At 37.1% G+C, this 72,089-nt stretch overlaps 2 protein-coding genes, 1 long non-coding RNA gene and 1 pseudogene across 3 annotated transcripts; 1 reads left to right on the top strand and 3 right to left on the bottom strand.

Moving 5' to 3' along the window:
• Positions 1–29,591: 29,591 nt before the first annotated feature.
• Positions 29,592–31,494, top strand: LOC147476504 (uncharacterized; annotated as a pseudogene).
• Positions 31,495–31,801: 307 nt separating this feature from the next.
• Positions 31,802–32,844, bottom strand: LOC147476503 (uncharacterized). The gene is made up of 2 exons (XM_086585023.1): positions 32,613–32,844; positions 31,802–32,489 (listed from the first exon to the last, which is right to left on the bottom strand). The coding sequence occupies exons 1-2, from the start codon at positions 32,742–32,744 to the stop codon at positions 32,013–32,015; spliced, it is 609 nt and encodes a 202-aa protein (XP_086441149.1). The 5' UTR covers positions 32,745–32,844; the 3' UTR covers positions 31,802–32,012.
• Positions 32,845–41,685: 8,841 nt separating this feature from the next.
• On the bottom strand, positions 41,686–45,700 carry PSKR2 (phytosylfokine-alpha receptor 2). The gene is made up of 2 exons (XM_086582522.1): positions 45,247–45,700; positions 41,686–45,030 (listed from the first exon to the last, which is right to left on the bottom strand). The coding sequence occupies exon 2, from the start codon at positions 44,996–44,998 to the stop codon at positions 41,849–41,851; it is 3,150 nt and encodes a 1,049-aa protein (XP_086438648.1). The 5' UTR covers positions 44,999–45,030; positions 45,247–45,700; the 3' UTR covers positions 41,686–41,848.
• A 22,649-nt stretch (positions 45,701–68,349) lies between these two features.
• On the bottom strand, positions 68,350–70,411 carry LOC147476501 (uncharacterized). Its single transcript, XR_015209302.1, has 3 exons — positions 70,211–70,411; positions 69,047–69,146; positions 68,350–68,528 (listed from the first exon to the last, which is right to left on the bottom strand). It is a non-coding gene; the product is annotated as an uncharacterized LOC147476501 (long non-coding RNA).
• Positions 70,412–72,089: the final 1,678 nt, after the last annotated feature.

Here is a 72,089-nt window from a genome sequence, read left to right as displayed (position 1 = left end):
CTCCTTGTGTCTTGATGTATGTTATTAGTATGAATGACCATCCACAATTAAATCTAATAATTGGTGTAACTCCCATGTATTAAATATAAGTCAAAGCATTCGTCTATGCCTACCACTACTATGATCTGTAATCTATAATTATTCCACTTGCATACACACCATCAAACTAATAGCACCTTCATGTTTTGCAGAAATAGTAGATTAATTCCAACTACCATGTTTCAAAGGTATTGAATAATATCAAGACTTGTTGAGGTCACATGATAGATACTGGTATCGAGCAACGACATTTGTCTTTTATACAAGACAATATAATGGGAAATGATCCCAGGTAGGGAAATACATATCTTGAGGTCTGTCGACCTGACATGTTCTAATATGATATTGGTCTAGCCTAGCTCTTAATAGAGTTTGAGCAATATATGTAATTAAAAGTAAAAAGAGTTAAAGTAACTTATCGGACTAGCATCCCGGCTCGGAACTTCAATGTCTTTTGACAGCGAACTTGTTATTTTCAGCAACACATAAAAAATTGAATAATTCATTTGCAACTTTCAACCATGTTTCGTGGGCTTGGAAAACGTAGATGGATTTTCAAGAAATTCAACCCACAGACGACGCCAATGTAAAGGTGTATTTAAGTCACGACCTTATAATTCTAGGGAATTGGAGAAGATTGAGGTTTAGTGTTGATTTGACTGAGCTCACATTCTGTATAAGCTGCCTATGTATCCAATTCTCCGGTGAACTGGAATCAAGTCTGACATAGTTCCTCTTGATTGGTACTTTGAATAGGAAACGGAGATTGATCGTGGAGAAAAAATAATGCTCTTGGAGAGTGGAGAAGATAGAGAATCGAGAGCCCCCACCGACCTGGCTGAGTTCTTGGTATAATCGACCTGGCTGAGGTCTTTGAATAATTCTGTGATGAGTTGTGCTGGACACGTGTATAATATACATTGGTTGTGTATATTAGTTCCTCACAGTGATCATGAGGTAACTTGCAGCTTCTGATTCTACTTTACCTACTTCTTCTGAATATACGTACGTGATGTTATGAACCACAAAGGCAAGGAGAGGACTGATCGATAAAGCTAGTAGAAGAGTGAAGCCCTAGTGTCCTAGCTAGGGAGTGTTGAAAACAACTTATAGTTAATTTTTAAAAAAAAATTAGCTAGGTTGGTCTGAAAATGTTAGAATTGAAACTCAAAGTAGTATGCCCATATCGTACATGTCATTTGCCTTATTGCCTATATACGCCGAGAAGGAACTTGTATACAGAAATTACTACTATGAGACAGATGTCCTTCCCTTGGCATATAGACTACACTCGAATTCCCATTTCCCACTTTCACCTGGGAAATTAAATGGGGATCTTGAATGAGTACAATCTCAAAAAGCAGTACCCAAATCAAAGGAAGGGAACAGAAGAAAAGGATGAAATGTATTAGCTTTTCCCTCGGACTAATGCAAAGTCCTATACATAAGAGCTTATAGCTCAATTGGTTGTGTACCCCTCTCAGTGTAAGGGTGGAATTTGAGCCGCGGGCACGACTCGTTTAAGCTTGGTTAAATCTCGAGCTCAAATGAAAGCTCATGTAACTAATGAGCTTGATGAAACTCGGTTTGTTTAGCTCAAATGACATCTTTGTAGTGTAAAATAATCGAGCTCGGCTCGAGCTCGCTCGTTTACCTATATGAGCCTAGCTCGAGCTCAATCTAAGGCTTGTGTAATAAACGAGCCGAACTTGAGCATAGTAAAGCTCGGCTCTTTATGCATCGGAATGTCATAACAACGATGCTAAGCTCTTCAATTATGTTCAAGTAATTCCAATTTTAGATAGTTGGGGTATTTGTTTTCTTAATTATATTATTAAAGCTTTCTGAGTGGTGGGAACTTAATTGTTTTGTTGCAGAAAGGACATCAGAATTCCTAAGAAATGGTGCCAGTGTTCGTTTTGGTGTTAGGTCTTGGTGAACTTCAATATCATATTGTTGTTGCCGGTCTTGGATTGCCTTTTACCTTGAGTCAGATTTTCTACTTCATAGATTACTTTACTGGTGATCCAAAAAACCAAGTGAAAGCTAAGTTGGGTTATTATAGATATATAAAGACATATTGCTCAATGAGGCAATCTATCCATTTATTTGTTGTATGTACAAGTTTTCATTGGTTCAAAAATTACTCTATTGCACACCTAATTGTGGTTATCAAATGAAGAATTGAAGAGTACGTCTTTACTGAAAAAGCTCTTACATTGCCATTGCCTTTCACAATAATGCCTTTATATCGTTAATTAATCTTTATTTGGCATTGCCTTATGCAGTCCTTGCACAATTTTCTTTTAAAGAATCATTGAATCCATAGGATTCTAGAGCAATGAATAAACAAACAAGGAGAAAGGAGCACAAACGAGGATTTTTTCAAGTCCCCCTATGGAGTAGGATAAATCTTCGATAGAGTTTGAATGCAACAACTAATGCATTGGACTATTTCTTAGTATGTTTACTTGCGCTCAGTTTTGCAACTGATGGGGATGGAACATGTTGGGGAAAATGATACCAATCGATCCCCACTAAGATAGCTTGCACTTGGACAATTACAAAGATCTAAACTTTAACTACAACCAACAACCACAACGTAAACTATGGAATTAACTATCACAAACAAGTGATAGCAATGTAAAGTAACTTACCACAATGAGAGACAAGATATATCGTGGTTCGGCTAATGATGCCTACTTCCACAAAAGCAAATCCTTTATATAAGTATAGGAAGGAAGATTACAATCACTCCTCTCGATATCTCCAACTTACTAGATCACTCTTCACTAATATCTCCTTACAAGTTTTTTTCTCTTTGCAAGGGTTTCCTCTCAATTTTGGTTGCTCTCAAAATTAGATTTCTATTCAAAGACTTGGTTTCTCAAAACACGAACTCTTCTATTTATATTGGGGTGAAATTTCAATGTAAAACCAAAATCTCAGTTTATTGGAGAAAAATCAGAACTCGGTATGTAGAGGCAAGGGCACGGGCGCCCTTTGGAACAGTCATAGGGGGGCGTGCGTGCACGTGCCTCCTTCTTGACCAACTTCCAATAACATTGTTTCGCGAAAATGAGAAAAAAAAACTATCTTTTTTTCTTAGGCAAGGGCGTGTGCGCCCCTTGGGACAGGCATATGAGGGCGTGTGCGCGCCTTCTTCTCTTCACACGAATAGTGCATGTTTTGCCAATCTTCCTCATGTGAGGGATAACACCCAACAATCTCCCCCTCCTGAGCCATGAGGGGGGATACCTCCACGCATTCCCAAATCAATAGGAGGAGTGTGCTACCATTCCGGTTGTAGCACACAAACATCAAACTTACCTTTCGGCAAAACTTTGGTCATCATATCCGACCTGTTCTTGTCGGTATGGATCTTCTCAATGCACAATTGTTTCTCTTCAAGAACATCTCTAATCCAATGCTAATGCACATGTATGTGTTTGGATCTAGAATGAAAACTCGGATTCTTGCTCAAATGGATGGCGCTCGGACTGTCACAAAGAGCTACAAACTGGTTATGTTTTAGCCCTAGTTCATTGAAGAATCTCTTCATCCATAACATCTCTTTGCAACACTCTGTGGTTGCAATATACTCAGCTTTCTTAGTAGAGAGGGGAACACATTTTTGTAACTTAGATTTCCAAGAAACTTCTCCCCCTGCAAAAGTAAACAGATAACCGAAAGTGGACTTCATCGAGTCAACATCACCTACCATGTCTGCATCAGTGTAGCCTTCAAGTAAGGTCTTATATCCACCAAAACACAAACACGCCTTGAAAATGCCCTTAAGATATCTCAATACCCACTTAACACCTTCCCAATGCTCTTTATCCAGATTTGATAGAAATAGACTTACAACACCAATGGCGAAAACAATATCCAGCCTTGTACACACCATTGCATACATTAAGATGCCCACTGCGGATGCATAAGGAATCTTTTGCATTTCTTTCTTCTCATGCTTACCCTTCAGACACATATCTTTGGTCATGTGGAATTGGCTACCAAGAAGACAACTGACTGGCTTCGCTTGATCCATGTTAAATCTCTTCAACACCTTCTCAATATAGCTTTCTTGAGAAAGCCATAACTTCCCACTCTTTCTGTCACAAATGATCCACATACCAAGTATCTATTTTGCTTGACCTAAATCTTTCATCTCAAAGGACCTACTCAAGTCATTCTTTAGCTTGGATATCTTGTTGATGTTTTGGCTAACTATCAACATATCATCCACATACAATAAGAGTACTACGGAATCACCATCTGGAAATTTTTGAACAAATACAAAATGATTGGAAATAGACTTCTTGTAGCCATGCTTCACCATAAAGGACTCAAACTTCATGTACCACTGTCTCGGTGTCTGCTTCAACCCATACAAACTTTTTCTTAGTTTTGCATACCAAATGCTCCTTGCCTTTGACCTCAAAACCGTCTGGCTGGTCCATGTAGACATCTTTCTCAAGTTCGCCATGAAGAAAAGTTGTCTTGACATCTAGTTGTTCAACCTCTAGGTTCATACTTGCAGCCAAACCCAATATCACCCTGATAGAAGCCATCTTAACTACAGAGAGAAAATTTCATCAAAGTCAATACATTTCCTTTGACCGAATCCCTTCACAACAAGGCGAGCTTTGTTCCTTGGATGTGGATTATTCTCTTCATGCTTGAATTTGAAGATCCACTTATTCTTGATAACTTTTCTTCCTTTCGGTTTCTCAACTAAGTCATAAGTGTGATTATTATGCAAAGAACCCATCTCATCTTGCATGACCTTCAACCACTTCTCTTTGTTTGTACCTTCAAGAGCCTCTTGATAGTATATAGGTTCTCCACCATCAGATAGTAAAACATACGTATGTGGTAGGTACCTGGTTAAAGCTTGTCCTTCTCTCTTGGATCTCCTCACCTCATCTTCTTATGGCTTAGGAGGATGCAATTCTTCTTGCTCAAGTGGTGGTTCATGCACTTTATCTACATCTTCTATCTCAATAGGTTCAATCTTATCATGAGTAATAGGATCATCTTCATGAGCCTCAAACTCATGGTTCTCTGCATTCTTAATGCCATCTGTATCTCGTTCCACAGTATAAACTTCTGGTTCTAAATCAACAAGATCATCAATGAAAACTTCTAGCTTTTCACCATTCTCAAAGTCTGTTATTGTTTAGTCTTCCAAGAACACAACATCTCGACTTCGGATTACCTTCTTGTTGATCGGATCATAAAGTTTGTAACCAAACTTCTCATCCCCATAACCCATAAATAAAAATGCAATACCTGGCTTTTTCATCAAGTTTTGATCTCTCATCTTTGGGAATATGAACAAATGATTTGCACCCAAATACCCCTAAGTATCCATAATCAACATCTCTGCCTGACCATACTTTATCTGGATAATCACTATTCAGAGGCTTTGAAAGCGATAGGTTGATCACATGTATGGATGTACGTATTGCTTCTACCCAGTAACTCCTTGGTAACTTAGAGTGAGACAACATGCATCTCATCCTCTCTACAATGGTACGGTTCATCCTCTCGGCTATACCATTGTGCTGCGGTGTCTTGGGAATTGTTTGCTCATGACGAATCCCAAGACTTTTGCAATACTCTTCAAATGGCCCAATGTACTCTCCCCCATTATCTGAATGAATACACTTCAAAGGCTTCCCTATCTCTGTTTCTACCATGCATTGGAAAATCTTGAACACACCAAGAAATTCGTCCTTGGTTTTCAGACTATATGCATATATCTTTCTTGACGCCACATCAATGAAAGTCAAGAAGTACAAAGCTCTCTCGTGGGACTTCACTTTCATAGGACCACATAAATTTGAGTGTACTAGTTCAAGGATATTCTGATCCTTTCAGTGATAAAGGAATCTTTGGAAAGACAAACTATGTTCCTTTCTAACCAAATAATGAGTACATTTATTTAAATGCGAACCTTTGAGGTTTGGCAAGGCTTTTTGCTTGGCAAGAACTTCCATGCCTTTCGCTCCCATATGACACAGTCTTTTGTGCCATAGTTCGGTGGAAGCTTCTTCTTGTGCCCCATTTAACTCTGCTTTACACAAACTAGCTTGTGTCTTATAAAGAGAGCAACTCTTCTTCCCTTTGGTTACCACAAAGGAGCCTTTGCTAAGTTTCCATACCCCATTACCAAACGAGCTTTGGAAACCATCATCATCTAACTTCCCAGCAGAAATTAGGCTTAACCTAATGTCAGGGACATGTCTTACATCCTTGAGTGTCATGGTGTAGCCGACATTGGTTTCTACATGAACATCACCAATGCCTATAATCTTCAAGACTTCATTGTTACCCATCTTCACCTCACAAAAATCACCCAATTTGTAGGTAGTGAAGAAAATTTTGTGGGGTGTGACATGGTAGGAAGCTCCTGTATCTACCACCCACTCTGTTCCCTGGCATGAAGTGCTCAAGCATAATTCAGGAAAATCTGACACAATTCCTACTTCACCTTCTGAAGCTATGATAGTGGAGTCTCGACTGGTGGTACTTTCTTTCAACTTTAACTTGTCTTCGTGTACGGTACTAGTCTTCTCATCCCTCTTCAATTCTATGCATTCATACTTGAAGTGGTCATAGATACGGCAATGATAGCACGAAAAGTCTTTCTTAGGAGGTCTACTCACACTCCTAGATTTTCTTTTGTCATCACCTCTAGAATGAGATGGCTCTCTACTTTTGCCTCTCTCTTGCTTTTCTGTAACAAGGATCTCTAAGTGACATGAACTATTTTGTGTGTCATTTCTTGCCTTCTCGTAGAGGTCTTCTAATGTCTTCCACAAGCTGAAAGTGGTGGTCTCTTGGGATACAAGGTAGATTACATTGTCGTCAATCCATTGTTTAATGCACCCAATCACTTTTCCATCAAGCGTCTTCCAATCGGCATCGGATATTGTATCCGGTTTTACTCCTCCATTCTCAATGGGTTGTGCCAAGTCCTTGTAATAAAGCAAGTCTTCCATCTTGGTTTTCCAAATAGTGTAGTTACCTCTATTTAAACTAGTCATGCGAGTGTTTGTAGAATGATCCATCTCAACAAGCTATTTCAACTCAAACCTCCTCTTATGAATTTTTATCAAACACCTTCCGAGCAAAGTTTGGATAACAATCTTTGTGATTAATCTAACTTGGCTCTGATACCACTTGTTAGAGAAAACAATACCAATCGATCCCTACTAAGATAGCTTGCACTTGGATAATTACAAAGATCTAAACTTTAACTACAACTAACAACCACAACCTAAGCTATGAAATTAACTATCACAAACAAGCAATAACAATGTAAAGTAACTTACCACAATGAGAAACAAGATGTAACATGGTTCGGCTAATGATGCCTACTTCCACAAGAGCAAATCATTTATATAAGTATGGGAAGGAAGATTACAATCACTCTTCTCGATATCTCCAACTTACTAGATCACTCTTTAGTAATATCTCCTTACAAGCTTTTTCTGTTTACAAGGGTTTCCTCTCAATTTTGGTTGCTCTCAAAATTGGATTTCTATTCAAAGACTAGCTTGGTTTCTCAAAACCTGAACTCTTCTATTTATATTGGGTCAAAATTTCAATGTAAAACCAAAATCTCAGTTTACTGGAGAAAAATCAGAACTTGGTATGTACAGCCAAGGGCGCAGGCCCTTTGGAATAGGCATAGGAGGGCGCACGCGCGCCTCCTTCTTGACTAACTTCTAGTAACATTGCTTTGCGAAAACGAGAAAAAAAAAAACTATCTTCTTTTCTTAGGCAAGTATATCTCTTTGGGACATGCATTTGAAGAGATGCACATCTGCCTTCTCCTCACAAGAACAATACATGTTTTGCCAATCTTCCTCATGTGAAGGATAACACCCAACATAACAAATTAATGGAACACTCTAAGTTCTTCAAAATTACAAATTACAAAATGGGGTAAACTCGATAATTTTATCATGATCAAAGTTTTAGTTTTGTTAGATAAATTGGGATCTAACTAATTATTAAAATGCTTCACTAAGTCTGTTTATGATTTGTAGGTTTTTTTTTGTGATGGTTGATATTCGCACTTTATGGTATCAAGATTTGGTTTCTATTCTCCGTTTGGTGTAAATATAATATCGTTACTCAAGCGTCTTCATTCGTTTAGTTTTAGTAGGGATTCGAACCAACCTAAAGTCTAGGACAATCTTACAACTTTCTTATACTCCTTAGGAAACTAGTGAGTAAGATTGCTATTGATTTGCTAGCTAAACTTTGCTTTGTTTAACTCCTAACAGATGTTTAACATGCGAAACACAAAAAACGGAAAAAACTAAGATTTTTTCACAAGATATTCAAAGAGAAATAAGGGGTAGAGGATCATTCTACTCATGCAAAGTATCATATCTTCTCTTAGAATTGGATTACTACCATCTCTAAGCCGTTTTGGGTTCATTATCAAACTCGAAACGGTTTGAGCGTCGATCCCTAGCGAAATGAACTCATCTATAAGTCCACTTCTCTAGCATAAGGAGTTGAACTGGAATTCCATCTCTGAAACACCATCTCAACTCCTGGACTCATACAACATATTCCTGTCAAATATGGAAACAAAAAGTTAAATAAGACCCGCACACGCGGCTAGCCCAGGCATAAAAAGGGAGGCGCACGCGAGTTCCTCTTCACTTCCAGGCCTCAAGGTTGGCCGGACACTACCATTTTGGGATAGTGTGTTACATGTGTCCTTAAGTCTAGGTAGTGAATCCTACTTCTAAGAAATTTATATGAATCCTCACATGAGCATCATAAACCCTCCACCTTGGAGGGTTTTAGCTCATGATCCTAGGATTGTTTGAAAGCTACAAGAAAGATATGTAAATGAGAAAGAGAAAGAATAAAAGAAGATTTAACAACCTGATTTACCTAAGGAAGAAAGAAGTTTTATTAAGAACTAGTAAGTTGTTTCCACCATTAAAATGTTACAAGCTTTTTACTAAAAACTAAAAACTAAAAACTAAAAGCAAAAGACAATGAATCATAAAGAAAAAAAAAAGTCAAGGGAGTAAATGGAGTGAATCCCCTTTGTTTTGTTTTCTTTCTCTATATGAGAGCATTCTCCCTCCATCCCACGTGAAACACACAAACACATTTATTTCCATCATATCCACAAAACCAAAGCAAAGTGACACCTTGCTTTGTTTTCACTATTAGCACCTAATCTTATCTAACTTCATTAATTACATGCAAGGTGTCAACTTTGCACCAATTATTTGCACCTTTGTCTTGACTTGAATGATGACTCATCAAATTTTACGGGCCCGCATAGTGGGTCCATGTGCAGTGTCCAGTGGCGGTTCGATCTTTTGGCATTTTTACAACTTCCCGCCTATGCGTAGAGTTCATCGCACTGATCATCTGAGCAGCTCACTTGTCGCATTCGGAGTCCTGGTTTAAGAGAAATGAGCTTCGGAAGTTTGATGCTTCTGTGCACGTAATCCCATTTTTTACTGGATTCTGTATTGTTTGAGTCTTTGGGCTTTAATCCAGATTTTTTGGGTTTCACATGGGCTTAATCGGAAAGCTTATGTATACTCCCTATTCTGTGCTTAAATGCTGGCTTTATCATCATTTTTACGTTAGTTGCTCCAACCTGCAAAATCACGAAAATGCAATTATTTTCTTATTATTAAATACATAATTAACCAAATTGTTATGTCTCTATGGGGTCTAATATTACAGTTTTGGGTGCTTATCAATGGTAAGGGTTCGAATTGTGGTTATATGTTGTTTTTGTTGTGAAGAATATGATGGAAGACTCCTTTAAAAGGTTCAACTTGCATGTGTGATGTGTCAACCAGAATCTTTAACTTTGATCGTACCATTTTACAAGTTACTACCCTAAGAACAAGTCTAATGGGGGCCGCTGAAAGGGCAAAAATGAAATTCGGACTTTCCTTGCTTCAGGAGTTGACTCCACAATTTTACCATGCCAATATTTTGAGTTGCATTCTAACGTAAACTCAAAAAAAAAAATAATTAATAGAAAATCAAAAACTGGATCCAAATGCATTGAACTAAACTTAAAGAATAATTAATGGGAAATCGAAAAGTGGATGAAACTGCATTGAGCTAACCTCAAAGAAGAATAATTAACAAAAAATCGAAAACTGAATGAAAACACATATATTGAATTAACCTCAAAGAAGAATAATTAACGAGAAATCGGGAACTGGATGCAACTACACTTAACTAACCTAAAAGAAGAAGAACTAACAAGAAATCGGAAACTAGTTTCAAATGCGTTGAACTAAACTCAATGAATAATATAATAAACGAGAAATCGGAAACTCGATGCAACCGCATTGTACTAACCTCAAAGAAGAATAATTAGCGGGAAATTGGAAACTAGATGCAAATGCATTGAACTAACCTCATAAAAGAATAATTAACGGGAAATTAGAAACTGTGAACTTACCTCGAACAATAATTAACACACAACTGAAAACTGGATACATGCACTAACCTCAAAGAAGAATAATTAACAAAAAATCGGAAACTTGATGCAACTACATTGAACTAACCTCAAAGAAGAATAATTAACATAAAATCGGAAACTGGATGCAACTGCATTGAACTAACATCAGAGAATAATAATTAACATGAAATCAGATATTGGATGCAAACACATTGAACTAACCTCAAAGAAGAATAATTAAAGGGAAATCGAAAATTGGATGCAACTACACTTAACTAACCTAAAAGAAGAAGAATTAATAGGAAATCAAAAATTGGTTGCAAATGCATTGAACTAAACTCAAAGAATAACAAATGGAAAATCGGAAACTGGATGCAACCGCATTGAACTAACCTCAAAGAAGAATAATTAATGAGAAATCAAAAACTAGATGCAAATGCATTGAACTAACAAAGAATAATAATTAACGGAAAATCGGAAACTTGATGCAACTATATTGAACTAACTCCAAAGAAGAATAATTAACAGGAAATTGAAAACTGTACGCAAATGCAATGAACTTAACTCAAAGAATAATTAACGGGAAATCGGAAACTTGATGCAATTGAATTGAACTAACCTCATAGAAGAATAATTAACGGTAAATTATATCTGGATGCAAATGTATTTAACTAACCTCAATGAATAATTAAAGGAAAATCGAAAATTGGATTCAAATACATTTAACTAACCTCAAAGAATAATTAACGGGAAATCAAAATTTGGCTGGAAATGCATTGAACTAACTTCAAAAAATAATTTAAAGGAAAATCGGAAATTAGATGGAAATGCATTGAACTAATTTCAAAGAATAATTAACAGGAAATCGAAAACTGGATGGAAATGCATTGAACTAACCTTAAAGAATAATTAAGGGGAAATAAAAAACTGAATGCAAATGTAGTGAACTAATAATATAACCTCAAAAAAAATTAATGGGAAATAGGAAACTTGATGCAAATGCATTGAACCATCCTCAAAGCTTAGTTGTATTATATATAGTGGAACTAGAATGTCTCCACAAGTATAGTTTTACATTTAAAATGGTGTTTATCATATTTCTTTTTATATGATGGAGAATAATGTCTTGCTATTCAAGTAGCTTCAATATAATTTTTGTCTTATTGGGCATTCTCACAAAACTTCAATCAAACTTCTATTATTATGTAACAAAAAAAAAGTCAAAGGGTATAATCAAGGGTAGTGGGGTTTTCACTTTCCAAGAAATTTAGATATATAACTAATCAATATTATATTCATATCTCATAGCTTTGCATAATTATAAACTCTAATACACTTGCACACATGTTAAAGAGTTGTGTCCGCGTGGGGACTGGACGCTGGACGACGTGGTTTCGGACGCATGTGTCCGACGATCAACATGGCCAAGACTTGATCAATCACATTGGGCATAAGTCGACGCTAGCGTTTGGGACGCGGTCAAACCAAGGTCAAGACGCGGGTCACATATAAACACTTTAAAAACAAATAAAAAATAAAGACAAAGTAAGAAAAAGGAAAAAAGCCTACGACCTAATTCTCATTCTCACCTCGCTTCCCTGGCTCTCCTCTCTGTCTCTCTACGACAAAGTAAGAAATGGCGAAGCAATCTTTGAATATTTGTAAGAACAAGTGACGAAGCAATCTTTATTCCATTTGAACTCTTTAAACATTCAAGAAATGGATTGAATATTTGTAAGAACAAGTGACAAAGCAATCTTTATTATTCCATTTGTATGTATTATTTCTTGAAGACTGAGGTTGTTGCTCAGAATTGTTGGGTTAGAAAAGGTATGTTTTTTTGTCAATTATTTAACTTCTTTTGTTGCTTTAATTTAGTTATCGACTTATCATCCTTTCATTCTAATAACCAGATTTTTTTTGAGTTAACTTAATTGGTTCTCTGCTCTTATGTGGAATATTGTTAATTTTGAATTTATTTAACTTGTAAGCACTGTTAGCGCTACGACTTCTAGTAAGGGCAGTTGTTTCCATTCCACTGAAATTAGTACACAAGAAAAACCTCCTCTTTGGAAGTATGTTACTGTTTTGGAAAAAAATCCAAAAGGAGATTGATTAATCTCCAAATGTGTGTTTAATTACCTTTTCAATGCTTCAAATATGCCCTTCTTATGCTTAATGAATAGACAACTCATAGTTTTTGCTACTTTTTGCAGGATACAGGCCATTTAGGATTTATACTCCTAAAGGCTCGGGTTTAGCCTTAACATTAAATGTAAAGACAATACTGAATCGAAAATCAATTCACTTCAATCAATACCATATCAGAGACTAATATTCTCTCCCACCAATCCAAAACCCAACCAACAAGTGAAACAAGGTGTTACTATAACAAAGCCGATTACTAAAGCCCATCCTGATATTTATGACTAATTAAAGCCACATCACCGCATCCACCTGACTATCATGTGAATTCCATATTCTATGATGATGACTATATGCATGAGAACACTCTGACAGAAGAGACTCTAGACCATGTGTTGGACTCGGCACACTTGGACAATGATAAAGAGGACAAAGAAAATCAAGTGCCTATAGAAGAGGATATAAAATCTATAGTGGAAAGTGGATCTTAATTTAGTTTGGCCGTTAAAGACTTATCGATGGAACAAATTTGTGACATCCTTACTATTGCAGATATAAACCACAATCTTGTGGAAACGCCAAAACTAGATGAAGAATTCTCTGAGTCCTCGAGATTATGTGAAGAACCAACACCCAACCATCACCATCCCAATTTAACACCTCTTGAAATCCAACCTCCATTCATCATAAATCCACCAATTTCTGAGGACTGTACCACTATAACATTTCAAAGAAAACTCCAATTTGCACTTAAGCCAATTGCCTTTGAGATCCTTCATAATTTTCTAAGATTTCCCATAAAAGAGACTTTGCCCAACATACAAACTAACGGACCTACCATTCTAGTTGATAAGAACCCCGCTTTGATTGAAGTGTCAAGAAAAGAGAAAACAAAATCTATGGTAGAATGTGAATTCTTGAGAGCATACAATGATCCCTTTATTCAAGTAGTTGAAAATCTCAGTTTGTCATATTTCGCATCATCTGAGCTTCATAAAGGACAACTACTACCACACTCACACTCTCTTGGACAATTCAAATATGACGGGTTACTGCATAAGTTCCATGATGGGTTACATAAGCTTTCTCTTATCATTTTGCATCTTACACGCCAACTACATCATTTCATTCTGTTTGGGGGTAAATGTTTACATATATTTTTCTGGATTGATCCCCAATAGTTTAGACTATTAGTATATAGTTAAAAAAACATATCATCCATCTTATGTATAGTTTTGGGGAATCTGACTTAAAATGACCCCACATATAGTCTTGAATATCTTACTATAAAAGATTCATATTATGTTTTCTCGATGCATTCCATGGGAGTGTATCATTAAGATAACCGGACCCTCCACTTGGAGTGTGTGGTTGTAAGTGTCGGAGCCTTGAGTCCACGTATATCTCGCATATTCTTTGTAAAACATCTTTTACTCGTCGTTTGAGTAAGTGTGACCCTATGAAGCGAGTTTACAAATTTTTTTTTTCTTTATTTTACATTCTTTTAAAAATAGTTTTTTTTCCTGTCATTTACTTTCCATTTCCTGCTTTCTGTTATTTCCCAGTTTTCTGTTTTACATAAGTTATTTCCTTCAATATTCACTATTGACACTTGAGTAATCTTTCCTCTATAAAGAAGAGATGTAAAACAAATCAGAGGTGAGATGGTGATTGAGTGGAGGTGTCTTACAGTTGTTTTTCATGGTTGTTTTGCATGTTTCTTCTTATATAAGCATGCCAAACCATGGGATGGTTGGCAATTGGAGCCATTTTAATTCTTTTTTTTTTCTTCTGTTGCGATTTCTAGTTGTTTCAAGTTTCGTCTTACAATCTAGTTAGAACGGCTTTAACTAGGGCTAACTAGAGAGTAGGAGAAGAGAGACTAGAGTATCTAGAAATAGAGCTAGTCCTCTTCACTAGATTTGCCTACTTACAAAACAAGAGGTGGAAGATCTAGGGAGGCCAAACCATGGAATGGTTTGCAATTTGAGTCACCTAAATTCAAAAATCTTTTCCTTCTATTGGGTGGATCACTCTCCTCATAGTGATTTTTCTTAGTAGTTTTCTTTTTATGTTATTGTTTAATTTAGGAATAAAAACCTAAAAAGCCAAAAAGAAAAACTTTTCTCTCACCCTTTCATAAATGTTTGTTTTCATCGTTTATTAATGCAGGATTCTCGATACAACACTAACTAGTCATATGATTTTCTAAAACACGGGCAATGGATTCCACATAGACCAACCCTTAGAAGTACGCAATCTCCATTATTCTAAGGGTAGTTTGAGGATCAGTTATGTGTTACTAAGGGTCGCCCATATCACCATGATATTTGTACGAGACATATTACGTCTTGCACAGTAATTCCCCCAACACACATAACTGAAGCCACAATCTGACTTGATTGGGTTCAATAAAGAGCCGACACGAAAGTTGCCTAAGATCACCTGTTATGGTTTGTTTTCAAACTTAGCTTTAGAAATTAAATCACAGCTTTTGTACGAGTTATCTTTATAACATCTCTACATAGTTTTCAAAACTTGAGGATATAAAAATGAAAATTTTACGTCCTAGAGTAACCAAAATAATACTGGATAAACGTATGATTTTATTCTCTTGTAGAAACCATCTATATGGTTAGAGATACATTTAGATTGAGAAAAAGAGTTTATGACTATTTAGTATCACGTACTTTCATTTTTTTTTTCCTAAATGGTACATGTACTTTGTTTCTCGCCTATTAGTACCACGAACTCTTAATTTGTTTCAATTTAGTACCTCCATCTGTTTCCGTCCAATTTGTCTAACGGCGCTAAATAACCCAATGTCAAGATGACATCAGCGCTTCTTAATTTGACATTGGACTATTATTTAATTCATCTGATCAACAACCAATCCAAATCCCAAACGGAGGGATAGCAGCCATTGATTTGAACGAACCCAACCGAAAGTGAGTGCTACCACTCGAACCTTTCCAACTAGTTTATCAATGGTGTGTTTTCGACCGGCCCGATCACCTGCCACCTGCTGGATAGAATGAATTAGGAGAAGGTTGGATCCGATCGATCGGCTTCCCCTTCAGTAATTTTTGTAATTTTTTTTAATGGTCATTAGCCCAATATTTTCTTCAGCTTACACTCCGATTTAATAGTATGAAGAAAATGTTTCAGATGATGATTAAACGATTGATCGAAGTGGATAATGCCCAATAATATCTTAATTACAATTTCATCAGTGATTTTTGTAATTAAAAAATTACGATGAAAATGTTTGCGGAGTGGATCACCCCTCTCAAAAACGAATGAAACTGAAGCTGAAGAAGAAGAAGAAGAAATGCAAGAAGCCGAGGAAACAACGATATCCAGAGCGTTTAGAGAAGACGAGAGCCGTAGAAACATGCCTTTGCCACCGGAGAATGCGACGAGGATCATGGATGTAATGAGAGGGATCTCATTTGGTGATTTTACTCCTGATTGGTCTCGACGTGTTCCTGAAGATCGGTGGATTGAAGAATTTAGAAGGCTTAAACAATCCCCTTCTACTGTTGCTACTCGTAATTAATCAGTTCATGTTTGTATCTTCTTGTTGATGAATAGCAGGGAAACTTTGCAAGCTCATGGCTCTTATTACAAGTTTACATTACAATAAATCTTTGTGTTTAGTACACAGACTTATATTCAATCTTTGTATCTTGAAGAAGAATGTCTGTAAAACGTATTATTGTGCCTAATTATTTTCTCTATACATCTTCCATTGCTTGCAGCAAATATAACTTCATTGGTTAACAGCTATTCTTTTAGCTCATAAGATAGATAACAGAGCCTTCATATTGTGATTTGTAATAAAGAAGCGATGATGTCATCTTGACAATGGGTTATTTAGCATTGTTAGACAAATTGGACAGAAAGGAGACGGAGGTACTAAATTGAAACAAATTAAGAGTTCGTGGTACTAATAGGCGAGAAACAAAGTACAGGTACCATTTAGGAAAAAAAAATGAAAGTATGTGGTACTAAATAGTCATAAACTCTTGAGAAAAACAACTAAAAAAAAATAAAATAAAAATAAAACCGCACACACACACACACATGTCATATGTGTATGTATAGATAATTGTTTACATACTTTACATTTTGCACTTTTTATTTCTTAAACCTATTAGGATAATAATAATCATGTATGCATGTTTAGTGTTTGGTATATGAGTAGAAGATAATACATATACATCATGCCACCATTTCTGCACTACATATGTTTTCAAAAATCCAAAAATCCAAAAAATTCATAGTATACATATACTAATATACCTAATATATTAATATATTAATATACATAATATAGAATAATTACATAACTTACTATTTAGATAAACCATGTATTTCTTGTTCTACATCCTGCAACCTACGCTCCAAACTTGTTTGGGGTGGTATATTGTCACACCCCAATTTTTTGTAGAATCTGAATCGACAACAAATAGATTTTTTACTCTATTTCCAGATCATCCAAATCCTACAAATCCTGAGGCGTGAACCGAGATCATACCTTTCTGATAAACATGCATTTAATTACAGCAAAAAAAACAAATATTGGAATAAGAATACTTGCATAAATCCAAAATGAATAACCTTCAAATTACAATCATCCTGATATGTCAAGAAACGTCAAACTGAAATAAAGATAAACAAGAATGTCTCAACTTATTAACTCAAAATCCAACATACAATCAAAAAGGTAGAATCTCTAAAGAAAAACAACTCCTAAGCAAAGCCAGCTACTCCAACTGTAGCTCCACGGTTTTATTTCCAACTCAAACAATTACTACTGCTGCGGTTCCTGCGAAGGGTCTAGGTTCCATAAAGAACATACCCCCGAATGCAAAGCAAACTGGGGTCAGCATTAAAAATGCTGGTGTGAGTGCCCTAAATGCAATGCTCATGATAGTTCATAACAATACACATTATCACCATGAAGTTATGTATATCACGTCTATATCATTCAGCTATATTAGAGACATCGATCCTTTGTCACCAACTGACAAGAGAAACTTAGTTTCTCTTAACGTGCAATCCATGTAGCACATACCAATATAATACATAAAATTTAATATAATATTATAACCAACTATTTAAATAATAATTTTAAGAAGTATACAATGCCTTAGCGCCTAACAGTCTAGAGTGGGCTTCATCCCTGCAATAAGGATTAGGTAGCCCACCCTCCTACAAAACAGAGTTAATTCAATGATAACAATAAAATATAAAAATAATGTCTCAAGTATTATATAAATTATTAATACACTTTTTAATTAAGACCCCCTCCCCCCATGATTTATTAAATTATCTTAGACATCTTTTATATTTCCGAAAGGACCATTTCCCATTTCCGCACTTTGAACTCATGAAATACCAATATCATGTAAATTCACATAACCAAGGTTTATGTCACATCTCTTAGTGAGGCAAAGGACATTTAGTTCCTCTCCTAAAAGATGAAACATTGCCATAAATTTTAATCCCGCATTTACGTCACATCTCACAAGGATGGAATGCGTCATAAAATATCATATGAATCCACATATCCAAGGTTTACGTCACATTTCTTAGTGAGGCAAAGGACATTTAGTTCCTCCCCCCGCATTTACGTCACATCTCACAATGATGGAATGCGTCATAAAACATATCCAAACCCACATTTACGTACATCTCACAAGGATGGAATGCGCCAAAACATCAAATGTATCCAACCCGCATTCACGTCACACCTCCAAGAGATGGAATGTATAATCATCATATCATGAGTATGGGAAATGTTCATCTTCTTCTAATAGTGTCATAATTTTTCTAATGATTTCACATCCATATAGTATATATGTTATACAAAACAAAATACATTTCCATGATCAACAATACTTTCCAGGCAATATTTCTTATAACACACTCCCAAGAGCAACATTGTGCACAAGCTCAATCAATTTCCATGTTTATATTCAAATAAACCAAGGTTACACTTTTGATGTAAATATAATAATTTCAGGAAGTAGGAAATCATTCACAATGATCATAAACAACAATCCATTCAATAGATTAACCATTTTCCATTCATTCACAACTTTATCCAAAATCAATAGTCTCGTATTTTAATGCCTCGACTGACATCCAACCATCGGATGGCCCTACAATATTAATGGGTATGACTAATGTGTGTTGTAAATATGTAGATCAAATTTGAGGAAGATCCAATATGTCGTCATTCTTCATCTATGCCTAAACTTATGACTGTGCAGTGCAGTTGTCTGGCGTAGTATATACTATGACCGGTCACGCTTATGCATGCCTCGACAAAAACTCCACCGTTGGATCTGTCTAACATTTATTTATGTCAGAGTTCAATGTATCAGGTAACAAAGGATTAAATTTGAGAGACATCCGAGTAAGGAAAAATCTCCATCTGAACAGAATTAAAAGACTGCGCAGACAGGTTTTCTGGAATGATGTTTATTGTTAACTGTTTATCTTCTTCACAAAACTCTATACAGTTCATTAATGGTTTTATAGTCCCAATATACAATCCATATGATCACACATAACAAGCAACATATCCTATTTCTAAAAAAAAAAAAAAAAAAACGAAAGAAATATAACTCACCTTATTAAATCTACAAGATGTAAACAACTATGAATATCAATAGTGCGGTGAGCCCAATACTTTGCATTCCCCTTTTCTCTTTTCTTCTTCTCTTTTATTTTCTTCTTCTTTTTCAGTAGGGTTTTTTTTTTTTGTTTTGAAAACGAAGGAGAGAAAGAAAAAGTTAGCTACGTGAGTTATTCTTGATAACTATCCCACGTTTCTCTCCTAGTTTTGTTAAACCAAAATTTCTATTTTCTATATTTTCAAAATTTTCAAAAATTATTTCAATAAATAATAATACCACAATTAATTAGATAAATAAAAATGGGGTTTTACATATATTTTTATCACGAGAACAGAATATAGGTGTACTGCCGTTTTTGCTCATGTTCTTATGGTAATCTTTTTCCTTATCTCTTCGTATTTTGAGGACAAAACATATTTATGTTTGGGGGTGGTATAGTAATATTTTGCAAAAACTATGCATTTTATATATTAGTATATTTCTTTCTTTCTTAAAATATTTTTGAAAAGACCAAAAATATTTTTCTATTTAGTACTAAAATCCTCATTATAGCAATAGAGTAAATATTCGTTCTTCAAACTCAGACTAATATACATACAATAGTTTCTGCATCTTTTCATGAATGGCATGTATCAGCATCATTGATTGTATATAGTAGTAAGTTTCCGAAGCCGAGGTTAGAACAATTAAGTTACATATCCTGTGAGAATCTAGCCAAAAGCCTCATCTGAATGATTATTGAGTGATGACACAAAGCATGTCTAGATAGAAAGACCACACGTCCACTTACTTGATCACCACATCATATCTTAGGAGAGAATTTAGGTCCTTTTTGGATTGATATTACCAAATAAACGTTAAAAACCTAAAAAGATAGTTTTTCCTCTAGTTACCCCCCTTGAGCCTTCACTAATTTCTAAAAGCCTTTTTATTCTTCTCCATCAATCCCTGAACCGTTACTATACACAATAAAAAGGATGCCCAGCTGACGAGTTGAGAATTAGATGAACAGTAAAAAGAGAATAGAAGGCCTTGTACAAAAACATAATAGTTAGAAGCTTCAAAAAGAAAAGATTCAAAAAAATCGAAATCTCCCAAAAGTTCAAAATCAAAAGGAGTCAATTTCAAAATAAACAAAAGAAAAGTTAGAACTCCCAAAAATCAACATCATATGGAGTCACAATGCCAAAAGGCTAAAAAATGAATCACAAATTCGGAAGCAAAGAACAAAACGAGGTTTTTCTCTAATTATAAATATCCTGAAGACCCGATTTCTCAACTTATCAAATTTTGTTTTTCCCTTCCCTTTATTTTTAAACCACCACCGTAGCCCCATAACTCCTAATAAAAGACCTCTAGATCAATTAGAAATAGGATGGTGTGATAGTAAGTGGATATTGTGATCAATCGACCCCGGTTTCATTGTACGTCATTTGTGTATGTGAGGAATGTAAATGCCCACTGCATTTGAAAGAATTAAACTTGAGTGAATCTATCAGAGAGTTTGTGTTTTGACACACCCCTATCAGAACCCACTTTAAGGACGCTCTCCAAAAGTTTCGGAAACAACTCTGATTTTGCATTTCACCGCTCATGTTTTTCACGTTTATCTTTAGATGATTAAATTACTGTGTATATGTTATTCTAAGTTCAAATGAGTTTTTTCTTATTCCCCCACTAATGAGATGTATAGACTTCTGAGAATAAACAAGGAAACAAGACTATTTGTACTAGATAAAGGAAGTTTGTGAGTACCTTCTATGGAAAACTCTCATGAGACTTAAGCTCGCCCACTAGGGAATTCCTAGTGGTTTAAAGCCTTATTGCATATGGTCAATGCAATCGCACTCTGCGAAACGAGACTAGTATAATAAATCACACATTTGTGATCTTAGTTTTTTCTCTCATCTTTGCTTGAGGACAAGCAAAATGTTGTTTGGGGGTAGTTGATCAGTCCCCAAATGTGTGTTTAATTACCTTTACAATACTTCAAATATGCTCTTCTTATGTTTAATGAACTGACAACTCATAGCTTTTGCAGGTTACAGGCAATTTAGGACTTAGACTCCTAATACATGCATTTTAGCGCAAAAAGGAGTGATATCAACGCTACTTGGGAAGATTCCAGCTTGGGAGAAAAAGTGCCAAAAAGTCAAAGTCAACAATCGACAGTTAGGGACTCAAAACCAAAAGACAGAAGATCAAGGCCTTATCCCAAAAGACCAAAAATTATGTCCTCAACTCAAAAGTGGCCATCCTTAGCAAGCTTGTTCAAGAAGATACATAAAGCATAAAGCAACCCTAATGAGGTGTCTTATTTCTAAAAGATGAAGGCAAAGTTGTAAAGTGTAGAAGGTGTAATATATAAGCCAAAGTGAGATGAGAGAGAACTTAATCTAGAATTAATCTTTGGTCATTAGGAGTAGTTTAATATGTTTTAATTAATAGTTTAATTGTTATTTACATTGTTTTCCATTTTTATGTTCTTCAAGCTTTAGTTAATGAATCAAGTTCTTATTTGTCTTCAATACAAAGTTTTCAATCTTGTTTCCCAGTACTCTTCTCTCATTACATCTTTCTAATCTTGCATTCACAACCCCAACACAAGTTCACTCATTTGACAGGTTCAAATGAGTGTTACTTGGTGACAAAGAAATATTAAACAACTTTTTTTTCCATACATGTTTTCCACCATTAAACAACCTTAAAATTCTAGTTTTTCAATTTCCTTTCAAACAACAATAGTTTTCACTTTTATAAAACCAACACAACTCATAGTTTGATTAGAAAAGCTTTGAGAGTGAGACTTTCTATCATCAAAACCATCCTTATTTGCATAGATTCAAAATGAACAATAACACCCCTTACTCACCCACTCACCTCAACAATCAGAGGTAATGTTCATTTCCAAAACAATTTTTGTTCGGTAGTAATCATCAAGTCGTATCCAAGAGTGAGGGGTCAACTAATGAAAGTTGTTGGTAGTGGGAGTAAATCATGGGCCAAAGTCACTATTGAGCACTTGGCTGAGATGAAAAAGTGCATTGAAGAGTATGAGCTAAAGCTAAGGAATTCATTACCCAAGTGATCAGCTCCCAAATATACATTTTATTACCTTTACATTACTACATTACAACCCTTCTTACGCATAATAAACAGATAACTCATAGCTTTTATTGCTTTTTACAGGTTACAGGCCATTTCAGACCACTAATTATAAAAGATGTATTTTAGCGCCAAAAGAAGTTTTATTAACGCTTCTTATGAAGACTCAAGCTGCTATGAAAAAATGCTAAAAAGTCAAAATCAAAGGTCAATGACTCAAACCCAGAAGACTGAAAGTCATGTTCTTAACTCAAAAGACTGGAGATGGATGGCCTTGTCATAAAAGAAGACTTGCTCAATACCTAGCTTGCTCAAGAAGATAGAGAAAAAGCAAAAACAAAAGCATAAAAGGAAAAGTAAAAAGCAAAATAGTGAGGTGTCTTGATTGTAAAGGGAGAGCACAAATCAGTCATTGTAAAAGTTGGAGTATAAAAGCAAAAAGTAGGGAGAGAAAGCATTATCCAATTTTTGGTTTGATAACCCAAAAATTGAGATCAATTTATCATGTTTTTTTAGGTAGATTTATTTTCTTGTATTGTTATTTACTTATTTCAATCTATCTTGTTCTCTTGTTTTATGTTCTTGTTTTCATTTCATTTCAGTACTTGTTTCAATCCTTGTTTTCAATCTTGTAATCTAGACCAACCCCTAGAAAAATGCAATCTAGGGGCAGTTTGAGATTAGTTTTGCTTATTAAGGATCGCCTATATCACCGCGTTATTCGCACGGGTCAGGACATTCCATATCTTGCACAATAAATCCCCCAACTCGCATAGCTGAAGCTCTGTCTGTCTGAATTGGGTTTGCTCCAGAGCCGACACGAAAGTTGCCTGAGATTACTTGTTATGGTGTTTTCAAAATTAGAGTTAAGAATCACGGCTTTTGAGTATGAGTATCTTATAACACCTCTCCATAGTTTCCAAAACTAGAGAATATAAAAATGAAAATTATACGCCCCGGAGTAACCAAAATAATACCGGATCAACGTATAATTTTATCTTCTTGTCAAAACATCTATATGGTTAGAGATAACTTTTGCATGGGAAAACCAACAAAAAAAAAATGAAACGTCTCCAAACGAGAATTAAACAAATAGTATAACCCAAAGTGATAATATTCTCTATTTAATTCTATTTTTTGTCTTCATCTTTCTATAATTGTCTTGAGAATCTGATGTTAAAAGACTCAACCTTGTACAAAATTTCAAAATTTCCCCTTTCTTTTAATAATCTTAAAATCTTTTTCCCTTCTCAACCTCTCTTTTTCAAAACTCTCCCGATTTCCAAAAATGTCTTCTGTTCAGAACAAAAACCCTCCACCTAGCAAGACTAGATGGATTAGTTTTAATGATCGTGTACAAGCACTTCCTAGAGAACTGCAACTGAAGATATGGACACATATACCAAAAACCGTTCCTGGTTTGGGTAAGAGTTCATACGCACATAAGAGACGCGCTATGAGAGAAGGTTGGTGCTCGAACTGTCAAACACCAACTTGCCTCGGTTAGGGGTGGTCATTGAGTCGAGCGAGCCGAGTATTGGAATGCTTAGATTCGACTGGTGGTTTTTGAGCCAAGCTCAAACTCAATGTGGAGCTCCACTTTGCACTCAAACTCAGCTCGTTTGGAATTACAGTTAGCTCGAGCTCGACTCGACTAGACTCGTTTTACAAATTTTTGAACTGTCAAAATCACAAATTCATTAGATCTAACAATTACTTAAAGTAGAATTTAATTGGATGATTTCCCAAAAGAAAGATTTGTTTCGAATGGCATAAAGAAAGATCAATAATAACAAAATTGCTATAAATCCACAAAAATTGCGCATTAGAAAAATAGATCCAACAAAGAAACCAAAATTCTTCAGCAATTTCGAGAGTTTAGAGTTCATTGTTCTTCACCTTCTTGATTGGAGTGGTGGAGTTGGTGTGATGGTGTTTTAATTTTACTTTGTTAGTCGCCTCAAAGTTTACGAGTGGAAAATGTGTTGACTTTTGAGATGTGACTATCTTTTAGGGTTTTGTATGGTGGGTCAATGTGTTTAATAGGCATGGGTATTTTTCTCATTCTCTATGTTCACATGTAATATCTTAAAAAATAAAAGATAAAAGAAAACTATTTGATATCGAGCTACTCGAACTCGAACTCGAAACGAGCCTAAAACTAAGCTCATATTTGACTCATATTTTTTCATAAGTGAGCACGAGCCGAGCACCGAGTCTTATGACCAGCCCTAGCCTCGGTCTTCAACTTCATAGTGAAAATTCAGTTTTCAAGGTTTTCACATGACATACACCTACCCACCGAGCGCAGCTGAATAGAGTAATCCAACCATCTGGTTATGATTGACTCAAGTTTTCAAAAACTTCAACAAGTCTTGGGAATCTAACAAAAATGACCACTTTTTTTTTTTTTTTTTTTTACAAAAAAACATTAAAAAAAAAATAGTCTTTATCTTTCAGATTGTAAATACAAAATAAATATCCTCCTTCCTTTGCCCTTATAACATTCTTTTTGTCTATTCACACCTTTCATACACACTTGCCTTTCCAGTTAAAACACTCTATTTACTTTAGAGTTCCATCGTGTTTGAACTTATGTCATCTACGCACCTTGAGGCGTTCTTCATCGCCATTCGTGTCATACGACCTTGGATAGAAGCATGTGATATACCGTTAGATAGGATTTTTTACGTTGATCGTTTAGACACCTCGTTAGTCCAATTCCAACCGGTAATGAAGTGGAGATTCGTGTTTTACGAGTTACAAGACAGGAAAGGACATCTTGGGTATTTCGGATATTCATATGGGTTTGGGCCAAAATTTTAAAAAAACCAACATCCGTCGGTCGTACGCAGGTATAAAAGTCAACCACGCGACCGCCCGACATACTTCTCCTTCCTCCCCGAAATCCAGCCCACAAAAACCCAAACCAGGAACGACCGCGCAACCTAAACCCACACCCGCCCCTTGATTTTCACCAAATTTAATTTCCTTCCTCCACTCTGCAGAAAATCTTCACCCCTTCTCAACCCAACCTTCAAATTAACAGAACCTCCACTCATGGTTGCTGATCTAACAATCGTACCTGAGATGAACTTTTCCCCTCTCTTCGATGCGGGCGTTTATGATGTGTGCTACAAGGCACAGATCTTAAGGAGAGATTGGAAACCTCTAATGCTATATTCTACAGCCCGTTACTCCCCCTCTCTCGTTCAAACTTTTTATTACGGCTTAAGTTGAGATAACGAGGGTAGCATTGTCGTTTGTTTTGGGGGGAGGGATGCTTGAGTTCAAAATAGCAGTGGTTGAAAGAGCTTTGGGTATTCATGCAAGGCACAAAATTCCAGAAAGTCAAGAGTTCTATGGTTCGGTGTTTGACCTGATGACCACTAAGGTTATCGAGGGGAAATACTCTAGTGGTTCTACATGTGCGAAACAGAGCTCTTTGAGGAAGAACCAGCTAGCAGTAGCTACGTGGATAGCCCACAACTTGGTGGGGACAACGAAGCCCTCTAATATAGGTAAGTCGATTCTCCACATTCTTTGGATCTTACAGATCCGAAACAACGGTGTATGTATTGTTTCTTTTCTTTGGAACTAGCTCACACAGCCTAGACAAAATAGTGCTCCCCTGCCCATTCTTGTCACCAAGATTATGCTTGTTTGGGGAGCAGCAGTACCTACAGACTACGTGACAGTCCGGACTGCCACAGTCACACCTGCATACCATCATTGTGTGGCGCTTGACTGGTCGCCAATAGAAGAACGTGTCGCAGAGCACGCAACAGAGGATCTCCCACCACCACCTCCGGTCGACTACTTCGCTCCTGGAGCGATTTCATAGTTTACGCGCCCACTGGATGCGATTACATTCATGTACGAGGGTCAATGACGCCTGCACCAGCGTGTCCTTAACATGCAGAACAAGCAACCCGCTTCCAGAGAGGACCAGGATGCTATTCATGATTGCGTCACTCGAACTCTTAATGAGTTGCGAGATGCAATCATTCCTGAGTCCAGATCTTAGAAAGTCCGTCGAGAGCCAGGAGAGGGTAGCTCGAGACAGCCTTGACGTTAAATATCATGCACGGATTCTGACTAGGCAGCTCCCTAGTGTCCGTATAGATAGTTGTTTATTTTATTTGAGTACTTATGTGTAGAACGTTTAGTATAATTTTAATTTTATCTGTATGTTAAAGTTTTCGTATGTGGAGTTTGGTATATAAGTAGAAGGTAATACAAATATATTATTCCAAAATTTCTATTTTTCTTTTGCATTACATATGTTTTCAAAAATACAAAAACCCAAAAATTTCATAGTAGAATAATTACGTAACCTACTAGTTTCCATGTATTTCTCGTTCTATATCAAACAACCCACGCTCCAAATTTATTTGGGGGTAGTATATTTTCATCACGAATAATAGAATACAGGTTCACTGCCGTTTTTGCTCATGTTTCTATGGTAATATCTTTTCTTATCTCTTCATACTTTGAGGACAAAGCATATTTCTATTTAGGGGTGGTATAGTAACATTTTGCAAAAACTAAGCATTTCTTATATTATATATAGTAGTATATTTCTTCCTTTCTTAAAAAAAATTCGAAAAAAAACAAAAATATATTTTCTATTTAATTAGTACTAAAAGTTTTGTTTCCTTTTTCTATGATGAATAGTCTTATTATAGCAATAGAGTAAAGATTTGTTCTTCGAACTTAGACTAATATACGTAAAATATATAGTTTCTACATCTTTTCATGAATGACATGCATAAATATTTGATTATATATAGCAGTGAGTTTCTGAGACCAAGGTTAGAACAATTAAGTTCCATATCCTGTGAGAATCTAGCCAAAAGCCTCATCTGAATTGAATGATTATTGAGTGATGACACAAAAGATGTCCGGATAGAAAGACCATACGTCCACTTGCTTGATCAACATGTCATATCCTAGGAGAGAATTTAGGCCCTTTTTGGATCGATATAGCCAAATAAATGTTAAAACCCCAAAAAGATAGTTTTTCCTCTAGTTACCCCTTTTGAGCCTTCACAAATTTCTAAAAGCCTTTTTATTTTTCATCATCAATCCCTGAACCATTACAACACATAATAAAAAGCTTACCCAGCTGACAAGTTGAGAATTGGATGAGTATTAGAAAAAGAGAAGACCTTGTACAAAAACAGATCAGTTAGTGCTTCTAAAAGAAAAGAAAGACCCATCAAGAACCCAAACTCCAAAAAAATTCAAAAGAGTCAAAAATCGAATCTCCCAAAAGTTCAAAATTAAAAGGAGTCGATATCAAGAAACAAAAACAAAAATAAACAAAATCAAAGTTAGAGTTCCCAAAATTCAAAATCATATGGAGTCACAAAGCCAAAAGGCTAACGAATGAATCACAATTCGAAAGTAAAGAACAAAACGAGGTTCTTCTCTAGTTACTAGTACCTTGAAGACCCAATTTCTCAACTTATCATATTTTGTTTTCCCTTCGTTTTTATTTCTAAACCATCACCCTAGCCCCGTAACTCCTAATAAAATACCTCTAGCTCAATTAAAAATAGGTTGGTGTGATAGTAAGTGGCAAGTGTGATCAATCGACCCCGGTTTCCTTTAGACGTCATTCGTGTTTGTGAGGAATATAAATGCCCGCTACATTTGAGAGAACAAAACTTGAGTGAATCTATCAGAGAGTTTGTGTTTTAACACATCTCTGTGAGAACCCACCTTAAGGACGCTCTCTAAAAGTTTCAAAAATAAATCTGCTTTTGTATTTCATTACTCATGTTTGCGCATTTATCTTTAGATGATTTCATTATTGTACATATGTTATTCTAAGTTCAAAGGAGTTTGTCCTTATTCCCCGCTAATGAGATGTATAGACTTTTTAGAATAAATAAGGAGACAATACTCTTTATACTAGATAGAGGAAGTTTGTGAGTACCTTCTCTAGAAAACTCTCACAAGGCTTAAGCTCGTCCATTAGAGGAATTTCTAGTGGTTTAAGGTCTTGTTGCATGTGGTCAATGCAATCGCACTCTGTGAAATGAGATTTGGATAATAAATCACACATTTGTGATCTTAGGTTTCTGTCTCATCTTTGCTTGAAGACAAGCAAAATGTTATTTAGGGGTGGTTGATCAGCTCCTAAATATGTGTTTTATTACCTTTACATTACTGCATTACAGCCCTTCTTACGTATAATAAACAGACAACTCATAGCTTTTACTGTCTTTTACAGATTACAGGCCATCCATTTCAGACCAATAATCATAAAATATGCATTTTAGCGCCAAAAGAAGTTTTATTAATGCTTCTTATGAAGACTCTAGCTGCTATTAAAAAGTGTTAAAAAGTCAAAGTCAAAAGTCAAGGACTTAAACCCAGAAGACTGAAAGTCATGGCCTTAACTCAGAAGATTGGAGATGGATGGCCTTGTCACAAAAGAAGACTTGCTCAAGACCTAGCTTGCTCAAGAAGATAGAGAAAAAGCAAAAGCAAAAGCATAAGAAAAAGTAAAAAGCAAAATAGTGAGGTGCCTTGATTGTAAAGGGAGAGGGCAAATTAGTCATTGTAAAAGTAGGAGTATAAAAGCAAAAAATATTGAGAGAAAGCATTATCCAATTTTTGGTTTGACAACCCAAAAATTGAGATCAATTTATCATGTTTTTTTAGGTAGATTTATTTTCTTGTATTGTTATTTACTTATTTTGATCTATCTTGTTTTCTTGTTTTATATTAAGTTCTTGTTCTCATTTCATTTCAATACTTGCTTCAATCCTTCTTTTCAATCTTGTTATTTCAATCACTTGTTTACATTCTTGTCATTCACTACCAAGAACACAAGTTGCACTCATTAAAGTTATCAATGAGTGTAACTTGGTGATAAAGTCATCACCTTTTCTTCTTCAATCTTCATGCTTTCAATGCTTTTTACTCTCTCAACACTAGTCTTTCAACACTCATTATATTTAGAATGAAAAAAGATGGATAGGAAAAACTAAAAAGTTGTTGTTTTCACTCATCATTTATTCCTCCCAACTTAAGATTTAGGATAGACACTTCAACTCAACAACACTCACTATTATACTTACAACATCACCAAGCAAGTTCTGTTACCACCATCTACCAGTAGAACTCGAAGTTCTTCCTCCTCAGCCTCGACTGCAAGTATTATGGATGTATTTGAGGCTTCTCTATCAAAACGAAAGAGGGGAACATTTGAATCACCTATTGAGAAAGCCTATAATATGAAAGCTCGGGATGAATTAACTAGTGTTATTGTGATGATGTTCTACTCAGGTGGTTTACCATTTAATCTTGCAAAAAATCTTTACTATTATCTTGCGTTCCCTATGGCGACTGCTCAAAGTAAAAATCTTTCGAGTTATATTCCTCCCGGGTACAATGCATTGAGAGCTACACTTCTGCAGAGAGAGAGAGAGAGAGAGAGCAAATATTGAGAGGTTGTTAGAGCCTATTAAATCTACTTGGAATGATAAGGGTGTCAGTGTTGTTAGTGATGGGTGGAAGGATGCTAAAAGGAGACCAATTATCAACTTCATGGCGGCTTCTGAAATTGGTTCGATGTTCTTGAAAGTAGTCAATTGTCAAGGTGTGTTTAAAGACAAGCATTTCATAGCTAACTTGATCAAAAAGGCGATTCAATCCATTGACCTCTAAATGTGGTCCAAGTGATTACAGACAATGCCCCTGTGTGTAGGGGTGCTGGCTTGTTAGTGGAGGAAGTATATCCACATATTTTTTGGACTCCTTGTCTAGTGCACACCTTGAACCTTACGCTAAAGAACATATGTGCAACAAAGAAAACCGAAGCGAACTCAGAAACGTATTCGGAGTGTAAGTGGATTACTAAAGTTGTTGGAGATGTGATGGTGGTTAAGAACTTCATTATGAACCACTTGATGCGGTTGTCTATATTTAATAAGTACTCACATTTGAAGTTGCTTTTAGTTGCAGAGACGCACTTTGCTTCTAGCATTATTATGCTTAGAAGATTTAAAGTCATAAAGCAAGGCTTGTTGAATGTGGTGATTAGTCCCAACTGGGCAAACAATAGGGAGGATGATGTTGGTAAAGTTGTTTTTGTCAAAGAGAAGATATTAGATGATTTGTGGTGGGATGATATTGATTATATACTTGCCTTCACATAGCCGATGTATGAGATGCTAAGGAAAGGCGACACAGATCAGCCTTGTCTTCATTTGGTGTATGATGTGGGATTCAATGATACGAAAGGTGAAGATTTCATGTTATCTATAGCCATGAGAAAAAACTTGATTACGAGAGCTCAGATTTTTATATAGTTGTCCACCGGATACTAGTGGCTCGATGGACCAAAAGCAACACACCGCTTCACTGTTTGGCTCACTCATTGAATCCCAAGTACAGTAACTTCTTCTCATTTCAATCCTTGTTATTTAATATATGTTCTTTTTACTAATAAAAAACATTATACTCATATATGTACTATAGTGATAAATGGCTCAATGAGTGTCTTATTCGCGTTGCACCACACAAAGACGAGGGGATTTCTGCTGAGAGATTAAAGTGTTTTGCAAGATACTTCCCTAATGAAGATGAGCGAAGAACAATGAATACAGAGTTTGTTTATTTTTCTGCGGCTCTGAAGGAGTTTGGAAATGGTGAATCTATTGAGAATAGAGGATATATGGAACCGAATGTGTGGTGGGTTAGTTATGGCGCTAATGCGCCTTTGCTCCAAAGCTTAGCCTTAAAGCTAGTTGGACAACTATGTTCCTCTTCATGTTGTGAAAGGAATTGGAGTACTTACTCTTTTATAAACTCTTTGAAGAGGAACAAGATAACACCACAAAGAGACAAAAACTTGGTATTTGTTCATTCTAACTACCATGTGGGACGTTAGGAGAGATACATTTGATAGCTTAGAAAGTGTTAGCATACTTAAAATAGCTAGCCGACCTTTCACTTGATGAACCGGAAATAGAGGCAATGCTTTTTACAAACGAGACAACTAGTATTGAAGATGAACTCAATCAAATTAGAGAGAAAGTGAAAGAAGGAGAAGGAAATTGATCATGTTGCCTTGTGAAATTCTAAGACTCTTTCTTTATTGATTACTTGTGAAATTCTAAGATTCTTGTTTTATTAAGAGTTATAATAAATTTGATTAAATACTATATTAATATATTTGCTTAATTTTGTGAATGTTTATTTTGAGTAATTATAAATTTTATAATACATATGAATTAGTTTATAAATTATAATATTCATTTATTAAAATAAAATAAAATAACATATATATTGTTTAATTTCCGCGTCCAGTTTTTTTTTGAGTTACAGTCGAGTCGCCTGGTCTGCAGTGTCCCGCGTCCATACAACATTGGTTATAAATATTTTTAGTCTGCAGTCGCCTATTATTTAATATAACGCACCCTTTCGTCCACGTACAGATTCGAAAGCTAGTTAAACCACATATAAACATACACAATTACTCATCCAATTAATCTCTTTAATTTCTTATCATATAACCACATGCACGTTTCCTCAAATCTTCAACTTCAACATCACTACGATCATGATAACCTGCACCTTTATTTCCTCCTTTCTTCGATGATGACATCACCCTCCCCAACCACAGTTTCCTTTATCATTTGTGTGGTGTCCTTCGAGGCTGCCCAAGCGCCCTCCATAGTCTGCTTTGCCTTCTTAGTCATATTCTCTGCTGTTTCAGCCACGGATCCTACAACATCACTCGTCGTCTCCTTGGCCTCATAGGTACCTTCCTTTGCCTTGTCACCTACCCATCCAGCGGTGTCACCAGTCTTATTAGCGACATCTTTCGCTGTCTCTTTCACCTTATAATCCCCTTCCTTGGCCTTCTCGGCAACCGTTCCTGCAGCATTTTCAGTCTTCTCTTTAGCTTCATGTGCTATTCCCTTAGTTTTCTCTTTAGCCTTTTCCGCTTCGTCCGTTGTCCTGTACGTTACCTCGTTCATCTTTTGTTTCGCTCGTTCGGACACCACTGTCGTTTTCTCAGCGGCATCCGCATAAAGTCCTTGCTCATGTCCCTGCAATTCAACGTACAACAACAAAATTATTAGTACACTATACTAACTGGCATAAATCTACGCAAAGGCTCATTGCTAATGTGAGATTAGATATACAGATATGTATATATACAGTATACTGACCTCATTGGATTTGGAAGTAGCGGTGGTGAAACAAACTCTAGACACTTTACGAGTTGAAAGAAGGGAAGGGCTTGTAGGCAAAGCCTTTGGACTGTTGAAGAAGACATTTTTTGCTAAATACATTGTTGCCATGCTTGCTTGTTCACTTAGTCTTGTATTAAATTATTTCCTTTGGTAACACTTTTTTATCTCAGTACTGTTTAAAAGATGAGCGTTAAGTTGCTATAAAAGTAGAAATAGAGAGTGTTTATAGGAGTGAAGGTGGCGAAAGCGTGAGGACACCTGTGAGATATGGACAGGTGTTGATCATTCTGAGGGTTCTTAGATTGGACATGTGTTGATCCATTCTTCATTGTTAGATTTTGTAGGACGTGGCATACCGACTTCGAACTTTTGTCCTTTTAACGCTAGGCCCTAGATAGACTCATTGTCACGATTACGGTACCGGTTTAAAATAGTGTATTTTAAAAAAAAAATTAGTTCGTGTTTTAAACTAAACGTCTTGGAAAATGGATTTAAAAACGTAAAAAAATATGAAACATAAAAAATGGATTTAAAAAATATAATATGTAAAAGAAACTGTAAAAACCGATGATAAAAAATATAATAGATAAGGAGTTTGATTTTTTATAAAAGTGAAAAAAATAATATACATATAAAATAAAAATAATAATAATACAAATGAAAGAAAATTCAAATACATAAAAATATCAAATTATCATTACTCATCCAAATACTATAAGTTTTTTATTCAGTACCAAAATACGACTCTAAATAAGATACTACTAATTACCAACCATAATGGCATAATCAAGTATTACAAATAAGTTAATATATAACTTTAAAATTTCCAATTATTAATAGTCCAAAACAAAATAGTATTGTCTCAATAAGTCAATCTAACTCCCACTCTTCAAAAAGTTAAACTCCAAAACTCCTTTTTCTTCTAATTAAGAAAATAAATAAAATAATAAAATAATAAAAAAAACATTAGAGGAGACTATACAAGCATTAGAGGAGAAACACCTGATACGTACGACAACCGCCTGTGAGACCTTCTGTTCCCTTTGTTGAGCCCCCTTTATTAGTAGAGAGAGACACCTTATTATCATGCATTAGGTCATTCCCAAAAGGTACTTCTTGTGGTCGTGATGGTCTCCAAGCTCAGCACTTGTTGGATGCCATGAGTGGTGCTGTGGTAGCTATATCATCTGATTTGCTAGATGCTTTGACCCCTGTATTGAATTTTTGGTTACAGGGACGATGTCCACAGCCATTAGTGAAATTCATAGCGAGTGCTCCGCTTATTCCACTTCTTAAGCCAGATAATAGCATTCGTCCTATAGTTGTGGGCATAGTTTGGCGCAGCTTGGTCTCCAAGATTGCAATGAAAGGAGTTTCCAAAGATGTGGTAGAGTACTTACAGGATTTTTAGTATGGGGTTGGTGTATCTGGTGGAGCGGAAGCGATTTTGCACGCGGTCAACCGTATAGTGTATGCTAACAGGGATAGTACTTCTCTTTCGATGCTGCTGGTAGATTTTCATAATGCTTTTAACATGGTTGATCGGACTACCATGTTGAGAGAGGTTTGTATCCGTTGCCCAGCTATTGCCCTTTGGGTCGAGTACTTGTATTGTCAACCTGCGAGGTTATCTTTGGGGGATGGCTACATATGGTCTGCTACTGGGGTCCAGCAAGGCAACCCTTTGGGTTCCCTTCTCTTTGCACTAGTATTACATCCCCTAATTCTAAGGATCCAGTCTAGTTGCCAGTTATTGCTACAAGCTTGGTACCTAGATGATGGGACTCTAATCAGAGATACAGAACAGGTGGCGACAGCGTTGGGTATGATTTAGGAAGAAGGACTTTCTTACGGGCTGGTTCTTAATGTGGCTAAAACGGATATATTTTGACCATCACTGGATCCACATCGCTCCACCCCTGGTCTCTTTCCTTCAGATTTGTCCCGTCCTTAACAGGGGGTCAATTTGCTTGGAGGTGCGGTCAGCACTGATTCATCATTTGTCATGGGCCTTGCTTGCAAGCGTGTTTAAAAGGCTATGACTTTGATAGACTGTTTAGCTGTTTTGGAATATCCACAGTGTGAGTTAGCGCTTTTATGAGCTTATGTTGGGCTCTCTAAGTTGGTCTTTGCGATTCCTACTTGTCCACCAACTCTTTTCAAAGAGGTAGCTAAGACTTTTGATCAGCATCTCCGCAGTGTTCTCCAGGGTATTGTAGTTTCTGATGGTCCTAGCTTCGGTGATTTATAGTGGCGTTTATCGACACTCCCATTACATCTTGGTGAGTTAGGTATTTATTGTGCCACTGATGTCTCTACTTTTGCTTTTGTGGCCTCCCGTTGTCAGACTTCTGAGCTTCAGAACCACATTCTTAGGAGTTGTGGTACAGTGCCTTTGGATGAGATTTTTTATGTTGCTTGCAGTGCATTATTGAGTCTCTGTCTACCCGATCTTGACCTCTGTTCTATAGCTATGAATGCTACCGTCCCCTCAAAACCACAAAAAGTTTTGGCGGAAGCGTTCTATGGTAAGATTTTTGCTAGTCTTGAGAAGGAGTTTGCGTTATCTGCTTGTCAGAAAGCAGTCATTGGATGCTTGCAGTCAGAACATGATGACCGTAAAAATAATAGAATCCAAAATATTAATGTTAACAACACTAATACGTAATCCTACCGTTCTTATGTTTAAATCAATTCTTCTTACTCTCAAAACATAATCATGCAATATAATGAGTAAGGATTCGTTCCACTCTTAACTGTCTAGACTTAAATTGAATTCAACTAATCAAACCAAAAGGAACAATGGTGAGAGTAATGATTTGATGTGAAATTTCTATACTACCATTCCCAACACAAGAACAATAATAAGAACATGTCATTATGGAATAAGTAATTAACTTTATAAATCTAATAGAAAAATAAGAACAAGATATGATTGAATGAATAACAACTATTTTATCTATCTAATGAATGATATTCAATGATTTAAATAACTAATCTAAAACAAAGAATGAAACTAATTAATGGAATGAAAACTAAGTAATTAACTAATCTAGATCTATCTTTTTCTAACCCTAAACTCCATTAACATTAGCTTCCTAACCTAACTGCCCTTAACAAAGAGTCAAGCTTTTGTTTTTATACTTTCAGATCCAAAAATCGTGCATGGGCTTGGAGCCATGTTTTGGGCCGGAAAATCGGGCCCAAAACCCAATTTCTTTAGTCCAAAATGGGCTATTCAGCTGCAGTTGGCTTCGACAGATGTTTCGTCCACTTCTACTCCTCTGATTGGGCCAAGGCTTGGACCATTGGAAAGATCTTTCCGAGCCGGTCGTTTTGACATAAGATACTCCCAATTCCAAGGTCTGAGTCCAAAGATACGGCTTTCGGAAATTCTGCTGACTTGTGCACTATTTCTGCCCGTGTTGACTTTTTAGCTTTTGACCGGGCTTTACAAAGGCTTTGTCTCCTTGAATCTTGGCCTTTATTCACAGAACTCCTTAGCAACCGACCTTTGCTCCTTTATCTCGCTAAAGTGGCACATTTCTGCACATAATAGACTTTGAAGCCTGAAATGCATAAAAACACGTAATCAGTATTAACTCTTAATTATTACTCACATAATTGGTCTAAAAGTATGATTGTTAAGGGGTTAAAACTACAGTTTTGGCCTCTTATCAGAACACGCAAAGGATTTTCTACTTGCTATTCCGATGGAGGGACTTGGACAGCATATGTCGCCGGTGGAGTATCGTTTTATTCTCCGGTACCATCTCATGATTCCTTTGTACTCTGATGGTGGTTTATGCCCTATTTGCAAAAAGAGTAGACTAGATGCTTTCGGGGACCACACAGCATATTGTAGACATTTTCCAGGTTTCAAATACCGACATGATTATGTCAGAGATATTTTATGTGATGCATTTTGGAGGGCTGGGGTACAAGTGAAGAAGGAGGCTCCAGTGAATTTTCTCACTGATTCGAATGAGGGAAGATCGACACTTCGGCCTGCAGATGTATTGATCTACAGTTGGTCTGAGGGGAGGCATGCATGTGTTGATGTAACTGGAGCCTCTCTATTGGTAGGGCTTAGGAATGGAGTCTTTGAGGTGGGAGAAGCATCTAATAGAGCAGTGGCAGGAAAAATTGAGAAACACAAGGAAGCTTGTAAAGCTAATCAGCATTGTTTCATTCCGTTCAGTTTTGACACTTTTGGTTTCTTGGCACAACAGTCTGTTGAGCTCTTTAAGAGATTGCAGAAAGTTATAGACTGCAACGTAATGAGAGCTGGTTCTAACGAGTTCGTATTTAGGAGGATATGATTTGCCATTCAGAAAGGACTTGCGGCGCAGCTTGTTGCACGTTTGTTCTAATTATTTATAAAACTCGTTATCTTTATTAATAAAATTTTCACTTGAAAAAAAAAAAAAAATAAAATAAATTTTAATAAAGTTTTAAACGAGAGATTTTCAAAATCTCGGGTTTTAAATTGGAACAAGACGCCTTGCCAATAACTCGGGTTTTAAACGCGTGTTTTTTTTAAAAAAAACGCCGAATTTGGTGACAATGGATACACTCAGACGCCTTGGCATTGGGTTGGTTGGTTTTGGACTTTTAAATCAACTTGAGTCCAGCCAGCCCACTTTAGTAACTTATTCTCAATCTCAAAAACACTCAAATTGGGCCTAGAACTGTAACTGGCCACACTTTAGTATCTTAAATCTAGAGATTACATCTCCCAACTTACCACATATTGTGGAGATTCTAATAGCGATAGAGAGAACTTGATCAAATCATTATCAAGATTGAGAGATAATCTTTATAGAGAAACAACCCTGTAAAGAGATAAGAGTGATCTAGTAAGGTGAGAGACTGAAATAAGAGATTGTAATTTTTCTTCTCACTTTATAAAGAACTAGCTCTTGTGGAAGTAGGCACTATTGGCCGAACTACAGTAAATCTTTATGTTGTGGTTTGCTTTTACTGCTTTACATTATTATCTGTTGTTAATAGTTGTTTAGCGAGTTGGGCATATTAGTATAGGTTGTAGTTGATATTTAGAATTTGTCTGGAGTTGAATTGTGTTCAAATACGAGTTATCTATGTAGTGGGAGAATCGATTAGTATTGGTATAAACCCCAACAAGTAGATCGATGTATCATATAAGCATTGTATTCCCGCCGGCCAGTGTGATGCACTTCCTGAAGTAGTACTTGAAATGAGTTCAGTTTCTTGTAAGTATTGGTTTTGGTGAACATGCAGAGACATAGTAGCATAGTTGCTAGAAGGTGATTCCAGTTTAATGTGAAAACTGACACGAAAATGGACACAGTCCAAGTAAAAGACTTGAGTAAGGTGATTCCAGTTTAATGTGAAAACTAACACGAAAATGGACACAGTCCAAGTAAAAGACTTGAGTAAAACTGATCTCAAGTCAGTTTTTATCCTATTGTAAATAAACAACTGCGGAAACAACGTTATCCATAACAAACGGATTAAAACACTAGGATTAATCTTTCTTACTAGACAAGATTTCAACACCCTCCAAGTATTATCCCAACGCTTCTCATTAACAATTTAACAAACATATAAAGTAAAGATAATAATGCAAAAGAGAATCAACTACAAAATAAGGATATATCGTGGTTCGGCAATTTGCCTACGTCCACACTGGCGAGATCCAAGCTTTACTAGATGTCAAGAGTAACTGATTATAAGAGCTCTCAATTCACTCACAAAGAATGAACACTCAACTCACTAAGAATTTTTCTCTTACAATTTCTATCTTTCTTTCTTTTGGTTAGATTAGGTTTCTAAAGAAAAAACCTATATTTATACTGTTTTAGAAAAAACTTCTGAAACAGTCTTTTCAAGTTGAAATACAATGGAGCGCAGGTCACACCCTCGGCCGGGGGGCAAAATCGAAGCTGGTCGCGCTTTTGGTCCCTAAAGTCTTGGAGTTAAGCCAAAGGCATTAAGCGAAGTAGCGCCTTGTCCAAGTGTAATTTAAGCACAGGTCGTGCCCTTCACACCAAAGAGTAAAAACGTCATTTTTCTCTACATTCTCCACCTCGATGAGGTTTTAATACATAAAATCAAGTCGAACACATCCAGCAAGAACACATCTATCCATAACTCGCAGTCAACCGCCCCGAAGAGCCATGTCCACAAAGGGCCACCCACAAAGAGTGCCTTGCTCACAAAGAGCCACCCACAAAGAGTGTCATGTTCACGAAGAGCCACCCACAAAGAGTCATTCCCATGAAGAGCACGTCATGCCCACAAAGAGCTATCTTCACAGAGAGTCATGCTCACAAAGAACAATTCCGCCCACAAAAGGCCATGCCTACAAAAGGCATCAATCAACAATGCATGAGCCTCCACCATTTGTGGAGTACCTCCAACCAATGTTGGAACTCAACTGTATAGAGAACTTTCTACAACCCAAAGCCTTTTTGCCCGTAGGCAATGAAACAAATTCCCAAGTACAAAACTTGTTACGAGCCTCCACCATTTCATGCATATCCACCGACCAATCTATGTAATGACCATCTCTAACTACTTCTGCGAAGTCGTTTGGTTCATCACACTCGATATTCAGTGCGTAGGCAACCGAGTCCGGTTGACCATAATGCTTCACTGGCTTATCATGCCTATATTTCATAACTTGTTTCACATTTCTCTTTGGTTTTGATCTAGCCAAAGCTTGTTGCTCAGGTTGTTGTAGCTCTACTTTTTGTTGAATAGTTCTTTCACTAAGAACCTCACTCTCTTTAGCATCCGCAGACGCTTCTATCTCAAGATTTTCTATCTTTTTTAGGAATTAAATGGGGTTCTAGGGTGACTACAATCTCAAACATCAGTACCCAAATCGAAGGAAGGGAACAGAAGAAAAGGATAAGAGGGGTACACAACCAATTGAGCTAGAAGCTCTTGTGTATAGGACTTTGCATTAGTCAAAGCCGATACATTTCAGTGTAAGGGTGGAGTTTAAGCTCGAGCTCAAATTAAAGCTCGTGTAACAAATGAGCTTGATGAAGCTCGGCTCGTTTAGCTCAAATAACATCTTTGTAGTGTAAAATAACCGAGCTCGGCTCGAGCTCGCTCGTTTAACTATATGAGCCGAGCTTGAGCATAGTAAAGCTCGGCTCGTTTAGCTCGAATTCCACTCTTATCTCAGTGTTGGTTGAGATTTCTTTCTTGTATATAAATATATAATGGGCATTTGCCCTTTGGGCTAGGTGAACCTTGGTGCTGCTATTATAGGTGGGCCGAGGAGCGAAAGCATCATGGACAAGGTGAAAGACGGTTGGGTCTACTCAAAATGGCGCATCAACGAGAGCCTTTGGGCTAGATTCTCTTCGGGTTCGATGAGCCTTCAAGTCCTTTAACCGGTGTGGGTCTACTTTAACTCTCTAAACATATATATTTTTTTAAAAAAATTGCAAATTCCTATTGCCCCTTGGGATCCAGTCATTCTTCGCATGGTGCAAACCAATGCTAGCGAATACAGCCATCATGAAAAGTCGATATCAGTGGTGCTAGCAAGAGGTGCGCTCGCATGATATACCTAATCGTTAAAAAGTATTTATTCATAGATAAGAACTGATTGAACGTAATACTACATACTGAAAAGATTCTGCTTTTTATCCGAGCATATTAAGAACAAAAAATCTGGAACAGATGAACAAAATGAGTCCATATATAAGAACTTCAACTGGTCCAGTTCCAATTTACAAAAAGCAACAGATATTGCATCATAGAATCAATTTCTAGCTAAGTTGAAAATGGAGTTTTGCTTATCATCATTTAGATGTCCCATTCAACTTTGCTTTCATGCAGTGTTCCTTGCTTGGCAAGATTTTTGTAACTTATGGTAGGGCAAACTTTTTACAAGTTGTACTTTATATACACTTTTGAACAATGCAAGGAGCAGAATTCAGAGACACGAAAGACACTACAATCCTAATGTTTATATTTTCCACAGAAATGGTTCTGACAAGGAACGCAATGAAGGTGAAGGTGACAGAACATACTGCTCTCTGTATCACTTGGTTCTCAGAGTAAAGACTGTCATATCCAAAATAATTTAACCATTAAGCCTGGTATGGATTCTGGTCCATAGCTTCATAACCTCTTGTTTAACCATTAGCATAGAGATACAGTTGAAGCCAAGGATCAAAATATCAAATTCGGTGAATATATCGGTGTACCCAAAAACCGATATATATTGGATATATAAAAAATATAGGATATATCTAGTTTTTTTGTGACCAATCAAAATTTTGTTTTGTATGTCGATATATCGGAAATATCATCGATTATATCGGAAATATCAACAATATATCGGTCAAAGTCAACAATATTTGGTCAAAATCAATAATATCGGTCAAAGTCAACAAGTTATATCGGATATATCGATCAATATATATCGTATATATCGGAAAAAAAAATTCAATATTCGATGAATATATATCGAATATATCAATATCGGTATACTAAAAAAAACGATATATATCGGCGATATATTGTTCCTTGGTTGAAGCAGGTTCTTTTCCTTCACTTATTTCTGAAGGACATGGAAATGGAAAAACAAAATTGTACCGATATAGGATGCTGTAACGTGAATGAAGAGCTCAAAATGTCTACTCCTGGATTCTTTTTGTTTTTGCAGAACCTGAGTTGAAAGTCTTCAAGGCACTAATTATTTAGGCCTCAAACTTGTATTGCATCACAGGTAACAGAGCTAAAACGTCAAATATATACTATGAACCGTTTGAACCTGTCAAGATATCGCCATCCATACATACATAAAGAACTAATAAGGGGAAGACAAAAAAAACCCAACGTTGAGACAGAGCTCACATAGCAATAGTTAATGACTTGCCAACAATGTACTGTAATAGGCTTCGAAAAGAAAATATGGTTGTCCAAAATAAGTAATAGTTTTCTAATTATAGCATGGAGCCCAAATTGTTGAGGAAGTGAATCTGTTAAGGGGGAAAGTTATTCTGACAACATCAGATATATCAAAACACTGTTAACAATATTTGTAACCGAGCAGAGTAACACGATTAATGCATTCATGTAATGAACAAAACATGTACTTTTTTATACAATATTTTTGTAACCTCTAATTTGGGATTCTGACCAGTCCCAATCAGCTCCAAATTTATGCCAAATGTATGAGTAAACTATGAGCAAATGAAATGCTAGGCGTCTCGAACACCATCAAGCCAAAGAACAACTTGCTCAATGGAAGGTCTGCGTTTTGGATCTTGATCAATGCATTTACATGCAACTCCAAGTACCTCTACGAACTGCTTCTCCAGAGACTTACTCCAGATTGACGGGTCAATTATCTGTTCCTCTTTGTTCTCTAATCTCAGTTGAAGCACCCATGATACCAAGTCGCGGCAGCCTTTCGCTTTGCACACATCTACAGGCCTCCTACTAGTAAGAAGCTCCAAAAGAACAACACCAAAACTGTAGACATCGCCTTTGAATGTAGCTGTCAATGTCTGACCGTACTCGGGAGGAATGTACCCTAAGGTCCCAACCAGATCGGTCGTCACATGAGTATCATATGGACAAAGGAGCCTTGAGAGACCAAAATCTGCCAAATGAGCTTCAAAGTTTTCGTCCAAAAGAATGTTGCTAGACTTGATGTCCCGATGAACGATATTTGGTTCACAACCCTTGTGCAAGTAGGCCAAACCTTTACCTGCTCCTTGAGCAATCTTCAATCTAACATCCCATTTCAGTACTGCTCCTCCATCAACCCTCTCATGCAGCCAATAATCCAAACTTCCATTCTCCATGTAGGAATATATTAACAGCCTGTCATTTCCGTGTTTGCAATACCCTTGCAGAGGAACAAGGTTTTTGTGCTGAGCTCTTGAGAGGGCTTCGACTTCAGCTCGGAATTCCCGTTCCATCTGACCACAGTCTCCAGAGAGCCTCTTAATTGCTGCCTTTGTTCCATTTGGGAGATTAGCTTTGTAGACTAAACCAAATCCTCCACAACCTATTATGTTTGCTTGGTCAAAATTGTTTGTAGACTTCAGCAGGTCACTGATTGTTAGCTCCTTACTATCTGAATTCTGAAAAAGAAAAACCAACTTTGAACACCCTAGTGCCTCCGACAATCTGTTCGACCTGCAAAAGTTCTCCTCCACATCATCAATCGGAACTCTTACATCCTTTCTAGACATGTTAACCAGGACAATTGCCAAAAGCAATGCAATACCAATTCCAATACTGATTGTAATTCCAAGGATGCTGCCTCGACCAATCTTACCATTCGACCCAGATCTAATCTCCGGCTGACCAATACCATTAGACAGAACACAGGGACGACCTTGTGCTCCACATAATCCCCGGTTTCCTTCAAAACTTGAGTTAGGGAAGCTAGAGAACTGTCCTCCACTTGGGATTTCCCCCTGCAAATGATTGTTTGCCACACTGAACCTTGACAGAAACGTGAGTTTGTTAAACGACCAGGGTATCGGTCCATGGAGATCATTGAACGAGAGATCCAACATTTCCAAGTTCACCATGTCCGAAATGGTACTCGGAATTGTCCCAGTGATATTGTTCCTGTTCAAATCCAAGACATGGAGCCCCTTCAACCTACCAATCTCAGGCCATAAAATCCCAGTGATCTTATTGTTGCTTAATAACAACGACGGAGGGAAGCTTGACGCCTGGTTGTATTGCAGACCGTTAGCACTTTGGTTACGCTTGACATACAAAGGTATGCCAACGGATGCCGTAGCATTTGTACAACCATTTGGCGAAGTAAGGCTCTTCAAGTTCGTCAAGCTTCTTGGCAGTTCTCCTGTAAGAGAATTATTTGAGATGTCCAAGTAAAACAGATTTTCCATCTGGCCAATCCATGGAGGGATGCTACCATTCAAGTGATTCCAGGATAAATCAATAACCTGTAACCTTGTGGTATTCAGTAACCACATAGGAATTTGGCCACTGAGTGCACAATTGCCAACAGCAAGGATCATCAAGTTTTTAAACCCAGTAACATTTTGTGGAATTTCTTCTCCATGGAAATTCCTTGTGAGAATAAGAGTAGTTAGATTATGGCATTGCTGAAGTACACCCAACGCCCCTGGCAAATTCTTAAAGCTATTGTTTGACAAAGAGAGAAATGAAAGAGATGCGAGATTTGCAAAATCGTTAGGGATCTCCCCATGGAAATTATTCTTAGCAAGGCTTAAGGTTTTCAACTTCCTACAACTCGATAGAGTAGCAGGAAGGGGGCCCGAGAAATGATTAGTGGCAATATCAAGTGAAGTTAGATTGGGCATTCTTGTAAAATTGAGACTGATGTTCCCCGTAAGAGAATTGTTCCGAAGGTCGAGCACTTGAAGCGTTGGGCAAAACGATAGAGAAGAAGGTAAAAGCCCCAAGAAATTATTGGAGTGTGCATTGAACTGCTCTAATTCTCTGAGATTTCCGAACACATCTGGAAGAGGACCAGAAAATCTATTTCCAGAAACAACTAAAGTTTTAAGTCTGAAAAGCTTACTTAGTCTCTTGCTCAACTGTCCAGAAAAGTTGTTGAAAGAAATAGATAGCTGCTCCAAAGATGACATCAAATATAGTGTGTCTGGAAGATGGCCAGAAAGCAAATTGGAATCGACATGCAGCTGTCGAAGAGTCGTACTGCAATTGGTTAAACCTTCCGCAATGAGCCCTCCAGAGAAATGATTCATAGATAAATCCAGAATCTGAAGCGCATTTGAGGCATTGCAGATTTTTGTATCGATGCGACCATTGAAACAATTGTCACTTATATTGAGTACAGCAAGATTCGGATAAGCATCAATTTCAAACAAACCCCCAGTAAAGAAATTGTTTGATATATTAAGCGACAGGATAGACATCAGACCACCGAGCACCTGTGAAACTGATCCAGATAACATGTTGTAGCTGAGATCAAGAACCTCCAACTTCTGCAAGTTAGAAAGCTCTATGGGAATATCACCTTCCAGATTATTGAATGAAAGATCAAGCAATTTCAACTGATCTAAACCACTCAATGATTGAGATATCTTCCCTTTAAGGCCTCTACCATGTAAATTCAGCATAGTCACCCTACTTGCAATTGAACCAGGATGCAGATTATTGCAGGAAACACCATCCCATTGACAGCAAACGGAATTATTAGACCACGCCAAGATAATGGGACCATTTGTAAGGTTCCCAGCAAATTCCTTCAATGCCAACAAGTCATTTGGATCACAACTCTGGTTCAGGGGTTCAAGACTCAAAGATGAACATATAAATGAGGCAATGAAAACCCATTTGAGGAAAGTAAGTGACATAAAATCCATCATCACCATTGCTGAAATCCAAGGAGATCTTCACCTCAAATCTAAGCTCAAAACCCCATAAACATCTATCAAACTAACTTAGAATTATAGAAGAAATCCAAAAGCAGAAACTTCAAAGCCACTTCCCAAAATTATCTCACAAACAATATAAAGAGGCCTGAACTACAATATTAGCAAGTAAAGCAAACAAAGAAGATCCCAAGGGCTTAAAACCAAGTCCCAAGATCAAAACTTTAACAAACTCACATCAAACATACCTTGTTCAATCTGATAGAACTGCCCACATCCCAAAAACACCTCAGATTCAACTAAAGTTCACTTGTAACCGCATCAACTGAAGAAAATCTCCAACCCCAACTCCCAAAATCTCATGCCAGATCCCTAGAGCTTAAAATAACAAACACCACATGCCTTGTCCACTCTTTTATCTTATACTCTATACATCCAAATGAAGAAACTTCACAATCCCATATCTCAATATCTCTCAAAACCACCAAAACTAGTTAAAAAGCAAAAAAAAAAAACACTTCACTTGTATGTGAAGCAAAGTAGTAGAGGACACTGTACTCTGAACCCAGCATTAAACTGGGTTTATCTCTATACTCAAAGCATACGGCATACCCAAAGATAGATTCTTCTTTATATATATCAAAATATTGACAGAATCCAAAGAAACAGACATAGAACAATAAAAAGACACAATGGGCTCATTAATATATATATTTAGTAAAGTGATCTTTTAGTATATAGTAACACTTTTTTGTTTAATATAAAGAAGACATAATGAACTGACCTTTGACTAATAGTGTTAGGAAAAATAGTGGTGGGCTAAGAAAGTGACGACTGACGAATGTTGAAGTGGTTTTAAAGGTCAAAGAAAAGTGTAAGTACTCTTAGATTCTCTGTAATATTTGTTGGATTTGATTTGACCGGGAGTAACCGGTTTTAGATTCGGTAAAGTAAGGCGGACGTCACGGGTTTTTGCCGGTGGATATTAAGTGTGTCCACTAGAGTCTGAAGTGTTAAGTCAACTTACTCAACTTGCTTACATGTGAATCCAGCCAACCCACCCAAACCAACCGAACCCACTTTTGCTTTCATTTCTAGTTTCAATTGCCTGTAAAACGTAACTATAGTCTTAAATGCATATATATATATATATATATATATATATTAGAATGAAAAATGAAATGTTATGAAAAATGTGAAGAGGCAACAAGTGCCATTGGAAAGAAGGAAATTATCAGATTACTATATTAGACAAAGTCGTAAAATAACAAAAAAAAAAAGCTTTTCCGATCATACACACAGATTTTGTGTTTGTGTTTATCATCCACTATTCCAATGGTTTAATAAAATCATAAATGTTATGGTTATCGGATTTTAGGTGCACCAAGGGATTTGTCGCATATTTGCTTACTTGTATTTAATATAGATGTATAAGTCCATTGAGCAAAAATTGTACGTACATATAGCAAGTTAGACATTGTGGCACTCACTAACTCGACCAGTGGAAATTTTGTCGATGCGTGGCAAGTGGCAACTTCCCCTAGAGTGGCCATCTCATAAAAAAGGACATTTCCAATGCATTTGTTGACAATTACTTAAGAGTTCAAAGAATGTCCGTCCTAATTCCAACAATGCACTCATGCGCGGATCAATTTAACTGTAACAACAGTTTATTTAGAGGGAGACAAGGGAAGTTTAAGGTACTCAGACATAACAGGTTGGGAGAGTTATGTCTAGTTAAAAGGCCACAGTCACATACTCGCATATATATATATATATATAACTAGAACATTATTAGCTTGGCATAAAAAACACAGTTTTGGGATAAAATAAAAATTCAAAATTTGAACGTGAACTTTTATTTTATCCACACATATATATAGGGGCTGGCTACATTGACAGCTAATCTTGACAGCCCACTACATACACTAGATTATAGTTCATCCAACGTCCAGATCTTGATCTTATTTAACAAAGGAATTAGGGAGGGTAACTTAGTCATTTGACTTTCTATTCTAAAAAAAACTCACGAACAAATCACCTGACTCTTCTTCCCCTTCCACCTAACAAAACTTATCTCTCCCAACAAATCCCAATTCTTCTCCTTTTACCCAACAAATCCCAGCTTTTCTCCTTCCACCCAACAAAATCAATCTCTCCCAACAAATCCCAACTGAGAGCTTGATGAACTCTCTCTCCCTCTACATAAAATCTTCGACCGCTCTCTTCACCTAAAGAAAACAATTCAAGTTTGAAGCTTTTTACCTTTTTGGTTATTTCTATTTTGTTTTAGTGTATCAAATGTTAGGAAGAAACCCACCCACCCACTTTTCACATTTTTCATTTTTTCTAGTGTTTGTGTGGTTAGTTTAATAGGCGCACGCCTATAGATAGAGCAAAACTAATAGGCGCACGCCCACATTTAATTACTGTATAATTTTTTTAAGAGTTAAAATTGGAAATTGAATATAGGAGTCGCTTGATATTTATTTCGTTATGGTTATGCATTTATTCCATTTGATATTTTCCTCGCTTTTTGAATTTTCTAGAAATGGAAGGGAATGTTGGAGCTGTTGATGGGTCTTCTTCTTGTTGTACTGATTCCCAAAGTAAAGATGTCGAGATATTAGTTGCTCCGCACTTAGATATGAAGTTTAATAGTGTTGATGAAGCAAAGACTTGCTATAGAGAGTTTGGTAAACAAGAGGGATTTGAGATTCGTGTTCGAACTACAGATAAAAAACAAACTGGTGTGGAATTGCCTTCTAGTTGTCTATTGGTTTTCTCATGTGAGGGGGTCCATAACAAGAAAGAAGAAAGTGAAGGTGTAGCTTCGAGAAATACTTCGACTGTTAGGTGTGGTTGCCAAGCTAGAATGCAAGTTACAAAAAAAAAACTTGAAAATATATATGATGTGAGCTTTGCTGCAAACAACCATAGCCACAGTTTCGTCTCTCCATCAAAGAGGCAGTATATGAAAGGTAATAAAAATATGCATGATGCTGCGAAGTGTTTGACATAGGTTTTTCATGACAACGGTATACCTGTAGGAAAAGTGGCAGACATTTTTCATGGGGATGCGATTGGGTTTAGGAGAAAGCATTGTTGGAACCACCATTATGGTTTGACGAGAAAAATGCCTAAAATCAATGATGCTACTGTTGTACTTCACTATTTTATGCAAAAGAGTGCTGAAAATCCTCAGTTCTCCTATGCCATTCAATTAGATACAAAAGGGGTTGCAATAAATTTCTTTTGGGTTGATGGAAGGTCCCGTGTCCAATATGAGTACTTTAGGGATGTCGTATCTTTTGATACAACATATAGAACTAATGTTTACAGTATCCCTTTTGCCCCTTTTACTGGAGTCAACCACCACATGCAGTCTATTCAGTTTGGTTGTGCCCTGCTACTTGATGAGACAGAAGAGATATTTGTGTGGTTGTTTCAGACATGGCTTGCAGCTATGGGTGGTCGTCCACCAACTTCAATGCTTATTGACCAAGATTTAGCGATGACTGCATCAATTAGAAGAGTTTTCCCTACTACTCGACATCGATTTTGTCTTTGGCACATTATGCAAAAAAAAATCAGAAAAGTTGTCCTTTGTCTACCATAAGCTCGATACATTGTGTTAAGAGCTTACATATATTATTTGGAAGTCATATAGGATTGTTGATTTTGAAAGAAGGTGGTATGCACTACTGTTGAAATATGACTTGACTGAAAATACTTGGTTGACAGAAATATATAAAAACTGTACGTCTTGGGTTCCGGCTTATCACAATGACATTTTTTTTGCTGGTATGCATACGACTGGGCAAAGTGAATCAATGAATCCTCATTATGATCAATTCGTTAGTTCGATGACTACACTTATGGAATTTGTCCATCGTAATGAGAGGTCTTTGGAATCGATAACCAGGAATGAAAGGGAATCTGATTACCGCACCGAACATACTTCTCGCATTGTGGCTAAGGATGCTTTCCTCCTCAAGCATGCAGGTAAAGTTTATACCATTAGTGCTTTCAATAAATTCAATAAACATTTAGAAAAGGCTAAGATGAAATATAGAATTGTTGGAGAAGAGATAGACATACATGGAACTGGAATTTATACGGTGAAGACAAGGGACATCAAGCAAACTTCAATTTGGAAAGTGACTTTTAATAGAGGAACCTTGGAGGGTGACTGTGAATGTAAGAATTTTCAGTTCGAAGGATTACTTTGTGCTCACATTTTAAAGCTTTTTCAGCGTTATGACATCAAAGAGATTCTAGATCATTTTATTTTGAAGCGGTGGGCCTTAAAAGGCAAAAACATATAGGCGGTGTTTGATGGTGGACTAGTGGCCGGTCATGAAGACCATGAGCCTTTCAGAGTTGCCCATTGTATCAAGGTTGCTACTCAATTAGCTTATGATGCATCGATTAGTGTTGAGACATATGCATATTTTATTCAGAAGATGAGTGAAATGTCTATTGGAGTTTCGGAGCTCAAGGAAATTATCAGCAAAACAGATACAATGAATAATGAAGCACCTCCAGTTGAAGAGTCTATAGTTGATACCTCACATGTAATTTATTTAGTTTGTTGTTTATCTTTGCAATGATAAAAATCTTATTTGATTTTAACTCTTAAATCTTCCTTTTAGCTATTGGTTTTAAATCCCAACATTTCTCAAATGAAGGGGAGGAAGAAGAAAGTCGAGAGAATGAAAGGCCCCAGGGAGGAAGCCTTAGAGAATTCAGGAAGAATGTGTAAAAGTTGTAATAAAATTGCTAAGCACGACTCCAGAAATTGTCCATAAAAATTAAAAAATAAGAGTGTGGAATGACATGCTTGTCAAGTGTGGAAGGACCGTTGGGTTCTTACACTCTTGTTTTTTTGGGTGTTTATTTTTTATTTTTTTGAATTGTCTGAATTTTAAATTGACTATCCAGTTTTTTGGGAGCTTACAGTGATGGTGAAGTGTTTGAAGTAGTATGTGAAGGTAATGAGGTGGAAGAGATAATAGGGGGGTATCTCAAATTGACCCATGAACATTTAGTGTTCATACTCTTAGTAGACTATGAACATTCAGTATTCATACTCCTAGTGGACTATGAACACTGAATGTTCATATTCTTGTTGGACTATGAACATTTAGTGTTCATAGTTGATGCAGTACAGTTTGCCAATGCATATGTTAATGAACTTGGCATATGATGCGTATGTCAATGAAGTTGGCATATGATGTGTATGTCAATGAAGTTGGCATACGTCAATGAACTGGAAAAGCGGGTAATAAAGTCGGAAAAACATGGATGTGGCCATATTTGATTGAAAACGTCAAAATAAGCATAACCCACAACATAGCTATGGGCACCATCCTCTTGGGCCCTAAATCCATCGTTTAGGCCTTCCAAATCACGTTTTTGCCGTTTTAGGAAAGTTTTGTTTTTGCTATATCTTTTGATAGGAGAGTCTGTTTTTGATTTGGTCAATTGGATTAGTTCTATTTTGATTAGTAGTTTCTTAATATGTGGTTATCCCAAAACTTTCTATTTTTGAAAATTTTCAAGTTTTGTGGTAATTAGGGTATTTCGCCTATATAAAGGCTGGTAGTCTGTATTAGAGTTTTCACTTTTGGTTTTAAGTTAATCATATTAAGAGTTACCACAATTGGACTATGAACAATGATATTAAGAGTTAATCATATTATGAGCTATGAACATTCTTTGTGCATATCACAATTGGACTATGAACAGTGATTGTTCATAGTTCGGTAGCTATGAACACTCATTGTTCATAGTCCAATTGTGGTATGAACAAATAATATTCATAGCTCATGACTATGAACATTGATTGTTCATAGTATGTACAGTATGGACTATGAACACTCACTGTTTATAGTCCAATTGTGATATGAACAAAAATTGTTCATAGCTCATGACTGTGGTATGAACAAAGAAGGGTTAATTTGAGATACCCCCTTGTTTTGCAGTGAGAGGAGTGATTTTTCCCGATAATAATATCATCTTTATTTTTGTTTTGGTCAACGGTTAAGATTAGATCATCTAATTTATTTTAGATCGACGGTCGAGATTAGATCTAACCATTTTGGTAGTCTTCCACACGTGCATAGCTTATATATTGTCGTGCACAGCTTATATATTGTCGTATATAAGCTTATACATTATCGTATATAAACTTTCTCTGTTATATGGTATTGTGCACAACTTATACAGTGAGGTATGAACATTGATTGTTCATACCCCAAATAGGTATGAACAATGAATGTTCATATGAACAATGAGTGTTCATAGCTCATATTGGGATATGAACAATGATTGTTCATACCCCAAATAAGAGAGGGTACAATGGTCATTTGACTTTCTATTCACAAAAAAAAAAAAATTAGATCCACCAAAAGACCACAACCCCATTCTTCTTCCTCCTAACAAAAGCCATCTCTACACAAAACTTCATAGTTGGGTATTGATTTGTGTATTATTCTTCAATTTGGAGATGGGTTTAATTTACCTTGGAGTTATCCTCATAAATATGAAGTGGGTGATCCGGTTATCTGTTGAAGTGAATTCTTTGACTTCCATTGAATCATTGATAAAGAAATACCTTATATAGTTATGACAACTTTTTTTTATGTAAACCATTGGAAGGAATTAAGGATATTGTTGAGTTGAGAATCTTGGTGAGCTTTTGATGGGTGATTGGATTGAGAAATCATTTTATATGTTCGAAATATACACGGATGTGACCAAGGTTTTTCAAATTACTGGTTCGTATAAAAAATCGATCGAATCCTTCTTAGAATAAACCATCCATATTATGCAACTTTTGTCAAGAAAAGGTCTGGTGGTCTCAAGCATGTTCGCACCAGTGAGCTCCTCAAATGTACGAGATTCTAAAAACAATAAAACCTTAAACTATCCAAATTTATTTCTTGGTGGATAAGATGGGCATCACATGTTTTCATCCTTTGCTTCTATTATTGAGCATTGATGTTTTTGTATCTCTTTGATTCTATTGTTGAGCAGGAGGTAATCAATTTTCAATGAGTTCTTCAAACTTGATTGAGTTGGGTTTCAAAGATTCAACTTTAATTATATTTTCCTTTTGATTCTTAAGATTTGATTGTGGGTTAACCAGTTCCATTGAGTTTCCAGGCAGAGTTTTCATGAAAAAATGTGGTGGTAGGTTTCTCTGAAAACTTGGTGGTGGGTGTCCCTGTAGTGAGGAGAGAGAAAGAGGATGAGGAAGAAGAAAGAGGCGTCAGCTTTTACCCAATTTTCTAATCTAATTTGTGAAAGAAAAATAAAATGACTATTATACCTTCTCATATTTGCTTTGTGAAATTAGCACAAGATCTGGACGTTGGATCGGGCATGATCGAATGGACGTGATGAGCTGTTAAAATGGGCTGTCATTTTAAGCTGTCAAGGTAACAAGCCCCATATAGGGGGTATATATATATATAACCCGTGCATACGCACCGGCTCTTTTAAGAATTTGCTCAACAATCATAACTATACGTATATAAATTTTCTAACAAATCGTAATTTCTATGTTTTTGTCGCTAATCCGTTTTAATTTCTTAACAAATTGTTTTAATCAAGTTTTTAAAACCCGTTTTAATTTCTCAACAAATTGGTTTAATTAAGTTTTAACATAGGTATTAACATAGGTATTATTTTTTTGGTAATTAACAATTTAACATAGATATAACTAAAACATTATTAGCTTGGCTTAAAAAAAAACAGTTTTGGGATAAGATAAAAGTTCACTCCAGTTCAAATTTAAAGATATCTATGTTAAATTGTTAATTACCAAAAAAATAATACCTATGTTAATATCCAATATCCTTGGCGTTTAGTCAAGGGTCCTGAAACCATATCGTTATCCTTTTGTGTTGTGTTTCAGTTCTTGGATATTCTATTGAATTTGTCAATAAAAGCTGCCCTGCACTAAAGAAAAGACGCGTCCTCTCAAATTTATGTGTTGAGATTTTCGAGTAAGAAGATCGGATATACATTTCTATGGCATCGAATGGAAACAGCACTCAATCTCTCACAGTTTTAGATTTTGTAAAATAGTAATATATATCTTCTTAGTGGCTTGTATCTAGTGCAAGAACCCTTCAAAAATCATGTCCAAAATTAACCTTACAATTCGTGCCAAGTGATGCAATTGGATTTGATGATCACTTCTAAAGGCCGTTTTTGCTCTTGTTTTCCCCCACTACAAGTGGAGAGACATCAAGATTTGAGTGCTCTAATCCATCATATAATGCATAGCCAAATGGAGTGATCAATGATAACATTTGATTATTATCTTTACCACTTTATGCTATTCTTCTATATGAAAATCTTATATTTTATACAAATAACCCATCAACCTGTGGTTATGATCATTTGGTCTCTGTAGAATTTTCATATAAAAAGAAGTGGCCCTTATATATGGTGGTGTAAATTGCAAGCTGACTAATGTTACACTGGTTTGATAGCTAGAATCATATGTGGATGCCACTACTAATTATTATATTATTATGAAAATTTTATCGTAAATTAATATACTCGCACTTACTAACTTACATCATCCAATTAAAAAGTTTTAAGGTAATTTAAAAAATAAAAACAAACAAATTTGTTTAAAATACAAGTGATTCTCCAATCGTATCGTACCTTGTGGTACAATTATAATTTATTAGAGAAAATAATCTAGAATGAAAATGAAAACCACAATATTAGTTGGATTACCCCTTTGGGATTGGTGAGCATTTTGGCTAGGTTTTCTTTGGGGTTGATGAGCTTTCGGGCAATGTAAGTCTTTGGGCTAGGATCCTTCAATGTAATCGGTGTGGGTTTGCCTTAACCCTCTAAATATTTCAATATATATATATGAATTAACTCTAAATTATTATGAAAGTTTTTTTTTTTTTTTTTAATGAATACTTTTTAAAAAGCACTACTCTAAATGAATATAGTCCTACCCACGCCCCATGGTACAATTTCTTATAGAAGATAATCAAAGGCAATGTAAACCACGAGTAGACTGAGGCATGAACAACGATGACACTCTTTAAATCTATTTTGTTTGTGCCTTGAAATTTTCAATTTAAGATCCAATTAATATTTACATAGCTATATCGTGTACTTCTAGGATACAACAACTAAAATAATAAAAATAAATTATAAATAAATAAATTGTATAGATTTCTTGCACATAAACAATATAGGCTCCAGAGCGGATCAAAGAGACATGCAGACGAAGCCAAAAATTTGAGTTTGGGGACAATAGTGTATTCAACACAGATGATTTTTTTTTTGTTGCTCGGTAAGTTAGAATGTATTAAAATAGAAAAAGAAATCACAAAAGGGTGGTCTAGTGGGCAACATGTTGCCCCCCCTAGTTCAAGCACAAAATCAGTCACCTATAGCCATTTATAATAATGGTATAGTACGTGTAGATGTATGAGTTTCTACCTACGACCTGATGTTAAGGTTGAGGGAGAATGGCTGCACTCTTGCTTGAGATAAGAATCAAGTTTCTTGGGTAAACTTGAATCAAGCCTTACGTAGTTCATCTCTCTCTACTTATAGATGTTTGGTCTGAGTTTCTTTATTTGTTTTAGGCTGTTGTCAAGTGTAGATCCATCTTTTGTGCTCTCTTGATGATTCGTCATTACTCCTGCTGTTACAAAGTAAATGTCTTCTTCATTGGTGCGTTGACTGAGCTTCAGGATCGCGGTAGATCATTTGTTTCTATGTATGGCTGTATTTGATATTTGGGACGACTTGAGTTTGGGTCGTGGTTACGTCTTGGTGATGTACAAGCTGTGAAGATACGACTTATAGGTTGGACACGTGTGATGTAGTGAACGTCTGAGAATGAAGGGTACTTACACATCCCCCTTTATTCTTTACAGGCTGTTTGACTCGTTAGGATGAGATAGTTTGAAAAGAATAAAATTGAAACAGTGAACACATGTCGTATAGCTGGTGAGCTTTTGAAAATCAAAATTTTAGGAAATTATGCAGGAAAAAGGGATTTCTGATTCGTGGGCCCAAGTCACACCGTTTTTGTTGGCGTGGTTAGTATATGTAATGATTTTGGATTTTGTGCAGTTATTAGTCGGTTCGTTTGCCAAGACTTTTCAATTGCCATCAGTTGTGAAGAAAGAAAAATTTAAACTAGCCATCTTCTTCTTTTCCAAAACAGGTGCGTGCTTTTGTCTTTCTTTTCTTGTTATGATTTTGATTTTGTTAAAACGAAAAATTCGATGTCTATTACTTCTAAAAGCATGAGTGGTGAGGTAAGGATGTTTGAATTGAGGGAAATGGAAATGAGTGGTGATAGTGGTGTCGTTAGGGGTCGTAGTGAAGATGAGGTGTCATCATCTTTTTCATTGGAGACGATGATTGAGGAGGCGGTACCTAGGTCGGTGTTTGATAATTTTGGGGATTTGAGAAGGGAGTTTGGGATGGAGATTCCTGATCTGATGATATACTATCTGAGTAGTGAGAAGAATGTTTTTTGGTTCAGACTATGTTCCTCGAGATGGTGGGGTTGTGATTACGTATGGCTAACTGAAGGCTGGGTTGAGGTTGCCGTTCTCACGTCTGACCTTAGACATTCTGAACTTTTGTGGGAAGGCACCTTTGCAATTGGTGGGTAATAGTTGGAGGGTGTTTTATGTTTTGGATCTGTTGAGACAGAGGGGTTACAATATTTGTTTGTCTGATGTGCTAGAGCATTTCTCTGTGAAAATGTCTTCTGCTATGAACTTTAGTTTACAAGTTATGAGGGGTAAATCATCGGTAATTGTTAGTGTGAGTAAGGAGGAATGCTAGCGTAGGCCTCTATTAATTGTGGAGAATTATTATCCTCTTGGATGTGTTTTGGAGAATTTTTGTGTGAGGACTGATGGTAGGTCGTTATCTGTGTGGGTTGTTTTCATGTGTAGGTCGTTTGTTGTGGTTACGAGTTGATATGATTATGCTATGACGTTTGTTTGTTTTGCAGAGGTCATAATTCGTGGTCGTACATGTACGGGAGCTATTGAAGAGTTTGCTAGGCTGAGTTGGGAAGAAAAAACGTCTTTATTGGAGGAGGTTGCACACTATTTCAAAAGACGAGGTGGTGCGAAGATAAACTTGAAGAAGGCTGAGCAGAATAAGAAGGCTCGTCGGTTGATTTGTGTTGATTCTAATTCGGATTCAACAACTGAAATGGAGAGAGATGAAGGGTCAAATGCTAAGGGGAGGAGCTCAAAAGGTGGTGGTGATGCTGGCAGTCGTGATGTGTCCAAACGAGCTGGGGAGGGAGGTGAGGGTATTTCTTCAGTTTGGAAGCCTATGTTGAAGAGACAAACTGAAGGTGGTGAGCCAGAAGGGGCTAAGAGAATGCGACCTAAGGCTGAGAGTGAAGAACGACTTGCTACTAGGGGTAGATGTTCTTTATCAGGTCGGGCTCTTTTGAAAAGAATGGATTTGAAGGAGTTGGTGGCTGATGTTGATGTGGCAGATGGTAAGGGTAAGAAGAAGGCTAGTGATGTTGAGCCTAATATCCAGAAGTGTAGAGGGGATGGGAGTGCTTCCCTGCATGATGAGGCAGGTAGGCCTGACGTTCTGGATAGGATGGTTACCTATTGCAACCCTGTGACTGGTTTGTCACGGCTGGTGAGACAAAAAGACTGTAGTTTCAAGTCGTCCTTAGTTGCTAATGGGTTGTTGGAGAGTATTGCCTTAGATGGAGATAGGCATGCTTTGGATAATGGGAAGGATTTGGAGGCGAACCTGAAAGATATGGATCGCTCGATGTGATTTGTAAGTATATTTTCCTAACTTACTTTGTTGTCTTGTCAGGTTTTGGTGATGTATAGGAAGTTGATAGAGATGACAACTATTTTTGACCTATACAAGAAGGAGTTGGAGGTTGCCAAGGAGGCTTATGATAAATTGGTGGATGTGCAAGAGGTTGAACGAGCTGATGTGGTGGGGCTGAGGGCTCAGGTCGGAGATTTGTCTGGGAAGGTGGCTTTATTACAGCCATCTCTTGACTCTTCAAGGGTGGATGTAGCGTATTGGATTACTGAGAGCAAACAATCGCATGCCATTACAGAACGAGCCTAGAAGGAGTACAATGACCTGGTTGATCTGGTGGAGAGCGGTGATGTCTACGTTCTAGTAGATAATTATATGGAACTAGAATATTAGTACAAAACCTTGAAAAGGTTTGTTGAAAGTGGGGCTGCAACAGTAACTGTAGAAAGTACTATTGTAGATGCTAGTAGACAACCTAATCTACCAACCGACCTGAGTGCTGCACCAGCTGCCAAACCAACTGCGGATGTTGCCACTGAAGTGCCTAATGCAAGTGGTGATCCGGCTAGTGGCTCTGTTGGTGAAGAGGGTTGCAATATGGACCCCTTGAATGTGGAGAACCTGTCTCGTGTCAACTAATTTTGTTCTTCTTGAGATATGTTTGAATATGGATGAAGTTTTTGAACTATATTTTCTTTTGTTGTTGATACTGATAACTTCTATTTTTTATGGGGATACTGAGGTCGTTTTCCCAAGATAACGTGGGGGCCTCTAGTATCTAACCGACTTTGTAGTAAGTAAAGTATTTAAATTACTTACTTGTTTTGAAATGAGATTGTTTGTGAATTTTGTACGAATGTGATTGCTTCCCTTACTTTTTGTTTTGTTATTTGACGACCTATACTGCATAGTAGTAGACCCGACGACCTGCCATATTTTGGTGGATCGCCTGATGCTTTTAGGTCGTAAGTTTTTTTTTTGCATGACTTGATAGATACGCGTAGTTGCCATCTAGGTTTCTTTGTGTCCTTAGGTGTGTGTGGATTGATCGAGTGGTTCCTTTTGGGGGAACCTTTTATTAATTTTTTACTGATAATTAGCATTTGAGTGGTAATTATAGTTGAGTCAAACTTAACCCTTTCAAAGGCCTTAAGTTGACTTGTGGTCCTTTTGGGGGTACCTTAGATTGGATTTGACTAATATTTAGCCGTTGCGTGGCAATTATAGTTGAATCATGCTTAACCCTGGCACTAGTGTTAAGTTGATTTGCAGTCTTTTTGGGGGACTGTGGATTGGATTTGATTGATAATTAACCTTTCCGTGGTAATTATAGTTGAGTCCTGCTTAACCCTGACATTGGTGTTAGGTCGGTTACTTTGATATCCCAAATCGGGCAGCGAGTGCATGATGCGTGGTACTCATGTAATGCAAGGAGAACACTTATACACGAAATGTTGATAAAATTTTATTCATATTGATTGATACATCTGGAGAAAAGTTATTGGTAGAAACACTTGAGTAGAGTTGTATTCCAAGGTTGGGGAAGCAAATCCCCGAGCTTAGTTTTGATTCAGTAAGCTCCATTTCCAACAACTCTATGAACTATGTATGGGCCTTCCCAAGTTGGGTCAAGCTTGGTTGGTGCCAAGGTCATTTTGAGGACTAGGTCGCCATATTGGAAAGATCTTGGGACGACCTTCTTGTTGTAAGATCGTTGGATGGTTTGGTGGTATCGAGCTAGGGATATTGGAGCAGTTTCCTTTCACTCTTCTAGGAGGTCGACTTCTTTGGATAAGATGTTGTCGTTTTCTCCTAATTCGACGATGTCAGAACGTATAGTTATGATTGTAAGTTATGATGGTATTATTGCTTCTATTCTGAAGCAAAGTGTGCAAGGAGACTCGTTGGTACTGGCTCAGGCTGTGGTTCTGTATGCCCATAAAATGTTTTCGAGTTGTTCTGGCCATTGGCTTTTCTTGCTCTCCAACTTTCTTTGGAGATTCTCTTTGATAGATTTGTTTGTGGCCTCTGCTTGGCCATTGTTTTGTGCGTATCTAGGTGTAGAAAATACTTGAGTGATGCACCACTTTTGTAGGAATGCCTTGGCTTGTGTACCGGTAAATTGGATTTCGTTGTCCATGATGAGGGTGTGGGGGTAGACCAAACCTTGTGATGATATTGGTCCATATGAAGTTGATAACGTAGACTTCTTGACTTGAACAAGTGGGATTTGCCTCAACCCATTTGGTGAAGTAATCTGTGGCTGCAAGAATGTATTTGAGTCTTGTTTTCTTTTTTGGGATAAATGGTCCCATGGTGTCTAGCCCCCACATATGAAAAGGCCACGGGCTGGCTATGTTGATCAACTCCCGTGCTGGACTTAGGTGGTTGTGACCAAATGTTTGACATTGGTGGCATTTGAGAACATACTTTTTTGTGTCAATGTGCATGCTTGGTCAATAATCCCTTGGGCGATTGCTTTATGAGCCAGAGATCTTGCTCCTGCATGGTTGCCACATTAGTCTTTCGGAATTTCATCGAAGATGAGTTGGCCTTTGCGTGGAGTTATGCACCTTAGGTGGGGTCCTCCTGCGGATTTACAGAACAATCGTCCATTGATCACGGTGTATCTGGGAGCTCGAAATTGTATGTCACGAGCATTCCTTGCCTCTGCTAAGAGCTCGCCATGTAAGATAAATTTTAGAAATGGGCATATCCAAGATTGAGTGATCTCTTCTTCGAATAAAGGTTGGATGTCCGTGAGGCTGTTGACACTTTCATGTTGGTAGGTGGGCCTCTCTAGGATGTCAATGTAAACTGTTCTGGGACATGCATCTTGGGTTTTTTAGGCTAAGAAAGTCAGGTTGTCTGCATGTCTGTTATCCTCTCGGGGAATGTGTTCCAAGGAGAATGTTATGAACGAGCTGATGATATCATTAACAACCTGAACATACTTGGCTAAGTTTGCTCCATTTGTCACATACTCTTTGGTGATCTGTTTGACGATTAGTTGTGAGTCACTGTACGTTTTGAGCTTTCGGACTTGTAATTGTTGTGCCATGCGAAGGCCTGTGATTAACGCTTCATATTCTGCTTCGTTGTTGGAAGTTACGAAATCGATCTTTATTGACTTTTGTAGCTGGGTTCCTTTTGGTGAAGTTAACACAGCCCCCAGTCCACTAACGTTGTTGTTGCAAACTCCAACTACGTAGAAGTGTCATGTATCTAGGGTGGTTGGTTGATGGAGTGAGGTAATGGGCTCAGGTTCCCAATTGATATCTTCGATGGGGAAGTCAGCAAGGACTTGACCTTTGCGAGACGTTCTGGGAAAAAATTTGATGTGATGTTCTCCGAGTTCTCCAGCCCATTTAGTCATGCGGGCTATTTTGCTGGTGGAACTCATCAAGACCTGCTTAATAGGTATATCTGTTAAGACCTTGATGCCGTGAGCCTAGAAATATGGTCAAAACTTGCAAGCAAAGTATAACAAAGATAACATTGTTTTCTCAATTAGAGAGTAATGCTTTTTTGAATCTGCCAATTTCTTGCTGGTGAAATAGACTGGTTTTTCGATTCCCTCGCTTTCGCAAAAGAGGACCGAGCTGATGGCAAAATCGGTACTCGCAAGGTAAAACCCCAATGTTTCTCTTTCATTTGGTTTAGACAGAACGGGCAGAGTTGATAGGTAAGCCTTCAGGTCGTTGAAAGCTTTGTGGTATTTGTCTGTCCATGTGAATGTTGCGCTCTTCTTTAGTATTTGCAGGAACGGTCTACATTTGTTAGATGCACGTGAGATGAATCTATTGAGGGCTAAAACCATGCCAGATAGCGTGTGTATTTGTTGTTTGGAAGTTGGTTCTGGCATTTCAAGGAAAGCTTGTATTTATTCTGGGTTTGCTTCAATGTATCTTTGTGAAACGAGGTATCCTAAGAAATTCCCTGAGGCTACCCCAAATACGCACTTTGCTGGGTTGAACTTTATCCTGTTTTGGTGCGATCTTTCAAAGGCTTCTTGCAGGTGAGAAATGTGGTCGCCAGCCTTTGCGCTTTTGACTACCAAGTCGTCTATGTAGACTTCCATAGTGTCGCCCAGCAAGTCTTTGAACATTTTTGTAACAAGTCTCTAGTATATCGCGCCGGCGTTCTTCAAGCCGAATGGTAGGACGTTGTAGTAGAACGTTCCTTGTTCGATTATGAAGGACGTTTTTTCCTGGTCTTCTTCTGCAAGTGGTATCTGATTATATCTGCTATATGCGTCCATAAATGATAAAAGTTCATGTCCGCAAGTTTGATCTACCAGTATGTCAATCCGGGGTAGGGGACGAAGCTGTCTTTTAGGCAATGCTTATTGACGTTGGTGAAATCGATGCAGAGTCGTACCTAGCCATTTTTCTTAGGAACAGCTACAATGTTAGCTAATCAGGTCGGGTATTCGACCTCTCTGATGAATCCAACCTTTTTGAGATTTTCTATCTCTTCATTGATGCCTTTTTGAAATTTGAGTGCTAATTTTCGAGGTTGTTGTTTGATAAGCTTTATAGTTGGATCTACGTTTAATTTGTGGCAAGCGACCTGAGGGTCGATTCCTAGCATATCGATATATGACCAAGAAAAAATATCTTTATTGAGAGATAAAAAATTGACAAGTTGCTTTTTGAGCTTGGGGTCTAAATCAGCCCCTATATAGACAAATTTTGGGTCATCATTTGTGCCCAAATTGACTTTCTCTCCAGGTTCGACTTGTGCTTGTTTTTCCTTGAGCTTGTTTGTTGTTGATGCTGGAGGGCTAGAAGTTTAAGGATCTTGCAGCTTTGGTATGTCGTTTGTCTAGACGACTTGAGTTTTGGCCTTGGTTGTTGTGTTTACTTGATTGCATCGATGAGCTTCTAGTTGGTGGCTTTTGAGCTCCATGATGCCTCGGGGTCCGGGAAACTGCAGGACTTGGTGTAAGGTTGATAGAATTGCTTGGATCTTGTGAATCCACCTGCGTCCTAAAATGCTAGTATATGATTACTTGACATCTATCACATTAAAGCATGTTGAGGTTTTAACCATGTCCTCTTTTTCTCCAATGGAGAATGGTATGATGACGTCTCCAATGGCATCTATGCGGTCTCTATTGAACCCGTAGAGTGGCACATTTGACTCTATCATCACCGAGTCTGGCAGGTGCATATCCTTGTATGTTTGGTAGAAGAGGATGTCACAGGAGCTACCTGGGTTGACTAGGACCCCCTTGACTGTCCATCAGTTAATCTTGACGTGCACTACCAGAGCATCATTATGGGGTAGGCACAATTTGTCGAGATTTTCTTCGGTGAACGATATTGCGATCATAGTTTGAGAGTTGGCAGGAGTGATCACTTCAGCTTTGTAGGATAGGTGGTAGATTTCTTGCAGTGCTCCTACGTGCCTACGCTTTTCACGATCGGAGGTTTCGTTGGTGGAGGTGTCTATAATCATGTGGATTACCTTTTCCTCGTCGTGATTGGAGGAGTGTTGTCTTCTGTTGTGCCTCGACCGACCTGGAGATTTAGATCGTCGGGCTGTTCTTCTTATGCTCCTTTTGCGAGCAGGTCGTTCATGACTATGGCTCCTACTTTTATTGCGGTTGGCATTCAGTTTATGCATGAGGTCGCTTTTTGACAGGAACTCTTTCAGCTTTCCCTCTTCGACTAAGTCTTGGAGGTAGTGCTTGATGCTCCAACATTCATCGGTGTCATGGTGGTGGAGTTTGTGGAAGTGACAGTATGGACGTCCTGGTATTACTATCACCTTGTTGATGTTTGGTTTGAAGTAAGGTGTTGTATATATCTTCTTCAGGATATAGCTTGGCATCCTGGAGAAGTTGGAGAATTCTCTTTTGGTATACGATGGCTTATGGGAGTTGGTGCCCTTGTTATTGCCTGAGTACTGATTACTTTTTTTGGGTCCCCGTTTATCGCTTACTGCGGGACTTCTTTGCCTTTGCGCTAGGCCATCCATTCTTCGTACTTTATGTACTTGTCGACTTTGTGGTACAGGTCATCTAGGCGTTCTAGCTTATTACGTATGAGAGACCCTGCTAGTTCGGAGTCGTCTAGGAGGGCATTGGTGAATGCCGAGGTTGCAAAGTTGTCCTTGAGGCCTGACTCTATTGATAACAATTCCTTTTTGAAACGTCCTAAGAAAGCGCAAATAGTCTCGTCGTGTGCTTTATTTAGCTGGAACAACAAATCTAGGTCGGCTTGTTTCTTCTTGTTGTGGACGAATTCTGCGGCGAATGTCTCGGCCAGCTTGTCGAAGTTGTGGATTGAATTAGGAGTTAGCATGTAGAACTAGTCTAATGCTCCATCCTTCAAGCTGGCTGGAAAGAGTTTGCATTTTAGGTAGTCAAAGTCTGGAGTGTTGTACAATGGAAACGAGCTATGTGTTGGCCTGGACATGAGCTACCGTCGTACAATGGGAACTTTGGCTGGATAAAATCAGTGGGAGGCTATTTGTCCTTGACTTCTATAGTGAATGGTGACGCTTTATATGACTGGAGCATCTTCTAAACGATCTGGGATGCGCTGGCTTTGTCGCTTGACTTTTCCAACCGCTGGGCAAAGTCCTCAAAACGTTGATTGGTGGTTGTAGTGAGGGCTGTGACTGCGTTGTTTTCAATTACGTCTGGAGCCAGGTTGTTGGTGTTGGAAGTAGTTTGTTCGCGAATAGTTTGGTTCTCTTGCTGGAGCGTGGTAAATGAATCCTGGAGAAACTTTACTTGATCTACTAGAGCTTTTAGTTATTCTTCCATAGTGGTTTTTTAACCAGTTTCGTGGGCTTGAGAAAATAGTGTGAGTGTTTTTCTCAAGGAAACGAACCGGCAGACAACGCCAATGTAGATGTGTGGGTTTCTATCTATGACCTGATGTTGAGGTTGAGGGGGAATGGCTGCACTCTTGCTTGGGATAAAAGTTTTCTACGTATCAAGTTTCTTGGGTAAACTTGAATCAAGCCTTATGCAATTCATCTCTCTCTACTTATAGATGTTTGGTCTCACTTTCCTTATTTGCTTCAGGCCGTTGTCAAGTGTAGATCCATCTTTTGTGCTCTCTTGATGATTCGTCATTACTTCTGTTGTTACAAAGTAAATGTCTCATTCATTGGTGCGTTGACTGAGCTTCATGATCACGGTAAATCATTTGTTTCCATGTATTGGGCTGTATTTGATATTTGGGACGACCTGAGTTTGGGTCATGGTTACGTCCTGGTGGCATGGTACGACCTGGTGATGTATGAGCTGTGAAGATACGACCTGATAGGTTGGACACGTGTGACGTAGTGAACGTCTGAGAACGGAGGGTACTTACAGTACGAATTCATATAACCAAATCTAACAAAAACTTTAAATGGAGCTTCCCATTTGTGTATCCAGTCAGGTCGACCCTCTGTGATAGAGGTTTCATTGATAGGTAGGGAAGCTCCTCGTTTAGCAAGTGCATCAGCAGGGAAGTTCCCTTCTCTCCAGATGGTAGTGATCCTCCACTTGTGTAGTTTCTCCGTACAATATAGCCATCGTCCATGTATCCCCCAGGAGACATTTCCACCTTTGAAAGCTTTAGCAGTAGTTTCTGAATCTATTTCAATACATGGGCTCCTCCATCCTTTAGCAATCACAGCTTCCATCCCCACGTACTATAATGGTTGTGTACTCTGCTCTATTGCTATTTCCCTCGCCTATGTTCTTGCAAATAGTCACTTTGAATTGCCCCATATTAATATTGTCTCTGAAGCAAATCCTAATGCCTGATGGCCGGTACGTCTAGGGTTTCCCAGAGAATGGAAGCCCCATCAGTGTTCATCTTCATCACATCTGGTTCTAGAGGTATCCAAGTACATTGTCTCATTTTGAGGTGCCGTTCTTCCGATCCTCTTGTATTCACATCCCAGAATCTGAGGATCTTGAGTTCAATAGGAGTGTTAAAACAGTGCTCCTTAGAGAGTAGTCCAGTGATTTTGACTTGAGTCCTGATATAGTATTTACAATGCTGGAAGTCAGGTTTCTTGCCCTCAAAGTGCATCTTGTTTCTTTCTTTCCAGATGGACACCAGCCCCGACAAAATGCAAGATTATTGCTATACATGCTTCACGTGAGGGATCTGTCTAATGCATCTGTCAATGGTGTCTTTGAAAGTGAAAGACTTTCGCAATATAATCCAACTCCACAATTGTTGACTAAAGTTGCATTGCCAAAACAAGTGCAAAATTGTTTCAATAATGTTTCCACAAAACCTGCAAGAATGACACCATGTGAATCCCAAAGTTTTGAATCCTGCTATCTCTATCATCAGTTGCCACATCTTTTTGCAAGATTTTCCATGCCAATGCAGCAGGCCTCGATCGGGTGGATGTAGTAGTTCCATACGAGTTTATGCCATGTCATAATAGGTTTCTTCTTTCGAATCTCATCATATGCTAACTTGATAGAGAACTCATCACCATGTAGGTTAAGGCACCAGACAACATAGTCATCAAACTGAGGGTTACATTTTAGAACTGATTACGTGTTTTTGTGCACGTTGTTCATGACATCTTGTAGAACACTTGGGATATTCCATTGATCATCTTCAAGTAGATCACAGACTTTTGCTCTGCAACCTTTTAACTCCTCTGAGGTGATGCTCAGAAGTTGCTTCAAAGATTGCTTTCCTAACCAGTTACTTCTCCACAAGTCCACATCCTTGCCATTGGGCACCACCCACCGAGTTCTTGGGATCATCACTTCTTCAAGAGCTTTACTTATACCAAACCAAATAGAAGTAGGCTTGTAAAAGTTAATCATCTCACCATCTTGATTGAAGAAGTTTGCTTTCATGAATGGAGCAAATTCAATTCACCACTTTCAATCTCCCAGGCCATCTTCATCAGCATAGATAGTATTAATCCCTAAAAACCTTCATATATAGTTATAAGTGTAGAAAGTTTGTTTATTATACAATTTACATAAACCATACATGGCCAAAAGGTTTTAGCATGATAGTAATGGTGACACTTCTTGAGAGAAGTTGCCTACACATCCGGCTCTCTAAATACGAGCTGGAATCAAGTCGATCAACACGTAGTTCACCTCTCCTTTAAATATAATAAGGTAAGTCTCTCCCTTTTTCCATAGGTTATATTTTCCCCATTAATTGTATTGAATGAGAGATTATATCCAACTGTTAATATTCGTAACTTATTACAATTATTTGTTCGTATTCGTCGTGACTAATCCACATATGAAGTAAGTTAATTAGCGAGTTGACATGCAGGGGTATAGATAGTGAGTTGGACAACTAACTATATTCTGTTAGATACGAGCTAGTGTGATCAATATGTATTAGGTCATAATTGTCATAATTGTCATACATAGGTGAAATAGTGCATTGCAGAGTTCGAGTTGGTACCAATTTAGGGTGTCAATGGTCCGGTTCTTAGTGTTGTAAGAACCAAGAACCATTTAATTTTACGGTTCCAATTTTTCGTGGTTCTTAAAATTGTGGAACCTTACCCATAACCAATGGTTCCTAACGGGCATTCTCGGTTCCAGTTATTCATTTCGGTTCTTAAGAAATTCACTATTTACACACATTTTTTATTGATCTTAATTATTATTTTTTAAAAAAAATGTGTACTAAAAACACAAAAATACAGCACGAACAAGTCGGTTTTTAAATATTGATATAAGTAATTATGTCATTTAATAATAAAGTTAAGTAAAACCATATATTTAAAGTTGTACGTTATATTTTTATATTAGTATAACATTAAACACTAGAAAACTACATATTGCACTAATAAATATAATTTAATTAGTAATATATAAATGAACATTTTGAGTTTTTATATACTTTATTTAGATATTTTTTATGTTAAAAGTACGATAACATTCGGTTCCGGTCCGATTCCGGTTATGGCCTGATTCTTTTGTTTAATTAAAAAACCATTTGGTTCCGGTTCTATATGGTCCGGTTGTTTTAATACCCATTTTTAAGGGGAATAACCGGTAAGGACTTTATTCCGAAATAATAAACCCAAAAAACCACCAATATTTTTAAAACACTCTCAAGGACATTTGTTGACTTTGTACTTAAAGGACTAAAATACCCAACAACTCCCACAGAAGTACAATTATATCCCTAATATGTAATATCTAATTACAAACACCCTGAAACTCCTTCACTTCAAAAACTCTCAAAACCGCCAATCTATAATTTTCTTAATTAGCACTAAAAAAAACCCAAATCTTTTCACAAATCTCAATTTAATTGAAGTTCTTCACAATAAATTTCAAGTTTAAGATCAAGATGACAACAAAATTATTGTGGGTTTCGAGAAATCGAAGTCAAAGACAATGGTGAAGAATAAGATAATGGAAATGGAGAAATTGGTTCAATCAACAAGAAAGGAAGTGATGCAGATTAACTTATCATATTATTTTGCATATATGTGTATTACTGTAGTTTTCATATAAAAATCCATGGTATGCACTTACAACTGTGCATACATACCATGCAAATAGAGTTTTTGTAGTTGTTTTATTTATGAGAATTTAAGGTATACAAATTTGAGTTTACGCCTTGCATAAAATGTCACTACACCATAACAGCTTTTTTGTGACGCCAAAATGGCATCACAAATAATTTTAGTGACACCATTTTGGCGTCACAAATATGGTGTCACAATTTGGCGTCAATTATTTTTGTGACGCCAATTTGACGTCACAAATATTAGTGACTTCATTTTGGCGTCACTAATTTGTGACGCCGAAATGGCATCACTGTTTTTCTGACGCCATTTGGACATCACAAATATTTGTCACGCCATTTTGGCGTCACTAATTTGTGACGACAAAATGGAGTCACTCTTTTTGTGACGCTATTTTGACATCACAAATATTTGTCACGCCATTTCAACGTCACAAATTAGTAATGCCAAAATGGCGTGACAAATATTTATGACGTCAAAATGGCGTCACAAAATGTTAGGCGTCACAAATTTTGTGACGTCGTTTTGGCGTCACAAAATATATTTTAGGGAAAAAAAATAATTGGTTGCTGTAATCCACCGTGCACCCTGTAAAAGAGCTCATTTAAAACACCGTTCACTCTATAGAATACAAAATTACACCATCAATCAAGAATATATAGTATTCATTCCATCCCTTTCAAAATTATGAAGTAACTTGCAGAATAAATTTCAAGCGAAAGTACTATGTATTACATTGTGTTTACAACTAGCTACATAAAAAAAAAATCTTATTAGAAAGTGCCCAAGTTGTTGCAATATGGACCACCTCCATTCTTCAAAGTGAGACAAACCAATGCCACATACTGTGCCTGTTTTATTTAACAGAGTTTAGATAGACTGATCTATTTAAATTATAACAAGAGATAGTTTAGTTCCAACATATTTTTACACTAAAGATAGTCAAAACATACTAAACATAAAACTTATAGGTTTGAAGACACAACAAAAACCGGTGTCGAAGGCAATGTCATAACGTTTCACAATTTATTTACACTGGTGAATGCATTGAAGTATTGGTAAGCACAATAAACCACAAGTTACACGAGAAAAAGAAACAAAGATTTTTCAAAACTGAACTTAAAATATATGAAAATAGTCCACCCCTTATCTCCACATCTTCATAGCCTTGCACATTAACTCTGTAGTTCCCCATCCTTAGATTTATTGTCACCTATGAAGTAAACATACATTTAAGGTGCCGAGAAGTAATAATGAACTAGGATATATAACATTAGTAGGACACAAACTTTAAGAAACCCATATTATGAGAATTTGTACACATGCGCACCATCTAGACATTAACATAGATGTTGCGTATAATCAGCCAAGATACTTTGCTTTTAATATGGGTATGAGGCATAAATTTTCAAGTTTAATCATAATAATACACGAGCAACTGTGTTTTTAGTGAAATAACACACGCTCGACTGTGTTTTAATGAAGTAACACACGCTCGACTGTGTTTTAGTGAAGTAAGAGTTCATCTAATCTTATATCTTGTGCAAATGGCAAAGACACATAAGTAGTCATTCCAGCGCAAAGGTTCTGCCTATTCGATCTTAACACTTTTTCACTTCATATATAACAAACCCGGGTTCTTGACAATCAATTGTAATGACTATAAATACCATTCAAAGCTATAAGCATTACTAAAAGAAAATCATAAGATAATGAGTAAAATAAACTCACCTTCATCTCAAGGTCCTTCAATGCTAATGCATATAGCTTGAGTGAAAGGAATATAAACCAAATTGCTCATCAGCATCACTTTCCAAATTCAAACCTTCATCTTCACAACAAATTGTTACTATTAAACCATAATTTAAGCTAATAGTACTGATTGTTTCAAAGAATTATCAATTAAACGAAAAAGTTTCTTTTTCAGATGTCAAGTAATTCAACATGCTCAAAAAATAACTCAATGATCAGACAACAATATATTCAAATGTGCAGCATATCATATATCAGACGTCAGGCTCGAGTCCCATTTGCCTAACAAAAAGAGTAATGACTAAAAAAGACGGCAATAAAAGTTTTTTCAACCATTACCACAAAGGAACAATGAGATACTTTTTGGGATGTCTGGAAGCACCTTTGTGAATTACACTTACAAGAAGTTATGCTCGCTCGGGCTTTCGCCTGTCTTTCCTTTCGCTTTAGACGAGGATTCTTCACATCCAGCCACCTAGGCGAGGAAGCCTATCCAGCCTCAGATGCGTCTCATGAGTCTAAGACTATAGAACTTATTTGATACCTAGATATCTAGCTACTAGGAACAGCCTAGCTAGTCAGATACAAAGGAAAGAGCAGATAAAACAACGGATAAGTAGAAGCGGAAACCTATTATACTATATATGCATTGCTGCTCTTGGAGTCTAAGACTTCTAACTCTTTAGCCTCATTGGACTCAAGGACATATCAAATATTAACTCAATGATCGGGACCACATAGTGCAAAATGCACTTTGGTGAACCTTGCACCTTCCCTTCCGTTCATCATCGACTTAGAAAGAATCCCCTCACGGGATTCAAAGAAAACCAGAGCAACGATTTTAACTCGGTAAAGAAAAAGGTTTTTGTTCATTCCAAGCACAAGAACTGGACTCAATTCGGGTTTAGCTACAATGCATACTAGCTAAGCTAACTAAAAGAGCAATTACCGAATGCTAGAATAATAATGTTTGTATGCAAAGTGGGTAAAGTCCATCATCAAGAGCATTAAAAAGAGGGAAAGACAAGCCCAAACTTGTGTGTGTGTGTGTGTGTGTGTTTAACAATTTGCAGCAGAAACTGTATTTAATAAAAAACAACATACAAAAATAAGTAAATAACATCATATGAATGTTCCTCGTACCTTGTCGTACACTGCCCAGTTTATCTCATATGAGAACAGCTCCTCCTTTGTCTTAGGAATCATGTCAATCAACTACTTTGCATCCAAAAGTTTTTTGTTATCTTGTGTCTTAACACGTTCACGCTCCCTATCATGGTCAGTTATCTTCTCCTTGTAGTCATCCCTCGGACGATGCTGGCCTCATCATTTCAGCTTCATTTCATTCTTCTTTTGGTTTAACATTTGAAATGCACTTGGCAAACTCCGCTGCAGCGATAAATTAGGTGGTGGTGTCCAGGCTGGGAGTTTGGACATCTTGCGTTCCTCCATTGAGTAATCAATAGGAACCAAGGGCCTCATTTTCTTGTCTTTATCCCCATCATCTTCATCTTCTTCATGGAATATATAAAGGTACAGCCGTTCGTTTACTGAACCCACTAGACCGAATCCCGGTTTCTTAATAGGAGCATTACTACTGCTTTTGTTATCCGGTAAAGGCGGCAAAGACAGTTGAATCATCCCTAACGCTGCTTTTTAATATCACATCATCGTGAAAAGTAAAGTTGAGATTATAAAACAGATAAGAAAAACAAAAGAGCAAGGAGCGTAGAGCAAATAAAATAATTAAGGTATCGTAACTAACCTGAATGATTTGTAACTCCGAGAGCGCTCTCATAAGACTGTTCAACAACAACATTGGATCTAAAATCAGCAGTAGCTTCTTCTAGCAATGCTGATTTTTCATCTCCGTTACAATCGTTCTCTACACATTTCTTTGCGACATACTATACATATTCCACTCCCTTCTCAAACTTTGACCCGGTTATCAATTGGAACTCATGCATCACATAACAAAGAAAAAAAATCATAACAAAACCATGAAAGACCAACAATATAGTTGAAATAAAAGTCCCCCTACTTATTCAAATAAATGAGTCAAGCCGGACTCACGATTCTTGGAGACTAAATGAGAGGGAGGAAATAAAGAAATCAAATTGAAGATGGATCTTTTTTTGAGACGAGGCAATTGACCTTTTCGAAGTCTAGATGAAAATTGACACGACTTGGAGATGCATAGGCAGTCTTTACAACCTGCGGTATATAAAACAAGATCATTTGCATCTTTGAAATCTTGCTGGTCAACGAGCAACTAAGTACTTAATGGATCTTGCATTATTCTTGAAGGATAATTCCCTAGCCCATGTGTATAGCATAAAATAATACAGCACAATGTAACATAGAAAGTAAAACCAATAAATAGTCCAGCCTACCACCAACTCTTGCCCATCAACGTTAAATTTACTTCGCATGCGTAATGCACAAAGATTCGGTGGACTCAAACTCACAAAACCCAAAGCCTCTTGGAGTTTCATTGCTTGGATCTTGGGCATGTTTCCAACTCTTTACAGGTCCACAAAGCTACATGAGAAATAGAAACAATAATATTTAACGGAAAAAATCTTCATTACATCCGGAGACATAAAATAAAATAAAATAAAAAAGTAAACACCTACCCTGAGAAGAGTGAGTATAAAGTCATTTTCTACAGTTAAAGCTATCTTGCCAACATAGACCGTAGTTTGTGGTTTCTTTGTTGGAGCAACAATAGGAATGACAGGCCTGACAACGGGAGGGACTCCATAAATCCCCTGGAATAGGAGGGCGGACCGATGGCTGAAGCATACCAATTGCTCCAAGCATACGAGGTGGATAGGATAGGCTTAACCATAGGCGTATAAGTAGTAGGATAAGCGTGGTATTCCTGCACCAATTCAAATAAAACCTAGCAAACTTGTCGAGGAAAAAAGCTAATAAAACCAAGTAATAGAGTATCAAAACAGTTTAAAGCAAAATATTTTTACCCATAAAGTAAAAGTACTTAAAGTAAATAACTTGATGG

This window comes from Coptis chinensis, chromosome 9 (assembly GCF_015680905.1).
Source record: "Coptis chinensis isolate HL-2020 chromosome 9, ASM1568090v1, whole genome shotgun sequence".
Lineage (NCBI taxonomy): Eukaryota > Viridiplantae > Streptophyta > Magnoliopsida > Ranunculales > Ranunculaceae > Coptis > Coptis chinensis.
Note: the sequence above shows the minus strand (reverse complement) of the source record. Positions and strands in the feature narration are given on the sequence as shown.

Excerpts from the sequence above, each read along its gene's own strand:
- PSKR2 (XM_086582522.1), bottom strand. The coding sequence starts at position 44,998 with ATGGTGATGATGGATTTTATGTCACTTACTTTCCTCAAATGGGTTTTC.
- LOC147476503 (XM_086585023.1), bottom strand. The coding sequence starts at position 32,744 with ATGGCAACAATGTATTTAGCAAAAAATGTCTTCTTCAACAGTCCAAAG. Across the intron at positions 32,490-32,612 it reads CTACTTCCAAATCCAATGAG|GGACATGAGCAAGGACTTTA; the intron begins GTCAGTATACTG and ends GTTGAATTGCAG.